This window comes from Dipodomys merriami, unplaced genomic scaffold, assembly GCF_024711535.1.
Source record: "Dipodomys merriami isolate MVZ:Mamm:240054 unplaced genomic scaffold, mDipMer1.0.p SCAF_2219, whole genome shotgun sequence".
NCBI lineage: Eukaryota > Metazoa > Chordata > Mammalia > Rodentia > Heteromyidae > Dipodomys > Dipodomys merriami.
The window spans coordinates 1-64,826 of record NW_027203626.1 but is presented as its reverse complement, the minus strand read 5'-3'; the positions used below and the strand labels follow the sequence as shown (position 1 = coordinate 64,826).

The following is a 64,826-nucleotide window of genomic DNA, read 5'->3' as shown; positions in this document are numbered from 1 at the left end:
TCCCCATACTTTGGCTAATAATTAGATAACTTACGTATATTATACTATTTCTCTCTAATTTTTCATACTTTCTTTTTTTTTTTTTTTTTTGGGTCCGGTCGTGGGGCCTGAACTCTTGGGCCTGGGCGCTGTCCCTCAGCTCTTCAGCTCAAGGCTAGCGGTCTACCACTTGAGCCACAGCGCCACTTCCAGTTTTTTCCTTTTTGCTTATGTGGTGCTGAGGAATCGAACCCAGGGCCTCAGGCATGCAAGGCAAGCGCTCTACCACTGAGCCACCTTCCCAGCCCTTTCATACTTTCTAGTGTCTTCCCTCCCCCGATCATTTACTGGGACAGTAGGAAACTTTCCAAAGATATATCCCAGGCCAGATGGGGATATTGGGGCACCTGGAACAAGTCCTTGCTCTCCTCAGGCTCAGCTACATTAGCCACTGTGTGTAAGATCATCAGTCACTTCATGACTGTCTGTGTTCGTTTACATTGTTACAAGGGACTTTGTTAATAAATCTCCTTCTACATTTGTTCAAGGGATTTATTGTTTGAAGACAAGTGATCATGAGATAGATGATAGACATCGCATGTAGAATTGTTAGCATTTTCTTATTAGAATGAAGTCTAGGAATTGCTATAAATGTCTGTTCTTTAGTGATGTTGTATCAGAGTTTTTGTATAAAAAATGTTATACTAAGGAGATATTTCCAAGGATTAATAACCCTAATTGTTAAAAATAAACTGTCTTATAGCTATCATGATTTTAGACACATGGACTTTGATATTACATTTTTGAAATTTAGTTTGTTTAGTTTGGGTAATAAAGAGCAACACATTTTGATTTTTCTTTAGGACAAGATACTTCAAATATCATTGAAAAGGCAGAGACTTCCCTTGGGATCCCTAGTTCCAGTGAGATTTCAGCTGAAGTCAAACATGCTGGAGGTCTATATATGGAAACATTAAGTCCTAGGATACTTTGGATTCAGTAGCTAGCTTGTGCAATTTTGATACTAAGGACATGGGGACATTCTACTGGTGTGGTGTGTTGTCTTGTGAATCCAGCTGCCAGTTAGAGATCTGTGTCTTGGAACTGCTCATATCCCTCTACTCTGCCTCTGAAGTAATTTCAAGGACTTCTATGTATTAAAATTATATCGTCATATATGTTGAATATAAGAATTGCTTAGCACTTTGTTTGGCAACCAGGGCTAGGTGAATTTAAATCTGTCAGGACCAAAAAGTATTTTTGTTCATTTAGGGCTATTTTTTTGCCTTTTGTTCTTTGTTTGTTTGATTGTTTTTCTGCCTTTTGTTTTTTGATAACTGGGCATTGAACCCACGTTGTTGCACTAGCTAGACAAGGTTTTGCCATTGAGCTGAGGTACATTCTAGCCTTTTTTCTATTTTCTTTTTTGCATTTTCTTGATCTACTGAGGGGCATCTGAGTTGGTTCCATATCTTAGCTATGGTAAATAATGCTGCAGTAAACATAGTTGTGCTGATAGCTTTAGGATGGTCTTGTTTGTGATCATTTGGGTATATGTCCAAAAATAGGATTGCTGGGTAATAGGGGAGCTCTATGTAGTCTTTTGAGGAACCTCTATACTACTTTCCAAAGTGGTTGAACAAGTTTACACTCCCACTAAAATGCAGTAGGGTTCTGTACATATCCCCTCCAGCATCTGTTGTTATTAGAGTTCTTGATTCTAGCCATTCTAACTGGGGTGAGGTGGTATCTCAATGTTGTTTTGATTTGCCATTTTTTTATGGCTAGGGTGGTTGAGCATTTCTTGATGTGTCTATTGGCCATTCTTATTTCCTCTTCAGAGAAGTTTCTCTTTAAGTCTTTAACCCACTTATTTATTGGGTAGTTGTTTCTTTGAGGATTTATTTTTGGAGGATTTGATTTTTTGAGTTCCAGGTATATTTTAGATATGAGACCCTTGTCTGTTGTATGGCTAGTGAAGTACTTCTCCCCATCCATGGGCTTTCTATTGATCTTGCTAACTATGTCCTTTGCCATGCAAGAAGCTCTGCAATTTCATGCAATCCCATTTGTCCAATCTTTCTTTGATTTGTTGTGTTTCTGGGTCTCTTTTAAGAAAAATTTGGCCTGTGCCAAGGTTTAGTCTTGAAAGTTTGTATTGATCAAAAGGAAACCTGCACTTCTAATCCATATGGAAAAGTTTTGAAAAACCAGTTTGTTTTCTTCATCTCTCATAGCCCTTATTGTTTCTCATTTAATACTCTGTGCTCATCTCTATCATTTTTCTCTGGAAGGAGATTTATTCTACCTGTCTTTCTCCATCTTCAGAGTTATATTGTGTCTTGGCATACATACCTATCAGATACTAATAGGTTCCACTATCACTACTTGTGAATACCTAAGAGAGAACTGGATTGACCTACTTTCGGGTCCATAGTGCATGGGTCAGTAGAATGGAGAGATAACTTCATGGGACATGGCAAATTACTCCATATATGAGGCACTGTTCTTAATGATGCTTGCATAAGTGAGGCTACTTTGTCTGTGACTAACACACTATGTGTTTAAAAATGAATTTATTTTTCTCCCTGAAGAACTCTACAAATAGAGTATTGCATGTTATTTTGGCGAATGTAGGGGCCTGGTATCTTCACTTTTATTTGTTGGGTTCTTTATGATTTTGTAATTGTTGTCAGATCATGCTGTGAGTGCAGGTATGGTATTCTCAAACAGATAAGCTCAAATTCAGGAGTTACAGAGACAGGAAGTTTCATTTCTCCTCATGCTCCCAGCAGCTAGAATGGTTTAATGTCTAACTCTGATGCTTTGAGATGTTGGAAGATTAAAGTGTTGGCATTTTCAGAAATTTTTATCAGGAATTGCTTTTAGTGGACAAGGAAAACAGGAGTTAGAAGTATGTTTGGATAGTAAACAGCAGTGATTTCATAAGACTTGAAGGATATTTGTCATTCAGAGCCATGTTTTAGAAGGGGAATAAAAATCATGGAGAACCCTGGGAAGAGTGGCTAGTATTAATGTCTTAAAAAGTTAGAGAGTTAATGGATCATGAATATGAAAATCTAAGGAAAGGAGATAGGGAGAATACACCTTTTTTTATACCTTTGAAGACTAGCATGGAGAACAGAATTTAGGTTGTGTTTACTTGTGTCTCATGAGTAGAGAACTCCCACTACTCAGTGGAAGTTTTATGGACTTAGATTTTAGTTGAATATTAAGTGTACCAGAATAGAATGGGTGGCTTTTTCATCCTAACGTCTTTCCCATCTAAAATTTCTAAGCATTAATTTCACTGTGAAAGAAAGTATACCGGAGATGGGTTTTTTTTAGAAGTTTGAGATAAAAGATACCAATGAAATCACTTGGTATCTTTTTTGCAATTTTGTCATGTTCCTTTAAGGATGTTGTCTTCTGCTGTGTGTGTGTGTGTGTGTGTGTGTGTGTGTGTGTGTGTGTGTGTGTGTCTGTGTGTGTGTGTGTGTGTGTGTGTGTGTGTGTGTGTGTCTGTGTCTGTGTGTGTGTGTCTGTGTGTGTGATGTTCCTGGAGCTTGAAGTCAGGGCCTGGGTGCTGTTCCTGACCTTTTTGCTCAAGGCTGAGTAGCTAGGATTATGGTTGTGAGCTAGGATTATGGTTGTGAGCTACCGGTGCCCAGCCTCTTTCTTTTTTAATGTGTATGTTCTGGCACTGGAGCTTGAATTCCGTCTTCACAGTCTACCTTGTCTCCCTCCTCCACAGCTGGCACTTGAACCCTGCCTCTCGTTTTTGCCGGATAAATAAATGGAGATGAAAGTCTCACAGACTCTTCTGCCCTGGTGGCTTTCCATTGTGATCTTTAGATCTCAGCCCAGAGTAGCTAGGACCATAGGCATGAGTCACCAGTGACCCTGTCCTGCTTTCCCAATTCAGATTCATACTTAAAAACTTTTTAACTGTTACTAAAAGATACGGGTTACAGTTATATAAGGTGGGTAAAGAGTTCATTTCTTTTTTATCAGTCATGGACATGAACTCTGGGCCTGGGCGCTGCCTCTCACCTCTAGAGCTCAAGGCTAGTTAGTGCTCTACTACTTGAGCCACAATGCCACTTGTAGTTTTCTGATGGTTTATTGGAGATAAGAGTCTCACAGACTGGCATTGAAGCACAATCCTCGGATCTCAGCTTCCTGAGTAGCTAGGATTACAGGTGTGAGCCACTGGTGCCCTGCTAAGAGTACATTTCTTTTTGGACAGTGTCACCATTTCCTTCTCTGTTAGGCTTGTTTAGAGGGAGTCTAGTGTGGACTTCAATCTTTTTTTTTAATTTTTATTTTTTTATTGTGATTGATTACATAATTTCCCCAATTTCACAGTATTGTGGGATAGTGATGCTGTTAAAGTCACAAACACATTCTAACTTTCCTGGAACAAATCGTCTATTACGGTATAACATTTATGAGTTCTATGAGCTTTGTGATACAGTCATTTCTTCCGCATTGGGTGGTATGTACATTTCTTTTGTTTTGCATAGTATCAGCTGTTCCCTCTTTCCCATTTGTTCCCACCCTCCCATAATTGCCATTAAGTTGCTTAGTTCATTTTGGTCAATGTCCTGTGCAGCTGATGGGTCCCGCTGTTGTATGTTTTTCCCTGATTCCCTCTAGTTCTGTGTCATCTTCCTGGTTCTCCTCTGGTGTACACATATATACCATACATGTGATCAGCAGCATGGAGTTATTTAGTAGTGGTTTGACCAGATGAGTGGAAGTTCTTTGTTTCTTTTTTTTTTTTTAATTTAATTTTATTTTATTTGAGAACATACTGTACAGAGGGGCTACAATTACATGGGCAGGATAATGCATACATTTCTTACCAAGCATTGCAGCCTCCTCCTTTGTTTACCCTTCACCTCCCTTCCCAGCCTCCCCCCTCCCCCCCCAATGATACCCCCCGCCCCCCCCCCACACCGACATTGTAAAGTTGGTTTTGACATGACATTTTGTACTTCTCATTGTTGCAACAGGTCCACCTGAATCCTTAAACGACTTGTTTATCCCCATCTCCTCCACATGTTATATTGACATCAAATATAGTGAAAGCGGGGGTTACACTGTGGGGGAGGGACATACAAAGCAACAAAGAAATAATCTTATAAATGCATTAGAAACACATGCATGAAAGAAACGAAAACATTAAAATACATATTTAAGGGTTCATTTTCCTAATATCACATTATCTGACCTTTTCCGCTTGACTCATACCTATACTAGATATTGCAAATAAGGGAAACCATGGGACCTATGCTTCTTTGGGCCTGGCTTACTTCACTTAATATAATTTTTTCCAAACCTTTCCATTTCCTAACAAATGGGGAAATGTCATTCTTTCTGATGGAGGCATAGAATTCCTTTGTGTATATATAGCACATTTTCTCGATCCATTCATCTACTGAGGGGCATCTGGCTTGGTTCCATATCTTAGCTATGGTAAATAATGCTGCAATAAACATAGTTGTGCTGGTAGCTTTAGTGTGGTCTTGTTTGTATACATTTGGGTAAATGCCCAAAAGTGGGATTGCTGGATCATAGGGGAGATCTATGTGAAGTCTTTTGAGGAACCTCCATACTGCTTTCCAAAGTGGTTGAACAAGTTTACATTCCCACCAACAATGAAGTAAGGTTCCTTTCTGTCCACATCCCCTCCAGCATCTGTTGTTGTTATAGTTCTTGATTTTTGCTTTTCTAACTGGTGTGAGGTGATATCTCAATGTTGTTTTGATTTGCATTTCTTTGATGGCTAGGGATGTTGAACATTTCTTCATGTGTCTATTGGCCATCCTTCTTTCTTCTTCAGAGAAGTTTCTCTTTAAGTCTTTCACCCACTTATTTATTGGGCAGTTGTTTCTTTGAGGATTTGTTGTTGGGTGGTTTAATTTTTTGAGTTCCAAGTATATTTTAGATATGAGACCCTTGTCTGTTGTATGGCTAGTAAAGATCTTCTCCCAATCGGTGGGCTTTCTATTGTCATTTGCCCTGCAGAAGCTCTGCAACCTTATGCAATCCCATTTGTCCAACCTTTCTTTGATTTGTTGTGCTTCCGGGTCTCTATTCAGAAAATTTCGGCCTGAGCCAAGGAGTCCTAGGGTTTCTCCTATTCCATCCTGTAATGTTTTCAGAGTGTCTGCTTTGAGTTCAAGGTCTTTGATCCATTTGGAGTTGATTCTGGTGCAGGGTGATATATAAGGATCTAGCTTTAGTTTTCTACATGTAGTTAACCAATTTTGCCAGCACCATTTACTGAAGAGGCTGTCTTTCTTCCATTCTATTGTTTTACCTTCCTTATCGAAGATTAGATGGCTATAGGTCTGTAGGTTCATTTCTGGGTTTTCAATTCTATTCCATTGGTCCTGAGGTCTGTTCTTATGCCAATACCAAGCTGTTTTGATTACTATGGCTTTATAGTAGAGTTTGAAATTTGGTATTGATATTCCTCCAGCAGTGTTCTTTCCGTTGAGGAGCGTTTTTGCTATTCGGGGTCTTTTATTGTTCCATATGAATTTTGGGATTGCCTCTTCTATTTCCTTGAAGAATGAGGGTGGAATTTTGATAGGTATCGCGTTGAATTTGTAGATAGCCTTGGGAAGTATTGCCATTTTCACGATGTTAATCTTGCCAATCCAGGAGCATGGGAGGTTTTGCCATTTTTTAAGTTCTGTGTTGATTTCCTTTTTCAAGATTTTAAAGTTTTCATCATAGAGGTCTTTCACTTCTTTGGTTAAGTTAATTCCTAGGTACTTTATTTTTTGTGGGGCTATTACAAATGGAGTTGCTTTCCTAATTTCAGCCACACTTTTCTCATTGTTGGCATATAGAAAAGCCATTGATTTTTGGGGGTTAATTTTATACTCTGCTACTTTGCCAAAGTTTTGAATCAGCTTGAGTAATTTGGGAGTGGAGTCTATGGGATTCTTTAAATACAAGATCATGTCATCTGCAAAGAGGGAGAGTTTTATTTCTTCTTTCCCTATTTGGATCCCCTTTATGTCTGCATCTTGTCTTATTGCTGTAGCTAGGCATTCTAATACTAGATTGAAGAGAAGTGGAGAGAGTGGGCATCCTTGTCTTGTACCTGAGTTAAGAGGAAATGGCTTTAGTTTTTCACCATTGAGTATAATGCTGGCTGTAGGTTTGTCATATACAGCCTTTATTGTATTGAGGAATGATCCATGGATTCCTAATTTTTCCAGAACCTTCATCATAAAGGGTTGTTGGATCTTGTCAAATGCTTTTTCTGCATCTATTGAGATAACCATGTGGTTCTTATTCTTGCTCCTGTTGATGTGATGAATAATATTAATTGATTTGCGTATATTGTACCAGCTTTGCATCCCTGAAATGAATCCTATTTGATCATGGTGTATGATTTTTTGGATGAATTGTTGAAGTCGATTGGCCAAAATTTTGTTGAGAAGTTTTGCATCAATGTTCATCAAAGAAATGGGTCTATAGTTCTCTTTCTTTGATGAGTCCCTGCCTGGTTTTGGGATGAGGGTTATGATGGCTTCATAGAATGTGTTCGGTAGTGAGCTTTCTCTTTCAATTTCATTGAAGAGTTGGAGGAGTATTGGTGTGAGCTCTGCTTTGAAGGCCTTGTAAAATTCCGCTGTAAAACCATCTGGTCCTGGACTTTTCTTAGTTGGGAGGTCTCTTATTGCTCTTTCTATTTCAATGCTTGATATGGGCCTGTTAAGCTGGTTTAACTCATCTTGGTTCAGTTTTGGCATGTCAATATTTGCTAGCAAAAGGTCCATTTCTGTCAAGTTCTCAAACTTATTAGCATAAAGTTTTGAGAATTATTCCCTTATAATGTTCTGAATCTTGGTTGTTTCCGTGGTGATGTTTCCATTCTCATCTCTGAGTTTATTACTTTGGGTGTGTTCTCTCCTTTTTCTGATAAGGTTTGCTAAGGGTCTGTCAATTTTGTTAAGTTTTTCGAAGAACCAACTCTTTGTTTTGTTGATTCTTTCTATAGTTTTTTTGGATTCTAATTCATTTAATTCTGATTTAATTTTGATTATTTCTTTCCGTCTACTGGATTGGGGTTTATCTTGCTGCTCTTTTTCAAGGAGGTTTAGATGTGTCATTAAATTGTTAGTTTCAGATCTCTCCAATTTGTTGATGTAGGAGCTCAGAGCTATAAACTTGCCTCTGAGTACTGCCTTTGCTGTGTCCCAGAGGAGCTGGTAATTTGTGTGTTCATTTTTGTTGAATAGCATGAACATTTGATTTTCCTTTCTAATCTCTTCCATGACCCACTCATGATTCAGCAGTGTGTTGTTCAGCCTCCATGTGATACCGGACTTTCTTTGGTGGCTTTTGGTGTTGAGTTCTAATTTTATTCCCTTGTGGTCAGAGAGAATGCAAGGTATAACTTCAATGTTTCTGAATTTAGACGTTTGCTTTGTGGCCTAAAATGTGGTCTATTTTAGAAAACGTTCCATGTGCTGCTGAGAAGAACGTGTATTCTGATGCTGCTGGGTGAAATGTTCGGTAAATGTCTGTTAAGTCTAGTTGATCTATGCAGCTGTTTAGATCTGCGGTTTCTCTGTTGAGTTTTTGCCGAGTTGATCTATCTAGTGGGGAGAGTGGTGTGTTAAAATCCCCAACAATTAATGTCTTTGGATCTATATGGGATTTGAGGGAAAGTAGTGTTTCTTTGATAAATTTGGGTGCTCCATTGTTTGGCGAATAGATATTTAGAATTGTAATATCCTCCTGAAGGAGAGATCCTTTAATTAGTATGTAGCAACCTTCTTTATCTCTTCTCACGATTTTTAATTTGAAGTCTATTTTATCTGATATTAGGATTGCAACTCCCGCCTGTTTATGAGGGCCGTTTGCTTGGTAGATTTTGTTCCAGCCTTTAACATTGAAAATGTGTTTGTTTTTACGGGCAAGATGTGACTCCTGCAGGCAGCAGATAGAAGGGTCTTGTTTTTTAATCCAACTAGACAGTCTATGTCGCTTAATTGGAGAGTTCAGTCCGTTAACGTTAAGAGATAGGACTGAGAGGTATTTGGGAGTTCCTGCCATGTTATCCACCTTCTTGGGGGCTGCGAAAACTGGGTTCTTCCTAAGGTTCTTGGATTCTCAGTTTGGGTGCAGTTTCTTGGCCTTTGTTGAGGTCTTGTTGGTTTTCTATGTGTAGGACATCTTTAAGAATCTTTTGTAGGGTTGGTTTGGTGGAGATGTATTGTTTCAATTTTTCTTTGCTCTGGAAGGTTTTTATTTGGCCTTCAGTTATGAAGGAGAGTTTAGCTGGGTACAGTATTCTTGGTTGATAGTTGTTTGTTTTTAGGGCATGGCATACGTCATTCCAGGCTCTTCTTGCTTTGATTGTCTCTGCTGAGAAATCTGAGGTAATTCTAATTGGTTTCCCTTTATAGGTGATTACCCTTTTCTCCTTGACAGCTTTAAGGATCTTTTCCTTGGTCTGGGTTGATCCTGTGTGGATTATAATGTGATGGTGGGATGTCCTATTCTGGTCTGGTCTATTTGGGGTTCTAAAAGCTTCTTGTATCTGAATAGGCCTATCTTTTTGTATATTTGGGAAGTTCTCTGCTAGGATCCTGATAAACAAATTTCCTAGACCATTAACTTCTGTTTCTAGGTGCTCCTCTACACCCATTATCCTTAGATTGGGCCTTCTGATGGTGTCTTCCAGGTGTTGGATAGACCTATCATATTTCTTGGACTTGTCTTGGATGGTTGTATGTTCTTTCTCTATAATATCTAGGCTGTCTTCAATCCCTGAGATTCGATCTTCTGCATGGTCTAACCTGCTGTCAAGACTCTCTACTTTGTTTTTTATCTCTTTTCCTTCTAATTGGTCAGCTATGATGGCTTCAAGTTCTTTGTTGAAGCTCTGTTTTAGGTCTTGTATGAATTTCTTTACTTCCTTAATTTGGTGTTCAGTGTTTGTTCTCAAATCACTTAGTTGATTGGTTATGGTTTCTTTGGACTCCCATTCCTTCTGTTGGGTTCCATTCAGCATTCCCTTTGTGGTCTCCGTGACTTCCTTCAGCTCTTTGTTAATGGATTCCATGAATGCCTTTAGTGATCTTTGTGTATTCTCTACCTGGTCTCTCAATTCCTGAATTACTCTTTGATTAGCTTCCTCCCGTCTGTGGGATTCCTGCAGTTCTCTTTCCTCCCATTCGTGGGATTCCTGCAGTTCTCTTTGAGTGTTCTCTGCCTGCTCATGCCATTCCTCCCTTTCTCTTTGAGTATTCTCAAGTTGTTCACGCAAATCCTGTATCAGTTTTTGAGTACCATCCTCACGCTTATGATATTCCTGTATAAACTTCTGGGATGCCTCCTCTCTCTCCCTATCACGCTCATACAGAGTCCTTTGTACATTGTCAAACTTCTCATTTATCATGTTTGCTATTAGTGTTTGTAGAGCTATTTGGGAACTCTCCTCTGGATTATTCTTTATCTGTTCTAATCCCTGATTATCAAGATTGGGAATTGAGATACCCGAATTTGCCATTTTTCTTGTGTTTTTCCGGCTTACTCGGCCCATTTGAGATGAAGATTGCACCAGTTTTGTGCTAGAACACTATCTTAAGGCAACCATCAACCAAAGTTTGCCTTTGTACAGTCAATAGTCTACAGGTACAATCTATTCAACATCAAACAACTATATGTTAGACTTCGAACCACAGAAAAGAATTTGGAAAACCAGAAATTATTAGGATTAGGGAGAGATGTGGGTAAAAAATAGGAATAGATTGGTGTGGGGAGGCACAGGGAGAGTTAACTATGTCCTAATCACAATGCAGGAAATGGGTTGGGTAGGATGCAAGTAGAGAGAGAGAGAAAAAGAAGAGATGGAAAGGGGAATGAAGAGAGACCAGAAAAAAATAGAAACATAAAAATTAATGTTATTATAGAGGTTAAAAACCGTCTATTTAGAGAGGAATGTGAATATGTTCAGAGAAGGGGAGGGACATAGAGGAGATGTGAAAAACTTTAAGGATGGGAAAGGGAGAAGAAAAGATCAGAAGTTCAGTAGAGCTAGACAAAAAACAAAAAGATAATTAAGAAAGAAAGAAAAAGAGAAAGAAGACAGAAAAGAAAGGAAAACGCTCATTCACATATTCCTAAAATAAAAATTATAAGATGAGAAAAAAAAAGTTACTGGAAAACAATTATTTTTTCAGAAGAGGCAAAAATTAAAGATTAATAAAAGTTTTAGAAGGGAAAAAAATATATATATATGGTAACAAAAAACAAAAAACAAGCAAAAAAAAGAAAAGAAGAAGAAGAAAAAAAAAGAAAAAAAGAAAAAAAAGTCTTTTGATTTTTTTTTTTTGGGGGGGGAGGAGTGGGAAGAATCCTGTATCTCCCTTTTGTCTGTAACCAGTCTCTTGTTGGAGTCTCTGGTCAGCTTGAGGTCCTGTGGCTTGATTGGTTTCTTAAGTCGGTTGGTTGGAAGAGGCAGAATAATGCTCTGCTTTACCCAAGATTTTGAGATCCCCCTCCCAGGTTAGTTTTCTGGGAGGGTGATCTGCTTTGAGAATCACAAAAGAGGGGGATGTGGTGATGAGGCTAGGTTCTGGGTAGAGTTGAGGCCTTTCAACACACAGTAGCTTTTCCCTGGGGCTATTTTGTGATAAAGCTCACAGCGCCCAGCCTGGAGCCATTCTCAGGGTTTCTGTTTTTCAATTGATTGTGGTGGCTGCTAGAGGGAGGGGCAGCCTCTGGCTCTGGTTACCCTGTGAGTCAAGGCACTCCAATGGCTGGCGCCTGAGCTGGGTGACTTTTCCCTGGATGGAGCTGAGTCTGGCAGGTCACTTCGCCGTTAAGTTCTTGTGACCTGCTAAATGACTCGTTTTATTCCAAGGCCTGAGCTGGAGCTAGCAGCTCCTCCGAGCTTTGTCGGTATCCAAGATGGAGATCACCGGTGCTGGGGGGGGGAGGGGTGGCCTTCCCTCCTCTGCTCCCTGAGAAGGAGTGAGGACGTCGGGCTTGTACTCACGCCGAGTCTTGGATCCTGGGTCGTCTCTGGTCTGCAAACAGCAGGATGAAGATGTCCGCTCCTTGTCGGTTCTTGTTGGTGTTGAGTAGAATCCGCTCGTCCGCTGCGTCCGGCTCCTTCGTCCCGGACTCTCTGTGTCTCAGGTATGACCCCGCAGCAGTGGTCGCCGCCGCGACCCTGCCGCCGCAGCTGCAGCTGATGTGTTTCCTTGGCTTCCCCTCTGTTGTCTAACTCTCTGTCCTGTGATGGCACACTTGGTGTGATTCTCTGGCTTAGTCCTGTTCACTGGAACTCTAAAACTGCTTTCTATGCGAGAGCTTGTTCAGATTCCAGCTTCTCCTCCGCCATCTTCCCGGAACCTCTCCAGTTCTTTGTTTCTTAAGTCTTGTTAATTTTGTTGTATCAGCTAACATTTTGGATTTAACATCCACTTATCAGGGACACCATACACCATTTGTCTCTTTGCTTTTGGCTTACCTCGCTCAACATGATTTCTTCTAGCTCCATCCATTTCCCTGCAAATGTCATTATTTTGTCATTTCTAATGGCTACATAATATGCCATTGTGTATAGATACCACAATTTTTGGATCCATTCATCTGTGGTGGGGCATCTGGTTTGTTTCCATATCCTAGCTATTGTGAACAGTGCTGCAGTAAAGTGGAGGTGCATGTGTCCTTGTATACTGGTTCCTGTTGTTCAGGATAGATGCCTAGAAGTGGTATGACTGGGTCATAAGGGAGGTCAATATTTAGCTTTTTGAGGACCCTCCAGACTGCTTTCCAAAGTGGTTGTATAAGTGTACATTCCCACCAGCAGTGTAATAGGGTTCCTCTTTCTCCACGTCCCCTTCAGCATTTGTCATTGGCTGATTTGTGGATGTGGGACATTCTGACTGGGGTAAGGTGGTATCTCATGGTTGTCTTTATTTGCATTTCCTTCACCACCAGGGATGGTGAACATTCCCTCATGTGTTTCTTTGCCATTTTTTATCTCTTCATCTGAGAAGTCTCTCTTTAATTCCCTTGTCCATTTAGTAATTGGTTTGTTAGGTTTGAGAGGGATTAGTTTCTTTTTTTTTTTAATTTATTTTTTATTGTGAAAATACTGTACAGAGGGGTTAAAATTACATGGGCAAGATAATGAGTACATTTCTTATCAAGCATTGTAGCCTCCTCCTTTGTTTCCCCTACCCATCCCTTCCCATCCTCCCCCCGGCCCCATCACCAAATCTCCCCGCCCCCCCCCAAGTTGTAAAGTTCTTTTTTGACATAACAATTTGTACTTCTCATTGTTGCAACGGGTCCTCCTGTATCCTCATTTAAACGACTTGTTTTTCCCCTTCCCCTGGGATTAGTTTCTTGAGTTCCCTGTATATACTGGATATTAACCCCTTGTTTGATATATTGCTGGTAAATATTTTTCCCAATTAGTTGGTTGTCTTTTTAGCTTGGTTGCGATAGCTTTAGCTGTGCAGAAGCTTTTTATTTTAAGGTAGTCCCATTTGTCGAGTCACTCTCCTAATTTGTTGTGACTCTGGGACTCTGTTCAGGAAGTTTCTTCTTGTGCCTATAAGTTCAAGTGTCTCTCCTACTCTGTCCTGCAGTAGTTTCAGAGATTCAGGTTTAATGTTAAGATCTTTAATTCATTTTGAGTTGATGTTGGTGCATGGTGATAGGCTGGGGTCCACTTTTACTTTTCTGCATGTGGCCGCCCACTTTTCCCAACACCAGTGGTTGAAGAGGCTTTGTTTCTTCCATTGTATGCCTTTTAGCCTTCAATCTTAAGGACTAGTTTATCTTTACTGCTGCGCCCTGATTCCTCTGAATTCACTCTTATTCCTCAGGTTTTCAGTGAAATCTGTTCACTTTGGTTGTTTAAAAACCAGATGTTTCAGCATAGCTTGAGCTATGGGGATTGTGTTGCTTACTACTTATGCTAGTTCTTCTCCCAACTGTGTGACGTTACCTAGTGTTTGAACAGTGTATTACTCAGATAAAGACAAATCAGCACATCTGTAGATTCTTGGAAAATTTTACTTATATAGCTGTATCCTCTGAAGTTTTTTGACTTTAAAGTGGTAGCTGCTTCAGCCTTACCTGATACCAGACTTTATCCCTGACTTACATTGCCTGTGAGTGTTCTGTTGTCTGTAGGTTCTCCTCTGTGTGTTGGGGTTTGGAACTTTTCTCTAGGCAGAAAGCCCAGCTGTGGGGTTGACTTTGTTTCTCTTTTCTCCTGGACCAAAGTGGTTTTTTTTTGTCTTTTTGTGTAGTATCTAAAAATAGTTCTTTCTTCTATTTTGTCTGGTTTTCTAGTTGCTGTATAGGAAGGCAAGTGTAGAACTTGAAAGCAAAAGTTCTCTCCATAATAGAGTGTTTGATATAATATAGTTAAATTACTTGGTGTACTAGTTGATCTAGTATAAGATTTTTAAAGGTAAACAGAACTAATTATTCTTGAAACATACTCATCTTTGTAATGTATATTGATTCCCATACTAAGAATCAGCATAGTCTTTTAGGACAAAGTTGAGCTATAATTTTCATACAGTAAAACTTTTTTTCTGCAATATGCCTTTGTGTTGAGAAATAATGGTTATGTTAATACTGTATAATCACAGTATATTGTGATGCACAGATACAGAATATTTTCTGTATTTGTATGGCTCACTGAGATATAAGAATATTTTCATTATCTGAGGGAGTTCCTTCATGCCAGTTTGTAGCCACACCTTTCTGTCTGTTCACAGCATTTGCCAACCATTGATCTGTTTCTGACTATAGTTTCCCCTTGTTTAGAAAAATGTTTACTATGTGCAGATCAATATTTTTTTTTCTTTTGCCAGTCCTGGGGCTTGAACTCAGGATTTGAGTGTTGTCCCTGACCCTTTCTGTACTTAAGGCTAGCACTCTACCACTTGAGCCACAGCACTATTTCCTAAATTTTTTGAGAAGTCATTTGAAAATAAGAATCTCATGGACTTTCCTGTCTGGGTGGCTTCGAATATGATCTTCAGCTCTCAGTCTTCAGAGTAGCTGAGAAGCTAAGATTGCAGGCACGAGTCAGCAGACCACCATTGCCTGGCTATTGGAACCTTTCTTTCTTTCTTTTGGCAATATGAAGTACCACTTGAGCCACATCCTTAGTCCTTTCTTCTGCATGCCTCTATCTATCTACCTATTTACCTGTCTATCTATCTGTCTGTCTGTCTATCTATCTATCTATCTATCTATCTATCTATCTATCTATCTATCTATCTATCTATCTATCTATCTATCTATCTGTCTGTCTGTCTGTCTGTCTGTCTGTCTGTCTGTCTGTCTGTCTGTCTGTCTGTCTATCTATCTATCTATCTATCTATCTATCTATCCATCTATCTATCTACAGGGAGTAGTTATTATTTTGCTCTATATTCTCAGAGATGTCAGTTCAAAATGGCAGGGAGGGCATGGCAAAGCAGAATCAATCATACGATGGCAACTAGAAAGCAGAAATAGCTAGTTTGTTTTTGGTTCTGATCATCGGTTTTGCTTGTGCTGGCTTTGGACTACAATTCTGCCTCTACTTTGTAAGCAGCTGTGATTATAGGCATACACTGTGTCTTTGGATTCTCTTTTTATTCTTTTCACTCTGTAGCCCGAGCATCCTTGAATGGATATGAATGTAGCTTAGGCTCGCCTCAGACTCACAATACTCATATCTTAGTCTCTAGAGTATTGGCATTATAGGCATGCACTACACTACAATATTTGGTTATACTTTAGCTTTATGCTTTATATTTTTTCTTAATTTTCATACTGAAAATTAAAACAGTGAATTTTCATAATGTGAACTTGTTCAGAATCTTTTTTTTTTTTTTTTTTTTTTTGTCGGTCATGGGGCTTGAACTCTAGGCCTGGGCTTTGTCCCTCAGCTCTTCAGCTCAAGGCGAGCGCTCTACCACTTGAGGTACAGCGCCACTTCCGGTTTTCTCGTGGTTTATTGGAGATAGGAGTCTATCGGTCTTTCCTGCCTGGGCTGGCTTTGAACCGCGATCCTCAGATCTCGGCCTCCTGAGTAGCTAGGATTACAGGTGTGAGCCACCAGCGCCCAGCATTGTTCAGAATCTTTAAGAGACTGTATGCCCCTTCTAGGAAGATAACTATAGTCCTGACTTTTATCTTAGATTAATTTTGTTTGCTTTTATACTTTACATACTTATAGTACATTTTGTATCTAGCTTCTTCCACAACATTTTTGTATTATTTGACCATGTTGTATTTTGGATGTGGTATTCCATTTTGTCACTATGTTATATTTTATTTATCCCACAGTTGTTAAGCATTGAAATAGTTTCCGTGTTGTAGCTATCACAAATACGGCTGCTCTGAATATTTTTGTTTATGTCTTTTTTTTGGCCAATACTGGGGCTTGAACTCAGGGCCCAGGCACTGTCCCTGAGCTTCTTTTGCTCAAGGCTATCACTCTACCACTTGAGTCACAGTGCTATTTCCTGTTGTACTGAGGAATTGTTCTCAGGGATTCATGCATGCTAGGCAAGCACTGTACAATTAAGCTGTCTTCTGATGAACCACTACACATATGTAGCATAGTAGATACTGGCCAGTTTTCCAAAGAGGAGAACCTACTATGGTTCCACATGCGGTGTGTATTTATTTCCCTTGCTGTTCCACATTCTTCCCAGTACTTAGTATTGTAAGTCACTCTTAAAGAATTGAAACATATAAATGGTTGGGCACTGGTGGTTCATGCTTGTAAACCTAGCTCTTCAGGAAGTTGAGACCTGGGGTTGTGGTTCAAAGACAGCCCAGGCAGGAAAATCTGCAAGACTCTTCTCTCTAATGAACCAGCAAACAAAGTAGGAAGTGGAGCTGTTCCCCAAGTGGTAGAGTACTATCCTTGAGGAAAACAGCTCATAGACATCACCTAGGCCCTGAGTTTTAAGTCCCTGGACTGCCACAAACCCCCCACAATATATGCAAATGTATTTTCCCAGTATAGTAGTAATGACATTGATGTTGCTATCTAGGGAAAGGACATTATTAGCGGGGGTTTAGATGCCTTAGAATTCATTGGGAAGAAGACAATGGATGTAATAGCAGAACGGGATCCTGTATTTAAAATGACTAAGGGTTTGATGAACCGGAATTCTGCACTGTCTCAGGTACTGTTACCTTTACTGGTTTGATTGCTGTTTTCTGTTGTTTGTGTGTTTTTTTTTTTTTAATTTGAATTTTTCCCTTTGTTACCTTGGGACTTTGTTAGTGTGTTTTCTTGTAAAGAATTATCAATGCATTATAAAATTAAGGCATTTTTTATGGGCTGGATTTTTTTTATGGGTTTGTCTAATGCTTAGACAAACAGCCAGCTCTTTTCTTTCTGCAGTCGCCTCTGTCAGTGCAGTACAAAATCCTGAGCACTGTCAAGATTACTTATTAGGTTACTGTTGAAACCACTTTTGGAAATGCATGTGGCTCCTTAGGTGCTGCTGTCTAGCATCAAATTTTGTTTAGCTTCTTTTTTATTTCTATGCAGCTCCTGATCCTTAGTGAATTTGACTTGCTGAATGAAGGGTAGTACTTTATACTAGAACTTATACTAGAACTTAGCTTTGCTTCTTTCCACTCTTAAAAACTTTCCCTTGAGCTCTTATTATTTGCTGCATCTATGCTTCCATCTCTTTTTAGGTTTTACAGTAAGAGGCCAAGGAAAAAGAAGAGCTAACACCTCCAATGAGGTAGCCATGGAAATAGACAAGAAAACTCATTGTGAGCTACCCTTTGATGAACTTCAAGAACATCTAGAAGTTCTGGCGATGCTTTCCCAAGAAAGTGAAATAAAGGTAATTCCAATCCCAAACTCCCAGCTGAAAAGAGTCTTCAAAGAAAAAACGTTGCATGGTTTCTTTTCACTTTGTATATTTGGAAGATGAAATGTGTCTCTGAAGGAGATGTGGGTTGCTGGAAATATTATAATAGAAGAAAAATATCCCCTACTGTTTAATTGTTAGAAATAGTGAATAAGTCAAATATTTCTCTTAAAATTATAGAAAAAGAACAGGGCTGGGAAGGTGGCTCAGCGGTAGAGCGCTTGCCTTGCATGCCTGAGGCCCTGGGTTCGATTCCTCAGCACCACATAAGCAAAAAGAAAAAGAACAGAGGTCTTAGTATAAGATATCCTTTTCTTTCACTTTAGTCTTTCATTTTCTGTTTTTTCTCCAGTGTCATGGGTTTTTAGGTGTCAAAAAGCCTGTTATAGCTGCTAATTTGTATATAATTTCCTGTTAGTTCATCTCCTCTGATAATCTAAGACAATCTTTCTTCTTCTTCTTCTTCTTCTTCTTCTTCTTCTTCTTCTTCTTCTTCTTCTTCTTCTTCTTCTTCTTCTTCTTCTTCTTCTTCTTCTTCTTCTTCTTCTTCTTCTTCTTCTTCTTCTTCTTCTTCTCCTTCTCCTTCTTCTCCTTCTTCTCCTTCTTCTCCTTCTCCTTCTTCTCCTTCTCCTTCTCCTTCTCCTTCTCCTCCTTCTCCTTCTCCTCCTTCTCCTTCTCCTTCTCCTTCTCCTTCTCCTTCTCCTTCTCCTTCTCCTTCTTCTTCTCCTTCTTCTTCTTCTCCTCCTTCTTCTCCTTCTCCTTCTTCTCCTTCTTCTCCTTCTCCTTCTTCTCCTCCTTCTCCTTCTTCTTCTCCTTCTCCTTCTTCTCCTTCTTCTCCTTCTCCTCCTTCTCCTCCTTCTCCTCCTTCTCCTCCTCCTCCTCCTCCTCCTCCTCCTCCTCCTCCTCCTCCTCCTCCTCCTCCTCCTCCTCCTCCTCCTCCTCCTCCTCCTCCTCCTCCTCCTCCTTCTCCTTCTTCTCCTTCTCCTTCTTCTCCTTCTTCTCCTTCTTCTCCTTCTTCTTCGTTGGTCTTGGGGCTTATACTCTGGCCCTGAGTGCTGTGCCTCAGCTCTTCAGCCCAAGGCAGGCACTTACCACTTGAGCCACAGCAACACTTTCAGTATTTATTCTGGTGGTTTATTGGAGATAAGAGTTTCATGGCTTTTCCTGCCTGGGCTTCGAAGTCATGCTTAAGCACTGATAATTTTCATTTATCTTTTGGCCTATATTACTTTTGGAAATACAAATTCTGTCTAGTTTCCAATAATATCTACCCTTTAGTGTTACGGTTATTAAAAAAATTAGTTCTGGCTCTAATCCTAGCTCAGGAGGCTGAGATCTGAGGTTAATTGAAAGCCACACCAGACAGGTTATTTTTGATAAACAACTCAGAAAGCTGGAAGTAGTGCTGTAGCTCCAAGTGTATATCCACTATCCTTGAGAACAAAGAGCCTCAGGGATAGCTCCCGGGTCAAGCTCCAGGATCTGAAAAAAAAAAAAATTACTACTGGGTACTGCAATCCTAGCTATTTAGGAGAATGAAATCTGATGATTATGGTGGGAAGCCAGCTCAGATAAGAGTGTCTGTGAGACTTTTATCTCCAATTAACCACCAAAAAGCTGGAAGTTGTGCTGTGGTTCAAATAATGCAGTGCTAGACTTGAGCACAAAAGCTACGCCCCCAGGCCTTGAGTTCAAGCCCTAGGACCAACACAAACACACACACACACACACACACACACACACACACACACACACACACACACAGAGCTGTGCTGGCATGAGCTCTTCAGTCTTTTCTCCTTATGAGATTTTTTTCATTAATATTTACACAATATTTTATTATTTTCATTCAGGTGAAATCTTTCCTTAATTCTCTGAGTGGAGAAGAATTAGAGGCTCTAATATTTGAATTAGAACAACTCAGAAGCATTTTCCCTAGCAGAATTTTATGAGGAAGAGGAAGAAGAGAAAAAAGGTAATATGAAAATTCAGAATCGGAGTGGGAAGATGCAATGTATTTATTATTACTAGAGTATTTATTATTACTAGGGTATTTATTATTATTATTAATATTATTACTAGATTATTTATTATTACTAGAGTAATTTGTGTGTTTGTGTGTGTGCACGCACAATGCCTGTGCTGGTCCTGGGGCTTGAACTCAAGGTCTGCTTGCTGTCCCTGACCTTCTTTGCTTAAAGTTAGACCTTTAAGGACTTGAGCCACACCTCTACTTCCAGCTTATTTTTTGTGATTAGAGATAGGAGTCTCATGGAGTTTTCTTCCTAGGCTGGCTTCCAACTGTGATCCCGAGATCTCAGCTGCCTGAGTAGCAGTCTGACAAGGATAGCCACTGGCACCCTGCATCTCTCTCTTTTTTGCAGTGAGAATTTTCATGTAGAATTCTTTTTGCAACTTTCCCCCATCTAGGTGTTCAGACACGTCAGCCTCTTGCTTATGTCTTCTTTTTTTGTTCCCTGTCAGACTCCTCTTAGCATCCCTCATACTGATATTGTTCATACACCCCTGCCAGTGATTACAGAGTTTGTCCTCAGTTTGGCTGATGTTTCTTTATATCTCTGGATACTTCATCTGTGCCTTGTGACTTGTGGGATCCTTAATCCCATCTTGAATTGAGGCAGAAAAGGTGGTAGTACCTAAAACATGAGTGACAATCTTCCCCCTCCCTGCCTCCACAATTTAAAGCCTGTATCTCTTAGAAAATATGAATGTTGAAGCTGCTCATTTTTTATAGTAATTAGGTAATGTGGCAGTTAGTATAAAATGTAATTTCTGGACAAATGAATCTTAAGGTTGTTTTATTTTAACATTTAATTAGATATATTTCTAAGACATATTATCTGCTAATTGGCTATTTTAAGAAAGTGGAATCCAATGAATTCAGTTTTGTCTTATTTTTTTAAGCTGGTCCTAGGACTTGAACTCAGGGCTTGGATGTTGCCCTAAGCTTTTTTGCTCATGGGTAGTGCTCTACCACTTGAACCACTGCACCACTTCTGGCTTCTTCTGAATAGTTCATTGGAGATAAGAATCTCACAGACTTTTCTGCCTGGGCTGGCTTTGAACCATGATCCTTAGATCTTAATTTCCTGAGTAGCTAGGATTACAAGCATGAGCCACCAGTGCCTAGCCCATTTGTAGTGTTTAAATGAACTATTTACTTTGCCATGGAATGACATTTTCACTCTGAAGTATACAAGTGGTCATAGAGACTAGAATTTTATTTGGTGAACATTTCTTAAAAGTGAATGAAATGAGCCTTTACCACGAGAAAAGCAACGATGTATGAGTCATGATACACATTGAAACTAAGTTTCAATTTTGTAGAATGTATTTATTGCTCTGTTGAGCTTTGTAGCTTCCCAGTGCTGTTTACAGACTATGCTGATGAAATCTGTGTTGATAATAACAGCTATATTCATTGATTTCAGGACAGTTGGTCAGCATTTGGAAGATTTGTGTGACTCAGTGTGAGTATTTTCCCATTATTTAATGTGTGATGTTAGCAAATCATGTACAGGCAAAAGAAAAGAAAAGACTAACTGATTTTAATTTAATACATCCAAGCAGAAAATCTTATGGTATAGCTTCAGGCTCATTGCTATGTATCTCATTACAACTAAATTTTAAGAGATGACCACTAGTTGAGTTTTAGTGTAATATTAAGGAGTATGCCAGCATTAGCTTTATTGATAATCTGAGAAGGCAACTAAAATACTTCTTCCTTTTCTAACTAAGTGACTTTGTAAGGTAGATTTTCTGCATATACTTGAAACAACATAACCCAACAGACAGTATAAAAGCAGATGAGAGAATACAGGTGTCTTTCATTAGGCTAAAGGATGAAGAGATTTATTAAAGATGTAAAACAATGGGACTATTCTGCTGAAATTTTACCTTTTTTGGAAAATACAGTTTTTTTTCAATAAGTGTATATTAATAAGTAGTGTTTCTTTTCTTTCTTTTTTTTTCTTTTTGGTGAGTTGTATGGAGTAAACTTTGGGCTTGGGTGCTGACCCTCAGCTCTTTAGCTCAGTGCTAGTATCCTACCACTTGAGCCACAGCACCACTTACAACTTTTTCTGCTTATGTGGTGCTCAGTAATTGAACTCAAGGCCTCATGCATACAAGACACTCTACCACTAAGCCACCTTCCCATCCCCAGTGTTTTTGTTCTTAAGTTTACAAAACTACCATAAGCACTTGAGTTCTAAATTTTCTTTTGTTTGGGTTGTGAAACTAGGACTCAATACCTGATGCTTTGCTCATTAGCTGAGTTCTACTTTTTAACATATCTGTCTGTTTCTCTCGTGTGTGTGTGTGCGTGCACATGCAAATGCATGTGTATCCCCTATTTTTTATTTAATTTATTTATTTTTGTGCCAGTCCTGGGGCTTGAATTCAGCACTTAGGCATTGATCCTGAGCTGTAGTCTACCACTTGAGTTATAGTTTTACTTCTGGGTTTTTTTTGTTTTGTTTTGTTTTGTTTTCTAAGTAGTTTATTGGAGATAAGAATCTCATTGACTTTCCTGCTCCAGCTAGCTTTTAATAGCAATCTATAGATCTCAGTCTCCTGAGTGTGTAGCTAGGATTACTGGTGACAGCCACCAGTTCCTGGCTCTACTAACATTTTTTTTTGTCGGTTGTGGGGCCTAAACTCTGGGTCTGGGCACTGTCCCTCAGCTCTTCAGCTCAAGGCTAGCGCTCTATCACTTGAGCCACAGTGCCACCTCTGGCTTTTTCTACTTATGTGGTGCCGAGGAATCGAACCCAGGACCTCATGTATGCAAGGCAAGCACTCTACCACTGAGCCACCTTACCTTTTTAATTAGCTCTTTGGGAGCTCTCAAAATTTAAGAGTATTAAGAGGTCCTGAGACTAGCATGTTTGAGAGCTGCCAGATGAAAATTTTCCAAATATTAGTGCTTTTAAAGATGGCTCTCTGTTTACTTCTTTGAACTGTCAGTGTGCTTGCCACTGATATCTCTAAACCTCATTTGATTTTTTTTTTGTTGTTGTTGTTGGTTAATATTGTAAGGTCTGCTCCTGGATGGCGAGCAGACTCCACCCTCCTCACAGCAAAGTCTCCACCCAGTAACTGCATTACCTAGGCAACTGGAACACCTGGAAGAAGTCACATTTGCATCCACTGAGGTCATATCTGAATTTGATGTGGCCACACCTTTCTCTGCCCGTACCCTAGATAAGGCCTAGCCCAGGCCCAGACACTCTCTCTCTGCTCTCTCTCTGCTCTCTCTGCTCTTTTCTAGCTCTTTCCTCTCTCTTTCCTCTCTTTCCCAGCTCTCTCTCATTCCAAGGCCTTTCCCAGCCATGTGGAGTTCCAACCTTGCCTGGTCCCAGCAGGTCTACTATCCCTTACCTGAATAGCACGTGCATGGTGCTGTTCTTACTAGGCTATCTCTTTTTTTAAAACCTAACAAGTGAGATAAGTGTCCTATGGCTGTAACTACTCAGGAGGCTGAGATCTGAGGACCTCAGTTGGAAGCCAGCCCAGACAGAAAAGTCCTTGTGAGACTCTTATGTCCAATTAACCACTCAAAACCCAGAAGTGGTGCTATGGCACAAATGGTAGAGCACAAGGCTTGAGTACAAGAGGCCCAGGGACAGCACACAAGTCCTGAGTTCAAGCCCCACAACTGTCAAAAAATACAGAAAGGAAAAAAGTACTACCGGAAGCCAAGATGACTATCCAGACAGCTTGGTATTGGCATAAGAACAGACATCAGGACCAATGGAATAGAATTGAAATCCCAGAAATGAACCTACAGACCTATAGCCATCTAATCTTCGATAAGGAAGCTAAAACAATAGAATGGAAGAACGACAGCCTCTTCAGTAAATGGTGCTGGTAAAATTGGTTAACTACTTGTAGAAAACTAAAGCTAGATCCTTATATATCACCTTGCACCAGAATCAACTCCAAATGGGTCAAAGACCTCGAAGTCAAAGCAGACACTTTGAAAACATTACAGGATGGAATAGGAGAAACCCTAGGTCTCCTTGGCTCAGGCCGAAATTTTCTGAATAGAGACCCGGAAACACAACAAATCAAAGAAAGGTGGGACAAATGGGATTGCATGAAATTGCAGAGCTTCTGCATGGCAAAGGACATAGCTAGCAAGATCAATAGAAAGCCCACGGATTGGGAGAAGATCTTCACTAGCCATTGAACAGACAAGGGTCTCATATCTAAAATATACTTGGAACTCAAAAAATTAAATCCCCCAACAACAAATCTGCAAAGAAAAAACTGCCCAATAAACAAGTGGGCTAAAGACTTAAAGAGAAACTTCTCTGAAGAAGAAAGAAGGATGGCCAACAGACACATGAAGAAATGCTCAGCCTCCCTAGCCATAAAAGAATTGCAAACCAAAACAACATTGAGATACCACCTCACTCCAGTTAGAATGGCAAAAATCAAGAACTCTAACAACAACAGATGCTGGAGGGGATGTGGACAGAAAGGAACCTTACTTCATTGTTGGTGGGAATGTAAACTTGTTCAACCACTTTGGAAAGCAGTATGGAGGTTCCTCAAAAGACTTCAGATAGAACTCCCCTATGACCCAGCAATCCCATTTTTGGGCATTTACCCAAATGTTTACAAACAAGACCACACTAAAGCTACCAGCACAACTATGTTTATTGCAGCATTATTTACCATAGCTAAGATATGGAACCAACCCAGATGCCCCTCAGTAGATGAATGGATCAAGAAAATGTGGTATATATACACAATGGAATTCTATGCCTCCATCAGAAAGATGACATTGCCCCATTTGTTAGGAAATGGAAAAACGTGGAAAACATTATATTAAGTGAAGTAAGCCAGGCCCAAAGAAACATAGGTCCCATGGTTTCCCTTATTTGCAATATCTAGTATATATATATGAGTCAAGCGGAATAGGTCAGATAATGTGATGTTATGAAAATGAATCCTTAGATATGTATTTTAATGTTTTTTTCCTTTCATGCATTTGTTTCTAACGCATTTATAAGATTATCTCTTTGTAGCTTTGTATGTCCCTCCCCCACAGTATAACCCTGCTTTCACTATATTTGATGTCAGTATAACTTGTGTAGGAGATGGGAAAAAACAAGTCGTTTAAGGATACAGGTAGACCTGTTGCAACAATGAGAAGTACAAGTTGTCATGTGGAAAATGAGCTTTACAATGTTGGTGGGGGGGCAAGCCGGGAGGATTGGGTGGGCGGTTGCGGGGGGAGGCTGGGAAGGGATGTGTAATGTAAACAAAGAGGAGGCTGCAATGCTTGATAAGAAATGTACGCATTAACCTGCCCATGTAATTGTAACCCCTCTGTACAGTGTGCTCACAAAAAATAAAAATAAAATAAAAGAAAAAAAGAAAGAAAAAAAAAAGAAAGTTGAGAGCCAAGGTTCAAAGCCATCCTAGGCATGAAAATCAATGAGACGTTTTTCACCAATTAACCAGCAACAGGTAGGAAGCAGTAGAGCTCTACCCTTGAGTAAAACTCAAGTTTTAGCCCAGGAGCAGCATAAATGAAAAGAATTCTCATTTACTTTCCTGCCCAGGCTGGATTCAAACCACAAATGCTCAGATTTCAGCTATTTGAGGAGGTAGGATTATAGGTGTGAACCATATTTTTAAAATCTTGAATTGGCTCTAATATTTTTGTCCTTCTTTTCACTTAATTTATTATTCTTTTTCTCTTTTTCACAAGTTTGGGTCATCCAGCTTATTATTAGGGCTGGCCACTCTTTCTGGGTTTTTGTTTTGAAGTTTTTTTGTGGATTTTTGTCCCAACCTGCAGGATGTCAACGAGGGCGATGAACCTAAACGAGAAGGAATGAAGGGACAAGAGACATGAAGAATGACAGCAAGACAGGGATTCTGATCAAGCTGCAAATTTTTATTTTTCACACAGGGGTATTTATATGCTTGGAATAAGGAAGCTTTTAAATTGGCCATTAAGGAAGCTTTTTCATTGGCCATAGCAGCTGCAGGATGTTTGCGTAGGGCAGGGTGAAAGGGTGGTCATTAGCAGCTGCAGGATATTTGCATAAGGCAGGATGAAAGGGTCGGATTTCTGAGAGTGGTTCTGTAAACTCAGCCACAAGATGTTCCAGTGAGATAGTCAAGCCTATCTTCATGTTGAGAGACTCCTTTTGGCTCCCAACAGATTCTTTTTTTTTGAGCTTTTTATAGTACTTGAACTCCAGGCCTGGTCATTATTCCTAATTTTTTCTCAAGACTAGTAGGCTTCCCACCTCAAGACAGTTCAAATTGTGGCTCTTTATGTATTTTTCTTTCTTTCTGCATTTATTTTAGGTGATGCTCTTATGGCTTGTACTCAGGACTTGGGCATTTTTGCCGAGTTTTTGTTGTTGCTGTATTTTTTTTTCTTCATTGCTGGTCCAAGGGCTTGAACATAGGGCCTGAACTTTTGCTAGTCATAAAATCAGGGCAGAGCCACTGTGTCTGAGGTTTTTCCCTTTTCTTTCTCAAGACTAGCAGTCTCTATGGCTTGAGCCACAGATAAAGTTCTGGCTTTATTTATTTATTTATTTTCATTTTTGTTGCTAGGGCTTCAACTCATGACATGGCCACTCTTCTGAGGCTTGAAGTCAGGGCAGGGCCACTGTGAATGAAGCATTTTTTGTATTGTTTGTTCTCAAGGCTAGCATACTTTAACAGCTTGAGCAACAGCTGCATGAATGGCTTTGTTTATATAATGTTCTCTACCACCCCCACCAGGCAAAAGTTGTAAAGTTCATTTTTTGAAATAATTTCTTGTACATCTCATTGTTGCAATAGGTCTAGCTGTATCCCTATTTAAACAATTTGTTTTTTCCCTTCACCTTCACAAATTACGCCAACATCAAATACAGTGAAAATGGGGGAGTTATTTATTTATTTGGTTCTGGTCCTAGGGCTGGAACACAGGAAGTGGTGACTGTTCCTAAACCTGAAATCAGGGCAAGGTCACTGTGCTGGAGTCTCTCCCATGTCCTGAGCAAGGCTGGCAGGCTCTAAAACGTAAGCCACATTTTAACATCTGGCTTTGTAAAACAAATTTGGTGATTCATAAGGGATAAGTTTCTTATGGAGGAGCTGGGAAATGGCTCAGTGGTAAAGTGCTTGCCTTGAGCTGAAGAGCTAAGGGACACCATCCAGAGCTGGAGTTCAGGCCCCACAACCCATAAAACAGAAAAAAGAAAAGAAAAAAAAAGCTGAGTGCCAGTGGCTTACGCCTGTAATCCTAGCTACTCAGGAGGGTGAGATCTGAGGATTGCAGTTCAAAGCCAGACTGGGAAGGAAAGTCCATGAGACAATTATCTCCACTAAATCACCAGAAAACCAGAAGTGGCCCTGTGGCTCAAGTGGTAGAGCACTAGCCTTGAGCTGAAGAGCTTAGGGACAGTGTGCAGGCCGAGTTCAAGCCCCATGACCAACCCCAAAAAAAGAAAGATTCTCATGGGAAGACAGGGACATTAGCCAGGCTCTAAAATCAGAGGATGGTGGTTCAAAGCCAGCCAGGGCAGGAAAGTTGTTGAGACTCTCATCTCCAATTAATCACCAAGAGCTTGGAAGTAGAATAGTTCTAGTCTTGTGCAAAACAGCACAAGTTCAGGCCCCAGGACTAGCACACATAAAACCAAGTGTCATGGAGCTTCCTGCCCATGTTGACTATGAACCACAATCCTAAAATTTCAGCTTCCACAGTAGCTAGGATTATAGGCATGAGCCACTACTTAAAAATATTTCATTGACTTCTCTCTTCTTCTTCTTCTTTGTGTGTGTGTGTGTGTGTGTATGTGTGTGTGTGTGTGTGTGTGTGTGTGTGTGTGTGTGTGTGTGTCCGTCCTGGTGCTGGTTCTAGACCCTTGAACTCTGGAGCCTAGCCACAGTCTCTGAATTTGTTTTTCTTTTATTTTTAATGCTGTTTCTAGGCTTTGTATTCAGGGCCTAGTCCTTGTCCCTGAGTCATTCTTTTGTTGCTGGTGGTGGTGGTCCTAGGGCTTGAACATAGGGCCTGGTCACTTCCTGGGTTTGAAACCAGGGCAGGGCCACTGTGTATGAGGGATTTTGTTGTTCATTTTCCCTCAAAGCAAGCAGTCTCTGTGGCTTGAGCCACACAGATCAACTTCTGGCTTCTTTTACTTTTTTGGCAGTTCATGGAAGATAAAAATCTCATAGAAGATAAGAGTACTGTATCAGCACCTGAAATCTGAGGATTGGGGTTGAAAGCCCAGGCAGGTAAGTCCATAAAACTTATCTCCATTTCATCCCCCAAAGAAAGGAAGTGGCAGAATGCTACCTTTAAGAAAAAAAAATTCTATTTCAACCCCTGGGTTCAACACCCACACCTGATACATACTCACAAATTCCTAAGGGACTTTTCTGCCTGGGTTGCCTTGGAACCCAGATCTTCAAGTTCTGTCTTTTGTGTAGCTTGAGCTCCAGGTATAAACCAGCAATTCTCTTGGCTTTTGTGCTCATCTTCCACTCTGATTTTTATTTGTGTATTTGTATTTAATTGATTAATTAGTAGTAGTCCTACCTGGGCCTGGTCACTGTTATTTTGCTTTTTCATTCAAGGCTGTTGCTTTACCACTTGATCCACAGCTCTACTTCTGGCATTTTTGCTGGTTAGTTGGAGATCAGAGCCTCATGGAATTTCCTGCCCAGGTGGGCTTTTAACCACCATCCTGAGATTTCATGCTCCTAACTGGCATTACATGTCAGCCACCAAAAAGTGCCTGGCTCACTCAATTTTAATATTTTTTTTTTGGTTGGTCATGGGGCTTGAACTCTGGGCCTGGGCGCTATCCCTCAGCTCTTCAGCTCAAGGCTAGTGCTGTACCACTTGAGCCACAGCGCCACTTCCGGCTTTTTTCTTTTTTGCTATATGGTGCTGAGGAATCAAACCCAGGGCCTCATGCATGCAAGGCAAGAGCTCTACCACTGAGCCACCATCCCAGCCCTCAATTTTAATATTCTTAATAGGCTCTTACAGTCTTTTTATTCACATGATGATGATGATGATGATGATGATGATGATGATGATGTGCTGGTCATAGGTTTGAAATCAGGGCATGGGTGCTGTCCATGATCTTCCAGTTGAGCCTCAGCTCAAGTCCTGGACTTTATTCCTTTTTGCTTCTTTCTTGGTGGTTAATTTGAGAGAATTGTCTCATAAAAAACCTTGGCACTACTCAGGAGGTTGAAATCTGAGGATTGTGGTTTCAAGCCAGTCCTGACAAGAAAATCCAAAACACCCTTTTCTTTTTCTTTTTGTTGTTGTTGTTGTAATGACAAAGGTGAGGTGCAGTGGAGTTGCAGTTTCATTAACAGGTAAAAAGGATGTTTGTTTTGGAGCAATAGCCTCCCAAAGTACACTGCCTCCTGACTAGGGATGGTCCACTGATGGTTAGAATGACTTGTCTTCCTTCTATGACCCTATTACCCTGGTAACCGATTGTTTACAAAGATGTGATCCTGACACCTTAGCAACATGAGAAGGGACAATATCATTCCTAGGTTGGGATGAAAACCAAGTGGATCCCCCCATTTGGTGTGCTGTCTCGCTCTGGGGGGCCAGGATGATAGTGCACCCTTCTGTGAAGAAGGAAAATGACTTGAACAATTCTGTACTCTTTGTTCATTTCTGACAGATGAGGGCTGTAGATATATTCATGGACTTATCTAGGGACAAGCAGGGAATTTTCTAGGATCTCCATTGTGTCTAGGAAGGAAGGGCCTCAGGTTTTGCTGCAGAGAGATGCATCCTACAGTGCGGTTGCAGCAGCCCTGGCTTGCTCCAATGCCAGTGATTTCCCAGATCAGCAATATACCTGGACCCAGGAAATGTCACCTTATGCAGATGAAATAACTCTCAGGACATCTGTCCTGATGACCACGGAAGCCTATGCCAGTGCAAGCGACGGTGACACAATGCTGCTCATGTGGCTAGGAGTATGGAAGTGGCACTGGTGTGGATTAGAGGTGTTGGGTAGCACACGTGGTGGATGCTTTCTGCTCTGCCCACCACATGACTAAAGGCAATGCTGGATTCTGTCTAATTTAACTGGGGTCTGGGGGACTGTGGATTTTCTGGGATGCCAAAGCTCCCAGGGGGACATAGGTTGAGCTGGACTAGGTGAAAGGGAGTGAAGGAAACCTCCAGAAAAAAGGAAGTCTTGATTCTCTTTAAAAGTTCCTTTAACGCTTAAATTTTAATCAAAATGGGAACTAAATGGAAAAAGTGATTCTAGATCTCAGTTTCCTGAATAGCTAGCATTACAGGTGTGACACTAGTACCCAGCTCACTCTTTTGTATCTATTGAGTTTATTAGGTTCTAGACACTGTAGCAAGGAAAAAAAGAAAAGCTTTGTTTTGAAGGTCTATGCCTTTGTGTGTGGGGTTGGGGGAGGGTAGGGAATGTATACACATAAATATGTTTAAATATATGATGGAAAAAATATATTGAGTGATGTGCTAGGGAGGAATGTTAGCAATTTGCAGTGATGTATGAGTTCAGAAAAGCCTCATGTGGTAAATGACTTAGAAGAGATCAAGGCAACTCATCCAGGCCCCAGAATCAGGTAGAGTCCTGAGCTCGAAGTATGAGCACCTACACCGGGTCCCCTCCCATTTCTGGAGTTCCCTCCATACAACTGGCCCCTCCCTCTCTCTGCCCAGACCCACCTGGACTCCCATCTACCTCACTTCCTTTTCCCTCAGATCCTCCTGCTACCAGGATAGTGATGGAGGTCATGTGCTCCCTCTTGGGGGAAATATGGCTTCTCTAATAAACCTTGTAATAATCTTTCTCCTTTGCCTTCCTGCTTCTGCATGGTCCCCTTGCATGGATTTTTGTCTAATCCTCTTACATTGGTCACCCCTGTGGGTATAGGCTCCCCAGTGGGTTTGATCCTCCCTCCACTTCGGAAGGAGGTTCAACCAGCTTCCCTGGGACCTTTCCTGAGATCCTATACGCCAGTCACCAGAGGACCACCAAGGTAACTTTCTCCTGACTGAGCGCTCTACCAGCCCATCCAACACTGCTAATTAAGTCCCACTCCAGGCTAAGTGACCAGTTTATCTGAGGTCTGGGTTTCTGATTCTGATATCTCAGTGTAAGGCCACCTGGGCCTCTGTGACTTACTGAGCCCCCCTTCCCCTCATCAGAGCCAAACCTTGGCCAAGTGCCAGGGGCCTACCTTGGCCCAATGACCCATCCTCCATGGCCCAAGGAATACAAATGGACAAACATGAAGACATTCTCCACTGGCAGGGCCACCACCCCCTTTAGGAGCCAACCTGTACTGTGGAGAACACTCTAATATAGGCCCATGGCATCAGGTCCCTTACCATGGGAAGGACACTAAATTTCTTTACATTAAGGCCACCTGGGCCTTGGAGGGCTGCTGAGCCCCTGCAATCAAATTTTGCCCCAAATTTAAAACTCCACTTCTGTGAGTGCTTGGGCAGATAGCTCTGGCTCTCTCTCTCTCCCTCTCTCCCTCTCTTCCTCTCTCCCTCTCCCTCTTCCTCTTTCCCTCTCCCTCTTTCCCTCTCCCTTGTAACTGAAGGTAAAAGTATGGATGAGTTTAAGTTTAAACTCCTCCTCTGTGTTCTGCCTTTGCAGTTTCCCCTCCCCTGCAGTCTCCCCTGTGAGGCGCTCCCCTCTTTTGTGGCCTCCCCCACAAGGCACCCTCACTTCTGCGGCCTCCCAGTGAGGTACACCCCTTTTTGCAGCCTTTTCTGTGAGGCCCCCTCCCCTGAAGGACTTCATCTGTGAGGTCCTCACTGCTCTGCGGGACCCCTCCTCTGCCTTTGTAGTGGGGGTGGAAGCTGAAGCTCCAGTTTTGCCAGAAACAATGCATAAAGCATAAAGTGACTCCATTTAGGGTATCATCTCTTACTCTTTTCCATGGTTTTCCATGGTCAGGACTGACTTTGTCCTGGCCATTGTCTCAACATCCATTGCTGGGATAGCTTGTCCTGGTTGGCATTTACAGTTTGGACTCAAGGCCTGGGCACTGTCCCTGAGTCCTTCTGTTCCAGGCTAATGCTCTACTACTTAGAGTCACAATGCCACTTTCAGCCTTTGGCTGGATAGTCCTGGTTCTGTGCTGATTAGTAGGGAGATGGAGTTTTAGAAGGATTTTTTTTTTTGTGCCCAGGATGGCTTTGAACTTTCTTACAAAAGCTCTTTTTATTTCCAGTTAAAGCAACAAGGAGATCAATGAGATGGAGCTTACCTATAACTTGTTCACAATTGACTAACAATTACTTGTCAGAGATTTTTAAAAGAAAGCCCAGTAGATGCTTTTAACCTGAGACTGATTGGCACTCTAAGTACGGCCCACTGCCTCTGGGTAGCCTGTTTAAAGTGGCTTATAGACAACATTTAACCTATAACAAATGTACAGGCCTTTTCTTGGGCTACAGCAACATAGCCTGTTTAACACCCTGGTTTATAAAAGCATTTTCTGTCTGGCAGAGGAATGCCTACCTATGTAGGCCTTTAGACAGATCTCAATAGGAACATAATCTCAGCTCTACAAGCTTTTCAACAGATGAATTTAACCAGCTCAAAAGTTACTGCCAATTAGGACTTTGAGCAGATACAGGGGTTTGGAGATTTACATTCTACAATCTTAGCTTTTACTACCCACTATCACAGATCTCTGGAAAGTTTTGCCCAGTTAGACCAACATGGGTGATAGGCATGTTTACAAACTTATCTTTCCATGACCTTCTGGCTTGATCAATTTTTTGGAGGACCAAGCTCAAGTAACTCAGGACCTGATACCACTTTTGTCATCCAAACATTTGTTTGCAATTGCCTCTGGATATTTTAACAATATCAGGGTCCCTGGAGTGCCTTTCTTATGTTGGGATAAATACATCTTTGGCATTTTCCTTGGTCAGTCGCTGGACTTGAACTCAGGGTTTGAGTGCTGTCCCTCAGCTCTCCAGCTCAGGACTAGCACTTGGCCACTTTAAACTCCAAAACAACTCAGCTTTGAGCACTCTGTTGGCAGATTAGAGATGACAATCTCACAGGGACTTTAGTCTGCCTGTGCCTGGACTGGCTTCGAACTGCAGATCAGTGAGTTTTTTTGTTTTTTTTTTTTACAGTCACTTTTACTCCAACTAAAAGCAACAAAGATGGTCATTGGAAGTAGTTTTATAAGCATGGTTTTACTTATTAAATTACATTTGACAAACTTGTCCTATCTTTTACTGTGGGCCTTCCGGCAACTGTTACAAAAAATTTTAGGGGCAAACTAGAATAATCCTATTTTTTTTTTTTTTTACTTTGAAATAAACCTTTAGGAAAATTTTATCTTTTAAACTTGTCTGGGAGGCCAGCCACTCTCCACAACTTCTCAAATTTTTACAAGGGGGATGTCATTTTAAATCCATTTTGTAAAGTTATTTTAATTTGCATTTAAATGCATCATTGAAACACTGGGCTGTATATTCTTTGCCTGTAGGCTGTCCTGTGGGCAGTGAATAGAAAGAGTGGCCATTTTTTTTTCTGCAGTCTGAGTTACCTTTAGGAATTTACCTCCAATTGTAAAATAGTATAGAAATCAATTTCTATCCTTTGCTCATACACCCCGTATGGTCTAACTTCTGGTGATGAACATTTACAGAACCAAATATCTAATGTGGCTTGTGTTTTACCCTTAATTAACAGGCTTTTGGTCATGTGAGATGCAAGGCCAGAGTCTGAGAGAGACTGTGGCATCTCCCAGCATGTATAGACTGTTGCACCTCCTGTTGGTAACCTGCAATATTTCTACATATACTGGTTAGAGACCTGGTTTACACTGGCTTTTGCAGGCTGGTGCCACTGGTTTAGGCAGCTGTGCCTGAGCATAGTTACTCTGGTCCCTTGATCTTAATTGAAGTTGATCAGCACACAGGGGAGAAAACAGAGAATGAAACCCTTAGCTTTAGTTTACTAGCCATGGTCAGTGTACAATAGTTAACTCTTAGCATAGATGGACATAGGAATGACATAATTCACAGCCAACTTAGTTACCAATTTCATTTACTTTGTAAAGGACATTGTCTTTTTTAAGTCCTTTTCCAAGGTCTTTTAAAACTGCCTGTTTTTTCTTTGGCTTAGTCAGGTCACAAAGTTTTAAAGCAATTTAGATTAATTCACAGCTTCCATTGACAAAGATTTTTAGTAGGCAGAGTAACCTTGAAACCATAATCACTTACATATAGTCGAATAAGACACAGACAGACATGTTTGTGCACAGATTATAGAGCGTGCTTAGATTTTAAAATAGACTTTTAAAGTTTTGAAATTTTAGTGGAACTACTTTTCTAATTATGATGGAACCATGTGGTCAGTTTAAAATACAAAACTTTGCCAACAAGAAACCTAGTGAACAGGAGGCAATAGGAACATACACTTGGCCTAGCATAATGGCACCACAGGACAGGGGAGGGGGAAAGGGTAGTACCAAGCTGAAGTACCAAGAGGCCAATTTGGCACATCCACCACTTGCTCAATGCTAGAGAGAAGATTAATACACTTTTGGTAATATCCAAACTTGTTGGCCTTTATTTCGGGGAGTTTAGACTTAAACTCACCCATTTTCTATCTAATGAGTAGAAACAAGCAATTACTGGTTACATTCTTCCAGGGCTTAACCAAAGCGTTTAGCATATGAAATACTTGTGAAAGAGGTTACAAGCAGGTAATTTTGGCAAGAGGCAGAGTTTAAGGGGAGGGGGAGAGAGAGAGAGAGAGCTACTTGCTCAAGCACTCTCAGAAGTGGAGTTTTAAATGTGGGGCCAAATTTAACTGATGGGGACTCAACAGCCCTCCAAGTCCAGGTGGCCTTAATGTAAAGAAATTTAGTGTCCTTCCCATGGTAAGTGATCTGAAGCCATGTGCCTAGAGTAGAGTGTCCTCTGCAGTGCAGGTTGGCTCCTAAATAGGTGGTGGCCCCACCAGTGGAGACTGTCCTTATGTTGGTCCAAGGTGGGTCCTTGGGCCATGGTAGGCCCCTAGTGGCTAATTCCAGCACTTGGCCAAGTTTTTGGTCAGATGGTGAGGGTGGGGCTCAGTTAGCCCAGAAAGGCTCAGGTGGCCTTACCACTGATATTGGAATCAGAAACCCCGACCTCGGACAAACTTGTCACTTACCCTGGAGTGGGAATTAATTAGTGGGGCTGGATGGGCTGGTAGAGCACTCAGTCAGGAGAAAGTTACCTTGATGGTCCTCTGGTGACTGGAGTGAAGGATCTCAGAATAGGTCCCAGGGCAGCTGTTTGAACTCCCTTCTGAAGTGCAGGGGGAGCAAATGCACTGGGGAACCTATCCCAGTATGGAGCCACCAGTGAAAGAGGATCAGACACATCCATCCTATGGGACCATGCAGAGGCAGGCAGGCAAAGGAGAAAGATTATTACAAGGTTTATTAGAGGAGCCATATTTCCCCCAAGAGGGAGCACATGACCTCCATCATCATCCTGGTAGCAAAAGTATCTGAGAGAAAAGGAAGTGAGGTAGATGGGAGTTCAGGTGGGTCTGGGTGGAGAGAGGGAGAGGCCAGTTGTATGGAGGGAACTCCAGAAATGAGAGGGGGCCCAGATGAGGGTGGAGCTGAGGACCAAAGGTGAGCGATCTACAAACTGCAGTTCAAAGCCAGTCCAGGCAGAGAAAGATTATCATCTCTAACTAGCCAGCAGAGTGCCAAAAAAGCGGGCAGAGTTGCTTTGGAGTCCGAAGTGGCAAAGTGCAATCCTTGCACTGGAGAGCTGAAAAACAGCACTCAGGCACTAAGTTCAAGTCCAGTGACCAAGGGAAATGTCAAGGTTGCGTTTACCCTAACATAGAAAGAGGCACTCCTGGGACTTTGGCAATAATGTTTGGCTCTTCTAAAATTGATCAGAGCTTGAGGTCATGGCAAGCTACTTTATAAGCATGCATAACTGGGCAAGAACTTGTCAACCATTTGTAATAGTTGGCTGTAAAAGGCTGAGGTTGTGAAATGTGGGGAATAGCTTAAATCCAAACTGCTCTGTATGTGCTTAAAACCCTAATTGGCAGAAAATTCTGGGCTGACACTAACCAAATAAATTTGTTTAAGAATAAAATATGAAATTGTTAGGACCAGATCAAAAGTAAACAGATAGGGTATTAATTAGAACAATGAAGGAGAAAATTCAAATTTAACTGAGACAAATAAGTCCCAGGTAAGCAGAGAAACATTGGTATAAACACCAAAATAAAACAAAATTGTGGTCTGATAATTACTAAAAAGATCATTTATATCAGGATTTAGACCAAATGTTAAATTTTCAAAGATAAGGGCTTAAGTAGAGAGTTACGCACCAGGAGCTACACTAAACATCTGTATTCCAAAGGATGGCCTGCCTGTTCCACCTAGGCTATTTGAGGAGCTAAACAATGCTTTCGCCCATTTGGGGAGGTAATGTTTTCCTAGGATTTCAAGGTAAGACTTGTCCCACCTCCAGGCCTTGAAGCTGGGTGCAATGCCCCCATCTCCAGCCTAGATACCAGGATGTCTACAGGCAGTTGTGTGGACTCAACCACCCTATTTGCCTTGATGCAATTTGTAATCACTAACTGTTAGTTCTGCTTTTATAAATTGTTTGTCAATTACAAAACTGCCACTGAACACCTACAAGTGGAACTTCTTATGGATCTTACCTTTAAACATCCTAGACTATTTAAATCTTTTACAAACCAAAGTACTAAACAGGCTATGCTGCTAAAGCCCCCCCCCAAAAGGGTCCATACAGTTATGAAAAGTTAAAAAATTATGCCTAAACTCTAGTTTGGAATAAAATGTAATTAGTAAAAAGTTGTCACCTTGACAAACTACCCCACACCATATTCTAAAAGCCAGTGTACAATCAGAAAAATATTAGGGGAGTTTACTAAAGTTAGTCCCTAGGTAAAACTTCTTTAATCAACCTGTGTAGACTAATGCCAACTGTTTACACACCCATAAAACATTTAAGCTTCAATTATTAAAAAAACAAAAAAGGGGAATCCCCAAGGGAAACTTTTGCCTTAACCTTATTTACTCTAAATGTTTAAAATTTCACTCAAAGTGATCCTTTCACTAAAGCTGAAAAGCATTTTATCCCTCTAGCACCACCTCACTATCTATTCCCATATGGTTTAAACAATTTAATCAATGAAGACTAAGACTAATGCCCCATAAGGGAAAACAGTGTTTCTATCATTCCAGATGGATCCACTGGCAACATCTGGGTCCCTTTTTGACTCATTCGACCTCCAGAGAAGCAAAAACAACACAACACAATCCTGAGGAAGATCTAGTACGCAGCTTTGCAGACCTAAGCTTGAAGTCCCGAGGAAGCCATCATCCTTATCTTAAGAAAACCAGCTTGACCCCACCAACATGGGGTCAGAATAAGTGTTGACACAAGACCGAAGCCACCCTGGTCAGTACAAAAACCCCTAGAATACCTGAATATCTGTTTTGGCCATGATTGCACTGCTTGTGAATACTTCTGCAGTGAGTAGTGAACATGCATATTGGGCCTATGTCCCTCACCGACCATTGTTAAAATTAGTGGATTAGCTAGACCAAGGTCCGGTGGTGTATACAAATGACAGCACGTATTTTCCTCCACCATGGGATCATGCAGACCCTACTCATCCAGGTGAGGAAGGAATACCTCATATTATTTCCTTAGGATTTGAGTCTTTACCACTGTGTTTAGGGACATCACCTTGCTTACCAACCAGAAGACAGGTATGGGCATACATCTTGCCTGATGATAAAATCAACAATCATATGGGGCTATTCAGCACAATTTCCTTAAATTTTATTGGTAAGGATCATTCTTATACAAATAAGACTGGGCGACCACCTAACCTAGTATGCCAGGACATTAATTATTGAATTTTGTTTATGTTTCTATTCAGTGGTCTCAGTGTCAAAACCCTAGAGGAAAGATTATACAGCATAATGATAACATCTCATTTATAGATTGAGGTCCTCATGGATGTTTCATTGCCAATTATTCTGAAAAGCATGTTGGTGATTGGTATACTAATAATTCTTCTGATGGTGACGTCTATACAATGGAGTTATAAATCATGTAGAACCCATTGGCTTGCTCACCTGACATGATGGAGGCCTTGTGCCTCGTAGGCCACATATGAATTTCAGGGGACACTTAGGGCCTGAGCAGTGGCATTTATAAAACTTGCCACCCAATTTTATACAACCCAGAATTGGATTGGTCACTTTACTAGGGCCCATGAGGCAAATTATACATTTTACAGGAACCATTCTTCTACTGTACAGGGTTGTATTAAACTTTCCTATGTACTAGCCCACAGGGACAGTGTCAATCAATGAGAACCCACGCAGCCTGGACTCTTTACATGCTTAAATCATACTATTTCTTTTAATATGCCTTCTCAGTCTCTCCTGATATTAAGATTTCGCTTAGGGGTCTGGGTGCCTGTTAACCTCACCCGACCTTGGCAGGAGAGCCCCACTGTTGGTTTGTTGACAGGAGTCTTCCAGCAACTGCTGAAGAGAACTAGGAGATTCCTGAGTCTGAGTGTAGCTGTGATCCTTGAAATGACTGCTATCATCATGACTGCTGCAACTGCCGGAGTGGCCCTGCATTCCTCCATCCAAACCAAGGACTTTGTAGAGAAGTGGCTGGACTGTCACCAGCTATGGACTCATCAGCACAATATTAAACAGGACATTGATTCCCGTCTGAACACCCTGCAACACACGGTGCAGTGGATGGGAGACCAGATAATTGATCTGCAGAAACAGCTAACCTTCAAGTGTGATTAGAGCTCAATAAACTGTGCATCACTCCTACTTGATTCAACACTTCTAACATTACTTGGCAGGGACTTCACTACCACCTGCCGGTCTTGCAAGGAAATTTGACTTGGGACATCCACTAGTTACAGCAGGAAGTCATTGAGACTTTCTTGGCACAACTCCCTGGGGTGGGATATGAAGGTCTGGCTGAGGAATTGCATCTGTGCTAAACCAATTGGACCCTCATACCTGGTGGCACAGTTTTACCCATAGTGTTTCTACAGGATTGATTGCATTATGTCTTGTCAAGATATTGCTGTCTACATTCCAAAATAGTTTCTGCAAATCCCTTCTGCAAAGGATCTCTTGCTTACGGTTGTACTTAAACAAACAAAAAAGGGGGGAGATGTCAGAGGCATCAACCGGCATAACCCCATCTGTTGCTGTTTCCACAGCGGGATCTGGGAACACGATGTGTGGTATAGGCAAGAAGGGACTACACCATGTGGGTATAGACAAAATTTATTGGAACATCACATGCTTATATACAGCACACAAGCAGGAGAAGTAAATCTTCAGTCAGGGGCAGAGAGTTAAACAGTTTTATGGGAGCACAGACAATGAGAGTTTAAACAGAAAAAGCTAATCCTTGTCAACAAATGTGGAGCAGTTCCACTAATCAAGGTTGTAAAAGTAGGTAAAGCACAGGTGATTACACATGGGGGGGGGTCTCCACGCATTGTTCTACGTGGTTAAGTAGATGAAGCAGGAATGGTACTTTGAGCAAACCATTACCTGAGTCTTGCACCGGGGCAGAACCTTTGCCCAGCATGGAGGAAAGGGTGTCCCTTCCTCCCTGAGAAGAATTGGAAGTGGTCCTGTGGCTCAGGTGGTAGGGCACTTGCTTTCAGCTGAAGAGCTGAGGGACAGCGTCCAGGCCCAGAGTTCAAGCCCCACAACCAACACAAATAAATAAATTGGAAGGAAGGGATGCATGCCTGTATGCACCCTCAGGGCACAAAGGTGCTCAGATGGGGTTTTGCAGGCCTATGCCTCCAACACCCATATGAACCCCTCTCCTTCTGCTCCCACTCCAACTCCCAGATCTTAGGCAGATTGGGTGGAAGGGGGCTGTGTCAGTCCTGGAGTTTTTCTCCGCCTCTGGCTGTGCCTGAGCAGCTGCAGGAGCCCTGGCCCATGCTGCACGAGGCAGCAACACCTGCTGCAGTCGCTGCTGCAAGTTTGGCCATTTGGCTCCACTCCTGCCTGGTTGCCCTGACACTGGAGGAGTCTCGCTGGCTCCTTTGCTGTTTCACACTGCACCTCCAGCCTAGGGATGAGCCCAGGAAGCTCGGCGCTGGAGCCTTTGAGGCCTGAGGTCAGCCGCTGGAGGGATTTGGAGGGGCTGCCCAGTCTGCAGGGTCTGGCCTGAGGAGCCTGTGCCCCAGCCATGGCTGCTTGCTGCTTCTCACTGCCGCTCAGAAGAAGCGGCGGCGGCGCTGGCCTGTAGCTGGCTTGCTTGCTCCCTCCGAGGCTCTTATAGTTGTGTTACTGGCAGAACAATATCCCAACTGCTCTAGTACTATTTTATTGTATTTTAAAAATAAAAGACTTCATGGGCCCCATAAGTGCTTTATAAAATATGACTGGCAGCCGCTATTTAAATAAATGTGAGAATTCAGGAGTTTTTCTTTTATCTTCCTAAGTGATTTTTTTTTGTCTGTCTTGGGACTTGAACTCTGGGCCTGGGTACTGCTGTCCCTTAGCTCTTCAGCTAAAGGCTAGCACTCTACCACTTGAGCCACAGGACCACTTAGGTTTTCTGGTGGTTTATTGGAGATAAGAGTCTCATGGTCTTTTCTGCACTGGTTGGCTTTGAATCTCGATCCTCAGATCTCAGGTTCCTGAGTGGCTAGGATTACAGGCAGGAGCCACTTGTGCCCAGCTCTAAGTGATCATTTTAAAGGCTAAGCATAATAGATCACTCCTGTAGTACCATCTACTTGGGAGGCATAGATTGAGAGGACTGCAATCCAAGACCAACCCAGGCAAAAATTGAGATCTGATCACAATCATCAAGGTGGGCTGATTCCAATAATCTCAGCTAGATGGGAGGCTGGTCCTGGGATGGGAAGAAAACAGGATGCCCTAACTTAAAAACTAAAGTACAAAAAGGCCGTGGTGTGGATTAAGAGTTAAACACCTGCCTAAGCATGAAATCCTTTGTATAAACCCTAGTACTGAGAAAAGGAGGGAGGGAGGAAAGCAGGAAGGGATATAGGGGAGGGAGAGAGATGTTATTTCATTAATTTTACATTTTTCCTAACACCATTCATTTTGAGTTTCTTTTTTTTTATTCGAAAGTTTTTTATTTGCTTTCAAGCGATTGTTTATGACACATTCATAAGCATTTTGAGTTTCTTTTGCTCAAGACTAGCACTCTGCCACTCAAGCCTCAGTACCACTTCCAGCCTTTTCTCTTTATGTGGTACTGAGGAACCAAACCCAGGACTTCAGGTATGTGCTAGGCCAGCACTCTATTACTAAGCCACATTCCCAGTCCTTCTTTTATTTTGTAAGATGAGGTTTGGTTTTGTGTTCTTCTCTTGGCATGGAACTTAGGCTAGTCTCAACCTAACTTCTGACTCAGCCTCCTAAATTCAGAGATTGCAAACATAGACCACCATACTCAGCTCAGGATTCCTTTGAGAGAATCATCTTTTCAGAGACAGAGTTATTCTGTCTTCCTTGGATTGGATGGCCTTTTGCTTTTGGCATTGTGTTAATCCCATTTCTTGTCCTGATATATTTCTCCTTCTAGATCAATAGAAAATTTTCAGCTTCCCAACTTGAAGCCTATTTGTGTCATCGAATAATATCACAAAACTTGTGAATATCATTACCTGGCATCATGGGCATGCCAGCCAGCTAAAACTCAGCTATCAGATGGGCTTGGGCTTCAACAATGCAGGCATTTCTCTGCATAATCTGAAAACTGTCATAGATAATGTTGGTTTATTCCATCCTGTTTTCAGCTGCTTGCCATTCTGAGCTTTGTATGTTTTTGCTTTCTTTTATTTATTTATTTATTTTTTGAGTCATAGGCCTTGATCTCTGGGCTTGGCTTGGGTGATGTCCCTGAGCTTTTCAACTCAAGGCTAGCACTCTATGACTTGAGCCACAGAGCCACTTCTGGTTTTCTGGTGGTTTATAGGAGATAGGCATCTCACGGACTTTCCTCCCTGGGCTGGCTTTGAACCACGATCCTCAGATCTCAGACTTCTAAGTAGCTAGGATTACAGGTGTGAGCCACCTGTACCCGGCCCTGACTGAATCTTGAAAAGAGAAGACAGGAATAGGTCAAGAGACACACAGTATCAAAATGGGGATGGGAGGGATCGAGAGTCCTGACTGAGCAGTGGATCCATATAAAGTCTGATCAGACTTACTCCAAACATGAAGGAACATCTTCAGTCTGGATGTGGGATGCCTATAAACATTGTCAGGGACATGAAAGGAGCAGGGTTGGGATGAAGGTTTTAGGGAGCACTGTGGGATGAAGTGTCATTAAAAACTCAGCTCTGGGGCTGGGAAGTTGGCTCAGTGGTAGAGCGCTTGCCTTGCATGCCTGAGGCCCTGGGTTCGATTCTTCAGCACCACATAAGCAAAATGGAAAGCCGGAAGTGGCGCTGTGGCTCAAGTGGTAGAGCACTAGCCTTGAGCTGAAGAGCTGAGGGACAGGGCACAGGCCCAGAGTTCAGGCCCGACAACCGGACCCTCCCCCCCAAAATAAAACTCTCAGTTCTGACAGCACAGATCAAGTGTATGTCGTGGGAGTCCCCTGTTGTGCTGTGGCAATGCTCTTCCTGTGTATGTCTGCCTAGAGGGGGAGGTGTTTGCTCCTCATTTGTTATTAATTCTAGAGGACAGAGGAGCCCCATGAGTCCAGTAAACAGATGCTTTCTGGCAGCTTCTCACAGTGTTTCCTCCAGGCAGCACCAGCCTCTTTACTTGCTCTGATGAGGCAGCTGCATATGGGTCTGCAGGAATTTCTTGTCAAGAAATTAGAGAGTCATTCATTCATTACTCTAGAACAAAGAGTGGCAATGCCTAACTATAGGTTGCTTTGTTATTCCAATGTGTGTGCTACTGGCACTGGCTTGTCTCTTCAGTCTGCACAGGCTCAAGACAATACTATAGTCAGCTCGGACACACCAGCTTACACCCAGTCACTACTCAGAATGTGATGCCAAAGCTACTCCTGGTAATAGATGACAAGGCTGTTTAAATCAGAATAAGATCACAGCAGAATGCACTACGATATCTTTTTGCTCCTCTGATTTAACAGCTTCTAAGCTAGTGTTTCCTGGCTTCCTATCCTTGTGGCCTAGTATGAGAGCCATCTAGGTTGTTGCAATGCATCAGCCAGGAGAAGGGTGTCTATAGTCAGAGTATGACACAAAACATAGCATCTGTGGTGAGGTTAGACTTGGTGTTGGATTATAATTAAGCTCTTGCTGCAAAGCTGGGAACCATGGAAATGGACTGCCATTGTGAAATGGACATGGGATAATTTAGGAGACAACAAGGATCTGAGTAGCTCTCACCTGTAATCCTAGCTACTCAGGATGCTGTGATCTGAGTACTGAGGTTCAGAGACAACCTAGGCACAAATATCAGATAGTTTCTTTCTTCCAATTAACTAGCAAAAACTGGAACTAGAGCTGTGGCTGAAGTACTAGCCATAAGAAAAAGAGCTAAGGGTCAGCACTGAGCACATGCTAGCATGAAAAAAATGAGAAAGACATAAGAAGGGAAATTACAAGGGAAATTACAAGAAACTTACTGTGAACAATTAGACCTCTAATTATCTTTCTTTTTATTAGCAAGTATTGGTTGTACAAGAAGGAGGTTGTGAAGTTCCCATACATGGATACAATTTATCACAGTCATACCCCCTCCATCACCTACCCAGTCTTATTTCCAGTTAACACTAAAAAGCCAGAAGCAGTGAGGTAGCTCAAGTGGAAGAGTCCCAGCCTTGAGCAAAAAACTGAAGTGACATTACCAGGTCCTGAGTTGAAGCCCTACTACAAGGACCACCACACCCAACAAAAATAAAACATTCCATGGGAATGAATGTAGATCTTGTAACATACAACTACAGAAAATAGTAATGTCTGGCATTGAGCTCCCTTAAATTATAAATAACATGAGGAAACAAAGGTCCAAAGTCTTTTTGAATAGCATTTTATTTTCTGAGGATAACAGAATAACAAGACATTGTTATTGTCTGTTCTGTCACATGGTGTTAGATATAAGTATGGGATACTCTGCAGGAAGAACCTCTGTGCAACTTCTGAGGAAACAGAAGTTGGCTGTTCTTTTAAGGGTGAAGGAAATACTTTGTATCTTTTGATGGCTGTGAATCTATGGGAAATCATCAACCAATTAAAAAACTAGATATAGTTATAGAATTATATCATCTTATAATAAGAAAGGTCATTAAAGGCACTTTAAAACTAAACAAAGAGGGGCTGGGAAGGTGTCTGAATGGTAGAGTGCTTGCCTCACATGCATGAGGCCCTGGGTTCAATTCCTCAGAACCACATAAGCAGAAAAACAGAAAGTGGTACTGTGGCTCAAGTGGTAGAGCACTAGCCTTGAGCTGAAAAGCTGAGGGACAGCTCCCAGGCCCTTTGTTCAGACCCCATGGCCAACAAAATACATACATACATACATACTTACATAAACTAAGAATAAGAACTTTAAGAGAGTAAACTAATAGAAATGGAATATAACTTAAATAGCAATCTACAAATTTATACTGTTAAATTCATTGAGTATTTAAACAAATGGGGAAATTCAATTCTTTCCCATAATAGATTGTTAACTGAAGAATATAATTTGAGTGAGGGAATTTTGTGTAGATGCCTATTACATATCATCTAATAGAAATGCCATGTAAGCCAGAACACATAAGCCTCCCACAGGACATAGTGCTGTCTGAAAATGAACTCATGGAAAAATGGTACAAAACCTCGTTCAGAAGTCATACTAAACTTTTTCTGTGTATATGCTGATCCTGGGGTTAGAACTGAGGGCTTGGGTGCTGTCTTTGAGCTAATTTTGCTCAGGACTAGTGCTGTGCCACTTGAGTCACAGCACCACTTCCAGGAGTGTTTTAGTAGTTTTTTGGAGATGAGTCTCATGGACTTTCTTTCATGGGCTGGCTTCAAACATTGGTCCTCAGATCTCCACCTCCTGAGCAGCTAAGGCTATAGGCATGATCCAGCAGTGCTGGGCTCCAAACTGACAATTTTCTCTCAAGAAATATCACTTCACACTGAAATAGTGAATCCAAATAGCTCATAATGGAACAAGGAATAATATTTCCAGAGCAACCTATAGTGGATCTATTCGCATATACTGTGACAGATACCAAATGTTCCCAAATCAAATCTACCCTAACCATTTTTCTCTCATAGACCCTTCTTAAAGCAATTTCAGCAGGTTTTGTTAGTTTGTTTTGTGCTTATTCTAGGTCTTGAACTCGGGGCCTGAGTACCATATCTATGCTCCTTTTGCTTAATCTTAGCATGCTACCACATGAGCTACAACCCATTTCCTTTCTTTTGGTAGTTTTTTGGAGATAAGACTCACTGATTTTTCCTGCTTACAACCTTCTGAATAGATAGGATTAAAGTTGTGAGCCACTTTCCCCCACCTTCATTGTTTACTTTTTTAGGAGCACATAAAGTACTTCCACCACATTTGTCCATTTGCCCTTCCCCTCACAATGCTACCCCCACCAAAAACCTTATAATAGCTTTCTTAATCCCTTGATTAAAGTAAACTAAGCAAAGAGACAATTAAAAATGATATGCTATGTCTTAGGTTGCCTTGATCTTAGCAGAGTATCACTTCAAGTTAAAAACTGATTAACAAAAATTAAAGAAAAATACCGAGGAGACTCAAAATTAAACAAAGTAAATCCTAATCTTCAAGTTTCAGGTCTCCAAGTAAAAGGAAAGCAGAAAATGTTGTTGCGAGTTCCAGGTAACCAGTGAGGCTTGATAGTCAAATGTGATGTGTGATCCTGAAGTCTGAGGGGAGTATGAGCAGTACTAATGTATAAGTGTTTAAAATCCCTCACTTCAATGGTTATGCTAGGGTGAAGTTGAGAATATCCTTGTTCAAGGTTTTGGGTATCATCATATTTATGACTTCATGAAATCCCATAACATCATGATGCCTCTTCCTGAAAATTCATTGAGTAATCCTAGCTACTCAGAAGGCTGAGATCTGAGCATCATGGTTCAGTTATCTCCAATTAATCACCAAAAAGATGGAAGTGGAGCTGCAGCTCAAGTGGAAAATCACTAACCTTGAGGGGGAAAAAAAGCAAACAAGAACAGATTCTAAGCCCTGAGTTCAAGCCCTAGGAGTGGGGGTGGGGGGAGTTTGATTGAGAAGGAAGACAAAAGACAGTCAAAGCCAAGAGTAAAGTAGCTCCTAAGAGTTCAGAGATTACAACCTAGAATGCCTTTAACCAAGGATGCTTGTCTTAGTTGGGTTTTTCTTATTGTGATTTTTTTTTTTGGGTCCAGTCGTGGGGCCTGAACTCTGGGCCTGAGCGCTGTCCCTCAGCTCTTCAGCTCAAGGCTAGTGCTCTACCACTTGAGCCACAGCGCCACTTCCGGGTTTTTTTCTTTTTGCTTATGTGGTGCTGAGGAATCGAACCCAGGGCCTCATGCATGCAAGGCAAGTGCTCTACCACTGAGCCAACTTCCTAGCCCCTTATTGTGATTTTTTTTATAGGCAAACAGCATTGAACTGGAGAAAAAAATAGCTTTCTCAACCTAAACAAAATGTCAAAATGAAGAAAAAGCCTATCTTGCGCAAGCCTATAAGGCAGGAGTTACTTGAGGGGAATGAAGAAAGCCTAAAGAAGAGCTCAGCATCCCAGAGAATGGTGTGTCAGACCAGGAAGGCAAAGAGGAGGACCAGGAGCCAGAATCATCATGTGACCTCAATTCTGTGGATATGTGCAAAGTCATGTGTTCACTCACTAACTCTTAGGATTTTGTCATGGCTAGGACACTAAACTTGCTCCTTACTCAAATTTTCCCTTTCATCTGCTTGATCTCAAAACTTCTTAACTTGGGCGGCATTTTTTGTGCTTTTGAAAATTTTATTATTTCTCAAAAACAGCCTTTGAAGTGTTAAAAGGACATCTGGGTGAATAAAGTGGAAATATTCGAGTTTTGTTAAAAAAAAAAAAAAGAAGACCATGGGAAGAGGTGTAATAAGAATAGTCTCTTCCGTGGGAAAAGTCTTAGCAGTTTTACCTTCAGCTCCATCTGTAAGAAACCATTAACATTCTCTATTAGTAGTTATTATTTGTATAATTAAATTTGCAATTGGCACTTGATGATCCAAATATTAAGTACCATGTCCCCTGAGCAAAGTTTAGGTTGTCTGATATAAAGTTGAAGAGCCTACAAGTTTAAATTTTTCTTTAATATAATAAGTAACAGACTATTTTTCAAAATCTACTTGGTTTGGCAAACTTGAATTGCTAGGCCTGGTAATACTTTTCATTGTAGGAACAACTAGTTTTTCTACATAGCTCTTACCCTATACCCTGATGCCCTACTCTGCTTTGTTAGCCTTGTCCAATACTTTGGGATGTAGTCCTTTGGTTTATTTTTATCATTCTAAAGCTAGTCTCTATCATCATAGATATGTCAGAATTGGCATGTTGGTCTAAATATCTGGGAATAAATCTATTTCTTCCACTGTTCTCCCCACAGACATCTTTAGGTAGAAAAATGTTGTTTCCTGCTCTTTGCCTTAGCACCATCTTCCTAGAAAAAACAGCACCATGAGAGCCAAGTAGAGGAAGTGAATGCGCAGGCTGAAGGGCAAAAGAAGAAAGATGAGGCAGAGGTCTAAGTAAACCAGTCTGTGCACCCATCGAGGCCAGAGGAGCAGGAGGAATAAGGAATGCCATAGGCTGGGACACTGAGATGCTGGACTGCATGCCGCTGTGATTTCCCAGTGGATCCAGAACTTTCATTGCCAAGATCATCTCTGAAAGACACACCTTGCTCATAACCAAGCATCCCCTGATGGTCCTGTGCCCCAGACCTGTGACATTCTGGACTAGTTCTGTTCATAGTTGTGGCCAAGTGTGACACATGTACAATAAACCATCTCTTTTGCTGTTGCAAGAAAAAAAAGGAAAGAAAAATGTTGTTTCCTTATTGAAAATTCACCCATTTCAAATATTTTGTGGAAGTTTCTTTTTTATTTATTGTTTTTTGTTTTTTGGATTTTGTTTTTTGTTTTGTCAGTCATGGGACTTTAATTCTGGGCCTAAGCACCGTCCCTCGTTCTTCAGCTCAAGGCTAGCACTCTACTACTTGAGCCACAGTGCCACTTCTGGTTTTCTGAGTAGTTTATTGAGATAAGAGTCTCAGGGACTTTCCTGCCTGGGCTGGCTTTGAACCATAATCCTCAGATCTCAACCTCTTGAGTAGCTAGGATTGCAGGCTTGAGCCACCGGTATCTGACTGGAAGATTTTTATATGTGGATTTATGGAGGGGTGTATTTGTTTTCTACTCTTCAAACCATTATTTAATGACCATTATTTTGGTATTGAGCAATTTTATTATTTCAATTTGGGGCATTGCTTTATTTTGTTTTGTTTTTGCCCATAATGGTATTTGAAATCAGGGGCTCATACTCACCTTACTTGAACCACTGCTCAAGTCCAGCTCTTTGCTTGTTGAAGATGGAGTTGCAGACTTTTCTGCCTGGCCTGGCTTTGAATCACCATTCTCCAGATCTTAGCCTCCTAATTAAATTTTATGTGTTCAATAGTGTGGAATATAAGCCAGGCATGGGAAGCTAACAACTATAATCCTAGCTACTCAGGAGACTGAGATGTGAAGTCAATCCCAAACATAAAAGTTTGTAAGTCTCTCAACTCTAACAAACTTCTCAGAAAAGGCTAGAAGTGGTGCCATGGCTCAGGTGGTAGAATGCTAGCTTTGAGCAGAAGAAGCTCAAGACAGCACCTAATCCCTGAGTTCAAGCCTCTGCCTGTTGGGGTGGGGGGCAGAAGATTGGGTTTCAAACAGTCAATTGGAAACTCTTCTTCCCAACATTTCATGACCAGTCTTCCCTCTCCTCATTCATAAAGGCCACAGTATTACAGGTTTTCTACCAGAGGCATAGAAACTGGTAATATTAAGTGCTTTTTGTTTTACATTCAATTCACTTTGGAACTTTAAAAAACTTCTATAACTTATAATAAAGATTTATACTACTGAAAATTAACTGATTTTTTGAAAAGCATAGAAAAAAAATCTTTGTCAAGGGTCCCAGTGGATACTAAGGAACATTATTGGGAAATTTTTACTTGGTTGCTTGTCTGTTGCATCATTTAAACACATGTGGAATTTGGGGTTTTTCAGCATTTTACCACCAAATCTTCAACAAACTACATTGCCTCATTGGATTTTGCTTCAAAAGTTATAAAATATTTTGACATGTTTTTGGTTTGGTCTTTTGGGGATTTTGGCTTTTGGAGTGCTAGTGGGCCAGTACGTAGGCTTGAACGGAGGTCTGGTATCTTGCTTAGATTATTTTGCTCAATGCAGTCACTGTGTCATTTAAGTCACATTTCCACTTCTGGCTTTTTGCTACTTAATTGAAATAAGAATCTTGAGGATTTGTTTCCTTGGGTTGGCATCAAACTGTGATCTTCAGATCCCACCTTCATGAGCAGCTGAAATTACAAGTATGAGCCAAACCCTGGATATATTGTACTACCTATAAAACCAAAAGATGGACAAAATTCGGAAGCAAGTGTGTATGATATGTATTTTACATAATTATATAGACAAATATAACCATGTAAGTGTGTGTGTGTGTGTGTGTGTGTGTGTGTGTGTGTGTGATTTTAAATGTGTAGAGGGAAATGAAGATGTATTGAGGAAAGATTTCACCTAGGTTTTTTCACAGACTGGGCTACAATACAGTCATCATCCCATCCATCTGCATCCTTACCTAAGATATGCACATCCTGTGGTGGTATCATGGTTATTTTTTGTGTGTGAGCGCCACTACCGGGGCTTGGATTCAGGGCCTGGATGTTGTCCCTTAACTTTTGTTGTTGTTGCAAGGCTGGTAGTCTGCCTTTTGAACCACAGCTCAGCTTTCTGTCTTTTGCTGGTTAATTGGAGGTAAGGGTCTTTTTGCATGGGTTGGCTTTGAACTGGGATCCTAAGATCTCAGCCTTCTGAGTAGCTAGGATTACAGGCCTGAGCCTCCAGTGTCTAGCTTTTCATTATTACTTTTACAACCTACATACTCATACACATCCCTTGCATCAAAAAATCTGACAGTTCAGGCTAACTGACAAGATGTGAGGAAAGATGGCTGAGTGGATAAGTTTCCAAATGGGCATCTAGCCATATTAATATCATTTTGGTAGGTAACTTATCCTTTAGTGAGCACATATTTCCTCTTTCACTCTTTCTTTAGAAGTCAGTGAAATGTTTTTGATATATCTTTCAAATATTATCTCCCAAACAGGATATAATATTTTAATATATTTGACAATATTTCAGATGGGGGGTCTTGGTTGTCTGAAGCTCTGTGGGAAGAAGGCATCCAGCTGGGCTGTGAGCACAGAGCTGATGTTTCCAATCTGCTGGTTGCAGAGAAAAAGGTTTTCTTCCTGGGCAGGCTTTGAATCCAGACCCTCTGCTTTCAGGCTTCTGAGGATTGCAAGCATATAGCACCACCAACTGGCTCATTTTAGAAGCCTTAGTTGCTTTTCATTCATCCCATTTTTCCTGCAAGGTTGATGTAGGCAGCCTGGTTGTACCTCATGATAAAGTGATTTTTATAATACTTTGCCTCTGTCATTTCTGAAACTTATTTCCTCAGTACTGGGTATATGAAGTTGATCTAAACCCAGTAGCATTTTCCTTCTGAGATGTTAGGTAGCTTATTTAAATCATTTATTCTTTGCTTTGGCAAACAATCAAGATGTTTCTGTAAAACCCAATTTCATGAGAGTATTATAGTTAGAAATTATCATATGCACACTTCAGTATAGTCTATGCTTTTTTATTGATTGATTGATTGATTGATTTAGGTCAGTCATGGGCTTGAACTCTGGGCCTAAGCGCTTTCCTTAAGCTCTTCAGCTCAAGGCTAGTGCTCCACCTCTTGAGCTACAGCACCACTTCCAGTTTTCTGATGGTTTATTGGAGATAAGAGTTTCACGGAGTTACCTTCCCAGGCTGGTTTTAAACCATGATCCCCAGATCTCAGCCTCCTAAGTAGCTAGGATTACAGGCATGAGCCACGAGTGCCTGGCAGTCTCTGCTTTTATAAACTTATAAGATTGGGTGGAAGAATGGTGATTGTTGAATTAATTTAGTAACTATTCTATAGATTTTAATCCTTAAGGCTTATTAACTCAAAAAGGCATTAAATACATTCAGAATAGTGGAATGTGGCAAGTACTGATTTGATGTATGTGGACAAATGATCAGATTTCTTATGATTACTAAAAAGATTTCTTCAAATTTCCAGTGAGAGGCTGCTGTGCTAACTGGGAGGAGACAGTGGTGATGCTGGAGCTCTGAAAACTGGCTATGAAGCAGAATTTCAGACGAGAGCATTTGCTAAGGATATAATTTCCAAGGCTCAGACCAAATATATTGAACTAGATTGCCCAATGATGAACAACGGGGCACATTTTGTTTGTTGGTTTGTCTTGTGAAGATTTAAATTTTGAGCCTGGGTACTGTCCCTTAGTGTTTTTGTTCTAGGCTAATGTTCTACCTCTTGAACCACAGCATCACTTCCAGATTTTTGGTGGTTAATTGAAAGTCAGTCTTACCAAATTTCCTCTTTGGGCTTGCTTCAAACCTCATCCTCAGATATTGGCCTTGGGGGTAGTTAGGATTCCAGGTATGAGCCACCAGTACCCGGCTAGCACCACATTTTAAAAGTATTCTCTAGGTTAGTCCGGTGTGTCTGGTTACAATTTAAGAACATTGGTTCTGGTGGGTCATGTCAGATTTAGAGTAAAATCAGAACTTTTCTTCCTGTAACAAGTAGCACACAATATCTAATTTATTCCTGTCTTCATCTCTGATCTCTTTCTTCTTCCTTGTTCCAGTCCTTCCTTGTTCCATGAACCTCAGCATGTCAGTGCTGTCTTCCTTTTCTTAAACAAGTCAGGTCCATTCCCACCATTGGGGATGTACTTGCTGTTCTTGCTACCTGGAACATCTGCCCCCAGAAAATTGCATGGATGATGGCCCTGCTTTCAGATCAAATGTCCCCTCCTCAGGGATGTCTCTTCCTATCCCCACTGTGAAATTGTACCCACAATACCACAATGACATTGTGATTATGATTTCTGGTTTTCTTCTCAGCATGAAATAGGCATGGAGGCAGCCACATTCACTTCTTTTTCTCCAACCCCTGCAACAGTGCTCAGGAGCCTTAGCATGGGAATGAGCCTGTCCCAGCTCAAGTAATCCTAGTTACCAGTCAGGACAGCTCATCAAGCTGTAGCCTGGTGTCTAGCAGTCATTTCCTCTCATGCTTTGTGCCTCTCTATGTAACTGAGTCCACCTCAGGGCCAGATCAGTGCCTGAAATTTATCTGCTGCCATGGCAAAAGTATCTGTGATGTCATAGAAGTTATGGCCATTGTTTTGTGAAGCTGTGAGGACACCCACCCCCATAAAAGGTCACCCAGACAGGGATCTCCCATGCCCAGGAGTACATTCAAAAGTTCAGCAACCAAACCATCCCTCGCCCCCTGATGCACTCAGTGTGTTTCCATTCTTTAAAAAAGAAAAGAAAAATTCAAGACATGCCTTTGATGATTTGTCACAGAATTATTGAAACATAGTATATAATTTTATGTGAGTATTTGTAAGACTTTGTCCATCTCTGGAGCCATTGGCATATTTATATGTCTTTGCAGCTTGGGAACAAAAATAAGCTTTAATTCAGCATAGTCAGAGACTATAGTTCAGAAGGCTCTTTTGAGACCTTTTTGGAGGGAATGCTATCTTTCCATCTACAGGTGGCCATCTTGGTACAGGAATTGAGTAGATTATCATAGGGTAAGAAGCTTGTCCTTATTTCTACTGACTTTTCTCTGGGGTCAGGGAGGGTGATCCCACGGCATATGTGTCTTTGCTATCCTGGAGGGACCCAGACTTCCTCTCAAAGTCTAATGCCATGATGGTAAAAGAGGCTAAAACTCAGAACCCACCTTCCTATACAACTAGGGTTATAGGCCTGGACCTTGTACATACAACTCATAGCTCTTTTTTGGTACATAATGTGGTCAACTTAATTATATTCACTTTGTAGATAGATGCACAAATGTATATACACATGTATTTATTCATCTATTTATAAACAGTGTTATATCTACACACACAAATATATATTTATATAATTATAATCAAAGTTATATCACCACTTTCCCCAATAATGTTTTACACTAGTTTGTGAAAAAATACCCCTGAGACTAAAAATGTTAAATGCTCTTATAGTTTGAAAAAATCATATTCAATCTTATATAATATATTATATATAATATAGTGTAAAGAATATAACATGTATTTACATATAACTAATTTAATTATGGATTTCCTTCCTGATTAATTATGGAACCATGTAGACAACGATAATTATCTAAATCTAAATCTATTTTACTGTTGTCAGGAAATACATTATTATAATAAGGCTTGGAAAATTCACATTGGTGAGTTACAAAGTTTCAATAATTAAAATATACAACTAGGATGATGATAAAAACAAAATAATAGAAAAAGGAAGAATGGGAGCTTGTGGGAAGAAAAAACCTCCACAACCCAAACCTCCACAACCCATGCCTTTTTCCCCCAAAATCTTTAGAGACTTAATATATTGGAATCAACACTTACAAGCTCTACCCAAACAGAAAACAATCACAAATTTAGAATTCAGCTATTCTAGTCTCAATCCATGCCTTCTGTCAGACAAGCAAGTATTCATCAGCAATCTCCTTTTTTAAAAAAAAAAAATTCATGTGTATGAATCTTCTCCATTAACAATTTGATATACCAGAATTTGTTCAGAGTAGGTACTTGTGGCTCACACCCGTACTCCTAGCTACTCAAGACTGACATGGAAGGAAAACATTTGGCTTGTCATTCTTTAATGACAGAAGGGAAGCTCAGATGTGTTTAGTATGTAAAAGACCCTTAGTTCGTTACTCAGAAGCATAATAAAGAAATGGAAAGGAAGAAAAAGGGCAGAAATATATGTATATGTTCCATTGGGTAGGTGTGTGTACATATGTGTCTGTCTATATGTACATAGGCATACATATCCTTTAAAATGTGAATTGTATTGAATGTTTCCATTTTAATCCCCCTTTCTATCCTCTCCCTGCCCTGTACCTGCCATTACCTCTGATTTCACTGTTAGTTCCCTACTTTTGTCCATCTGGAGTCTGTCCAACCGCTTTTCTGGTGGACCTCTTGACATCAATCATTCATTTTCCTAAATTTTACAGATATGACATGCAATGTAACTATTTTAGAAATGATAGTGAGGGACAACTTCAAAAAATCAATTTCATGTATGCTGGAGACTCACCTGTAATCTAAGTTCTGAGGATGCTAGGATTCAAAGTCAGCCAGGACAGAAAAGCCTGTATAACTCCATCATATTCGCTTAATCAGTCAAAAACAGGAAATGGAGCAATAGCCAAATTGTAAAAAAAAAAAAAATACTGTAAACCGAAGAAGAATCTTATAAGAAAAGCAATATATGCTGACCTCTGCAATTATGGAGTTGGGAGCATTTTGTGAGCCTCCAAGACTTGAGTTCTAATCCCAGTACCAGAGCAACAACAGCAACAAAAACCATTTTCTATTACCAAAATAATCCTGACAATTAATAACCTAAGTTGGTAATGTGTATTTAGTCCAGACGATGCTTAACCAGACTCAAGGGTAAATAGACTGAATTAGGAAAATTGAGTCAGAACTGGAGCTAAGGAAATAATACAAAAATAAAGGACTAAAATCTGAAATTAAAATTTAAACAAAATTATAGCAGTTTGAACAAGAAAAAGATATTTTTTTATGAATAATGGGGTTTTGTGTTTTTTTCTGACCAAGGACTTGTACTCAATGCCTGTGTGCCGTCCATTAGCTTTTTTGCTCAAGACAAGCACTCTAGTGCTTAAACCACAGCTCCACTTCCAGCTTTTTTTTGGATGGTTAGAGCAGATTATTTCTGCCCAGGCTGGCTTTCAATTGTAATCTTCAGAGCTCATCCTGGTATCTACGACTGCAGGTGTGAACCACAAGCACCTGGCTGGAATAATAGTTTGAAAGATTCAGTTTTAGAAGAGTTGGAAGACTAAGCCGAGTGAGCAGGTATGCTGAAGCCAAGAAGCTAGAGGCTTTATTATTTGTTCTGATGTAGGAGAAATTATCTTCAGATTGTTTTAATCCTGGACAAAAACACTGTGGAAAAAATATCCAATGTTGTAAGGAATTTTGTGTTCTCAATTTGGGAATCACTGAGAGAGAGAAAAAAATAAGAAGCTGTCCTGCCATAGAGCTCAGAAGTTTAAGTTGACTAGGCAAGTATTCTATTACTTGACCCCTGCCATAGGCAGGTGGTTTTCAGTTAATTTTCAGACGAGGTGTTCAGTTTTTGCCCTGGGATGGCATTCAGATTTGCCTTTTCAAAAGCTGTGGTTGATTATCAGTATGCAGCTCTACTACCAGATTTACAAACCAACAATTATATAAATGGAACAGTTGTGGAAACAGAAGTAGAAATGTAGAAGTCTTGTAAAACTTTGTGTTCCTTGGAAATGGAGGTATAGATGATGGAGAGCTAATATGTTATAGAAATCTTGCCCATGTAATTGTAACCCCTCTGTACAGTATTTTCACAATAAATTAAAAAAAAAGAAATTTGAATCTCTGGACTCAGAGCCTATAGCACAATTGAACAGTACTTTAGTAGGTCATAAATGTCTGATTTCTACTCCCAAAATGACAATAAATACCACCCAGGATATTAAATTGCCTCAAACTGGCAAATTTCTTTGCTTGTCACATTTAAGTCAGGTTTCAAAACTTTTCTAGGACCTCGTTATATGATTTTGTAGAAACTCAGATTTTTCCAAATATCACTGGCTGGGCACTTATTGATTCCCCTGAACATAGACTGGGGGCATTTTCCATTAGCCCCATGGGTAATACTTTATCCTGCACAACAAAACAAGTGCTGATTTGACTAATTTGGAGCTGATCTAGGTGGATTCTAAACATCAATGGAAGTCATCCTGGATCATGTTCTTCCTTGGTGGTTCATGCAGGTACACCTGCATCACATGTGGGGTTCAGAACCACTGGAATGTGCACAGGACTCAAAACCTGTTTGGGCTTTGCTACCAATGGAACAAACCCCTCTATGTTCACATGCTTTCTGGAGTGCAGGGATGGTTCCAGATCTCCATTGGTCACCATCACCAACATCACTAATAGATTCCTTATCTGGAGTTCAAGAGAAGCTTCTCTACAGTAATGCTAACCTGAGAATGGAAATAAGCACAGGATTTTAGAGTGGACTCTAGAAGTTAAGGTGCAACTAAACTTCCATGAGGATCTAATGGGGGATCAGTATAGTTTGAAGTTGGACTGAACACTGATGAGTGGCTATGTTCATGTATTTTCAAAAAGAAAAATTACCTGGCAGAGAATATCCATAAAAGAACATTTTGCCAAGCCAGGTAGTACTAGGGGCTCTTGGCCATTCAGGCCCATCCCTAGACACCCAGGTTCCATCCCTACTCACAGGCTTTGAGGCATCTAAACAAGGACTTCTTCCCTTTTTCTTGGACTCACTGGTCACACAATCCTCCAACTTGTCAAGAAGAATATGTAAGGGGAAGACCAGTCTGAAGAGGGCAAGTTGAATTTGCCATACTGTGTAAGTTCTTTCAGGGTGTCATGGTCCTTACGCTCATAGAATTCATCGTTGTATAAGTCCATCCACACAGTGAAGATGAAACAAATGCTGCTGTGGGCAGATTGGTGACAAGGAAAGTGAGAGCCTGACCTCCCAATCTTGAGCCTTCTACCACAGCCCCTTTCTGCCAGGACTCATGCTGTGGCTGTCCATCACATATGCAGACTTGCCTGTTGAGAAAGGAAGGAGACTCCTGGGAGCAGAATGATCATCACAACATACTTCCAGGAGCTTCTGAAAGACAATTCTCCAAAATTCACCCTGTGATAGGCAGTGAGAATGTTGTTTCTGCACAGGATCTGATTTTCTGCACACTGCTTTCCCTGTCATCCACTAGAATCCACAATTGCAACCACATTCACAACTGTGTCATTTGGCATTCACTGAAGTGCCAAGCCTCAACCCTCATAAGTGGTAGACAAACAAACTTGCACTTTGGTTCAGAAGCCTCAAAGATACCCAGTTTTCAGGAACAGAACTTCTTTTTGTGTCAACATCCACTTACTGGTTTACTTGTTCATCTTCCTCCCAGTTATGGTGAAGGGATCTGTACCAATAAGAAGAGAGAAGGAAGTCAACTCTATGGTTCTCCTTTTCTGAACTAAGAGGACACCTATGGGACTGGCTAAGTCCTACATGGTAGTAGAAAAGTGATGGAGAAACTGATGAGATATGTCTCTACAATACTGTGAAAATTCTGTGAAGAGGCTTGTATGCATCTGTCCAAAGTAAATGTCTGTAATCCTAGCTAATATCTGAGGATCACAGTTGGAAGCCAGTCTAGTCAGTAAACTCTAAAGCCACTCATCTTCAATTAATCAGCAAAAGGACAGAATTGGACCTGTGGCTCAAAGGGTAGAGTGCTAGCACTGAGCATCAAAAGGACAGCACTAAGGCCTTGAATTCAAGTTCAAGTTGCAGCCTTTCCTCTACCTACATTACTTCACAGGCCTGCAAGATGGCTATTGAACCCTTATTTATTAATGGGAAATGTGATTTCATAGGGCCTCACTTAGATGAGGGTCATTGTTAGGTGCCACTGGCTCATGCCTGTCATCCTAGCCTCTCAGTAAGCAAACTGCTGAGGCTCCAGTATCTTCTAAGGAAAATGAAATGCCCTGGTGACCCAGTCCTAAGAAACTAGCCAGGGTGTACACTTCTTTGTCTTATGCCAACCTCCCATGAGAATACCCCCAAAAAACAGGAAGTGGAACTGTGACTCAAAGTGGTAGAGTGCTACCCTTGAGCAAAAAAGCTCAGGGACATGACCCAGAGCCTGAGTTAAAACCCCATGACTGACAAAAAAAGATCACATTTATAGAAAGTAGCAGAGCCACAAGTCAAACACAAGATGGTTGAGTGCTGGAGTTGAAGTTCTATAATGTTTTGGGGCATATTGTAAGATGTTATTAATAAGAAGATCAAAACACCACGGAGATAAACAAAAAATCATCAAGTAGTTGCTTACCTTTTTTTGGGTCAACTCCAGCTTTGCCGTGGGTGGTGTGCAGTTCCCCAGAAAAGGAGAAGAAAATACACCATAGAGGATTCCACAGCACAAGCAAGAAGCTATGGCTGGCATATGTGAAGCATGGAGAGCAGAATTTCCATGACTTGAGACAAACAGGACACAGGATACATACTACAGGTGCTCAAAGAAGTCCCAAATTTCATTCCCTAAGAAGGCTCTAGGGGGTGATGAGATTTGAGCTGCACCTTGAGAGACAGACTACAACTGTGTATAAAGAGAATAATAAAACCAGGCACCAGTGGCTCACTCTTATAATCCTACCTACTTAGGAGCTAAGATCTAAGGATCAAGGTTCAAAACCAGCCTGAACAGGAAAGCCTATGAGACTCTTATCTCCAATAAACGACTAAATAAAAAAGTCAGAAGTGCAGCTCAAGTTTTAGAGTACTAGCCTTGCCCCAGAAAGCTCGAGAACAGCACCATGGCCCTAAGTTTAAGCCCCAGGATTGGTACAAAAGAAGGAAGAGGAGGAGGAGGAGAAAGAGAAGATTCTAGTAGACTGGAAGGAAATACAAAGTTGAAATTTTCCAGGTATACACTGTATAATTGGCCTTTCAAAAACTTAGATTAGTCACCTAAGACTCAGGAGGAAGCAGGCGGTCAGTCACTGCACTACATGTGTAGACGCTGGAAGTGAAAAGCAGAGATGCTATACCCTGGACTCTCAGAAAAGAGAAAACTCAGAAAGAAACTGGAATCTACCTATCCCCCATCTCTGTAGCAACAAGATGAATGAAAAACCTGGAAAAGGAGTGTGTGTGATTGTGACCCACACACCACTGTTTTGTTTTGGGCAGAGAAAGTAGGATTCCTGAGGTCTGGACACTCATCCACGAAATGGGACTAAATGTATTTTCCCCCCTAGGGAGATCAAATTAGATAATCCATTTAGAAAGCATTCTAGCCTATGAAACAGAATAACATGAACATTCCCAGGACTGGACAACCTCCTTCTATACAAGTGTATGCATTCTATTTGGGACCAACCTAAATTAAGCTAAAAGCTGTTTCTTGATCTTTTTTTCTTTAATTGTGCATTGATCTTTTTTAAAAAATTGTGTCTATATGCATGTGTGTGTGCACGCACGCACACAGCACACCACACCACACACACACACACACACACACACACACACACACACAGCACGTGCACATGCATACTGGAATTATGCTAGAACTCAGGGCCTGGACACTGTCCCCTAGCTTTTGATTTTTTAAATTTTTTTCTCAATGTTGGTGCTCAACCACTTGAGCCACAGCACTACTTCTAGCTTTTTGTTGGTTAATTGGAGATGAGTCTCACAGACTTTCCTACCTGGGCTGTCTACAAACCACTCTCTTCAGATATCAGCCTACTGAGTAGCTGGGATTATAGGTGTGAGTCACCAGTTCCCAGTTTTGCACTGGTTCTGGTTTTATCTTCTCTGCTGCACATAAAAGTATCTATTCTATTTTCATATCTTAGTTCTCCAAGTATTTGCAGCCAATAATTACCACCATTTCCCCTCTCCCAACCAAAGTTCTAGACTATTCAAAACAATCCTTTGCCAGCTGCCAGCGGCTCACAACTGTCACCCAAGCTACTCAGGAGGCTGAGTAGTGGTAGGATTGTGGTTCAAAGTCAGCCCAAGCAGGAAAGCCTCTGAGATTCTCATCTCCAAATAACTACCAAGAAAAAAAGGCAGAAATGGAGCTGTGGCTCAAGTGGTAGAGTGCCAGCCTTGAGCAAAAAAAAAAAAAAAAAAAAAAAGCTCAGACACTGCATCGAGGCCGAGAGTTCAAACCCTAAGTCTGTTCATGTATGTGCACATGCGCGTACACACACACAAGCATACACAAGTATTCCATCTCCTTCTGAGGCTCTTCAGGGTTTCACACAAAGACAGAACACCACCTTCTGTCTGACACTTTCTAGAGTTTTCCATATGATGACCAGTAAGAAACACGAGTTCTAAATGTAACCATACCTAGAAGCTAGTTGATCCTCCTACCGTTAATGGTTCTGAACTACCTTACTTTCCTTCTGTAGTCAATCTAATTCTTGCTGGCTAGCTCAACATTCAGCCCACATCCTTGAATAAATAAAGCTTTTTCTGATGAAAGGTAGTGCTCTACCTCTTGAGCTACAGAACCATTTCTGGCAATTTCTGAGTAGTTTATTGGAGATCAGAGTCTCATGGACTTTTCTGCTCTGAACTTTTCTGACTTTTCTGTTTTGAACTGCAATCTTCAAATCTCAGCCTCCTGAGTAGCTAAGATTACAGGCATGAACCACTGGTACCTGGCTTCAGTCTTTTTTCTTTGCTCCAGAATTCCTCTCATGTTGATCCTCATGCACTAAAAGACAATTCAATGTTACTGTCAACATGATGGCTTTTAAAATCAAATTTCTCTGCATACAGTCTAGACCCTTCTATATCACAAGCCACTAACAAGTTATCTGAGATCTGATCATCCACACAAGGCAGGTGACACTAGTAATATTTAGAAGAATTGTCAAAACTGCAAAACTGAGGATTAAAGAAGTAGTAAGGTGGGCACTAATGGCTTGTGTCTGAAATCCTAGCTATTCAAGAGACTAAGACTGAGAGGATTGTAGTTTGAGGCCTGACTGGGCAAAAATGTCTGCAAAAATCCATCACCAAAATAACCAACAAAAAGCAAGGCTGGAGAAATGGTTCATACAGTAGTGCACTTAGCCATAAGCAGCAAATTCAAGCCCAGTTACTGGTTAAAAAAATAATAATTTTTACTTTTCACTGTACACTTGAACCACTCAAATGCATATCACCAGAGAGCCCAATTTTAAGTGGTTTTCCTAGATAATTAATATATAGACAGGGATGAGAAGCTCTGAAGTAATGACCTTGATACTTAAAAGGTTTTTTTTTAATACATCATCGTTGTTCTATATTTTTAAATAAGAGTAGATTATTAAAACCAGTTAATCAGTGAGGTCTAGCTTTCACTGTCAACTATGTGTAGTTATTTCATTTAGCATAATCCATGAGCTGGACAGTGTTTGGCAGTGTCTTTATATTTCAATTTACATAACTTTCAGTATTTAGCTGTTCTGAGAAACATTATGTATGGGCTTAAGCATGTAAATATCTTCATAGCCACTCAACTGTTTACCTAGGATAAATTCTGAGATGAGGAAGTACTGACTTGGAGGGTAATACACACTTTTCAGACTTTTGAACATGTCAAATTGCTATCCTTAATGGAATGGTCAATAGCATTTGGGGCGCATTAGAGTTACAAATAAGAAAAAAGTGGAAGAAAGAGCCTTCCTCCGGGATTTATTTATTTATCTATCTTTAAGTAGTTGTACAAAGAGGTTTCAATTCAACACATCAGTTTAGAAGCGCAGGGCATCTTTTGAAAAAAAAATTTGGTTTTTGGTTTGAACTCAGAGCCTAGTCGCTGTCCCTGAGCAAATTGATTTAAACAATAAAGGGGATTTATAGGCTCATAGAACTGGCAAGTACAGCATTTAAATGAATTTCAAGGCTAGCAGGATTCTGCATTTTAATAATATCATGAAGGATCTGTCTATATCATTTCACCTCTCCCCTTAGCCCTGTGCGGTACCAGACTTTTTTGAGTTAAAATAGCTTTTTCTGTAGCCAGCAATTGCAAATGCCTATACAGGGAGAAAAGGAAGCTCTCTAGAAATGAATGGGCCTGGGGAAAATTATAGTTGTTTTTGTTTCTGTTGGATGGAGGGCTTGAACTTGGGTCTGAGTGCTGTTCCTGAGCTTTTTCTGCTCAAGGCTAGCCTTTGAGCCATAGTGACCAGTTTTCTGGTGGTTCATTGAGGATAAGAGTCTCATGGACCCTCCTGCCTAGGCTGGCTTTGGGCCGTGATCCTCAGATCTCAGCCTCCTAAGTAGCTAGGATTACAGGTGTAAGCCACTGGTGTCAGGCTAAAAAATTATGTTAAAGGAAGTAACTCTGGTCCAGAAAGACAAAAGATCACATGTTCTTTCTCATAGATGGAAGACAGACCTCATTTATAAATATATATAAGCACACACTGAGTCATGTGCATATATATATACACACACACACACACACACACACACACACACACACACACACACACACACACACACACACACAGAGATACATACTACAAAAGAATTAACTAAAGTATATGGTATATCATTAACGGAAATAACATGGTATATGCAGGGGAGAATTCTTTGAAAAACTATAACAAAATGGATAACAGGAAGCTGGAACTTGAGGTGGGGGGTAGGTGGATGAGGTGGTACGATGTGGAGGGATGGAGAGAGGAAGGGTTGGAGAATGCAATCATCATATTCAATGTACATCTGTGAAAATGGAACTAGGTAACTTGGGTGGGGTTGAGAGATGGGAAGAATGATGGAAGGAATGGCGTGGATCAAGATGCATTGTACAGCTGATAGCTGATGGCTCTTGCCCATAATCCTAGCTACTCAGGAGGCTGAGATTTGAGGATAAAGGTTCCAAACTGGCCTGAGCAGGAAATTCCATGAGATTATCTCCAAATAACTACAAGAAAACCAGCAGGGGAGCTGTAGCTCAAAGTGGCAGAGGGCTAGCCTTGGGTAAAGAAGCTCAGGGACAGCGACTAGGCTCTGAGTTCAAACCAAAAACCAAATTTTTTTTTCAAAAGATGCCCTGCGCTTCTAAACTGATGTGTTGAATTGAAACCTCTTTGTACAACTACTTAAAGATAGATAAATAAATAAATCCCGGAGGAAGGCTCTTTCTTCCACATTAGGCCTCGCCTGGAATTGACTGATCAGAGATGGGATCATTCTAATTCACTTAAGCTCAAATATAAAGGAGCAGCCAGCTGCTCCTTCCAGACCTTATAGCTTTCAGGGGTGATGTTCAGATGTACTGGGGAAAGGAGAAGGTGACTAGAGGAGGCACCTACAAAGCCCGTACTGGATGAGCAACATGTGAGAAAATAAAAACTTGGTGCTGCTTACATATTTGAAAAAAGAAGGGAAGAAAATGGATTTGTGAGAAATGGGCCTAACATTCAATCAAAAAAGTCTACCGTAGGCCATTTCCACAGGTAGTGAATCCATTAGCAGGCCTTATGCCCAGGAATAGAAAGCACATAGACTATACTGTATGTAGTATGTTACATTCACACAAGTGCTGTGGATGTAAAGAACTGTAGTATTGGGAGCTGGTACGCCTGTAATCATAGCTACTCAGGAAATTGAGATCTAAGGATCAATGCTCCAAGCCAGCTCAGTTCTGTGAGACGCTTATCTCCATTTAACCACCGGAAAACTGGAAGTGGCACTGTCGCTCTAAGTGTAGAGCACTCATATTGAGCAAAAGAGCTCAAGGACAACCCTGAGGCCCTGAGTTCAAGCCCCAGGACTGACAAAAATGAAAAAGAAAAAGAAAGAAAGAAAGAAAGAGATATCTTGGAATAGGTAGATTAGTCAGGCAAAAGAAATCAGGAATAAGCCTGCAAGATTTCTCTTAAAAAAAAAAAAAAAGAAAAATAGGGCTGGGAAGGTGGCTTAGTGGTAGAGTGCTTGCCTTGCATGCATGAGATCCTGGGTTTGATTCCTCAACACCCATAAGCAGAAAAGGCCAGAAGTGGTACTGTGGCTCAAGTGGTAGAGTGCTACTCTTGAGCTGAAGAGCTGAGGGATAGCACCCAGGCCCAGAGTTAGGCCCCACAACCAACAAAAAAATAAATAAAAGAGAGAGAGAGAGAGAGAGAGAGAGAGAGAGAGAGAGAGAGAGAGAGAGAGAGAGAGAGAGAGAGAGAGAGAGAGAGAGAGAGAGAGAGAGAGGATGATCTGAGAAAACTTCCCAAGCATTCTAACTTCCCTTTGACCCAGATAGGTTGGATAAAATGAAAGTAGGATAGTCTTAAATGTCTTTAGGTAATTCCATGCCCCAAGAGCTAAAAGGGAATGACCAATTAAAAATATCATGGGTCGTGACCAATGAGCAAGTCACCTTCCAGCAAATCATTAGCATAAAAGTTAAATGACACCTATATACATTAAAAGAAAAGAACCCACCATAGATTAAACCAGTTAGTTGGCAAACCGCTATCATGACCCCTCTCACCCAGCAAGAACGTTTTCTCTCTCCTCTTCTCACATGCATAAATTGAAAACTTTTAACACTTACTCCTTGCTGTGGATTTCATTCCTTGAGTTCTCCAGGCAGTGACACAGCAAGATCAGGATCTGCTGCAGCTCTAGTGGTGGCCACTGGTGGGGTGAAAGCATTAGCAGGCATGGTTTGTTGCTGGGCTGAAGGCGGTGACATAATTGGGCCTCTCTGGCTATGAAGGAAACAGCAGGTAAGAAAAGTCAGTGTTCTAAGCTGTCAATATTCACGTGGCTAGAACTGGCCTTGTAGCTTTAAGTCTAAGGTTAAAAAACTTCTATGAGAACTTCTTGATGTTTATG

The 64,826-nt window shown here is 40.9% G+C and overlaps 1 long non-coding RNA gene across 4 annotated transcripts; it reads left to right on the top strand.

The window, feature by feature from the left end:
* Window positions 1–16,147: 16,147 nt before the first annotated feature.
* Window positions 16,148–48,042, top strand: LOC138835011 (uncharacterized). Of its 4 annotated transcripts, none has more exons than XR_011374337.1 (7): window positions 16,148–17,183; window positions 17,707–17,861; window positions 19,742–19,863; window positions 21,341–21,379; window positions 28,088–28,172; window positions 37,179–37,395; window positions 38,482–40,446. It is a non-coding gene; the product is annotated as an uncharacterized lncRNA (long non-coding RNA). The 4 variants fall into 4 exon arrangements; XR_011374338.1 differs by adding an exon at window positions 25,726–25,841 and having other exon boundaries at window positions 16,148–17,861; XR_011374339.1 differs by lacking the exon at window positions 38,482–40,446 and adding an exon at window positions 47,567–48,042 and having other exon boundaries at window positions 16,148–17,861.
* The last annotated feature ends 16,784 nt before the right edge of the window (window positions 48,043–64,826 follow it).